The sequence below is a fragment of the Narcine bancroftii genome, chromosome 2, assembly GCF_036971445.1.
Source record: "Narcine bancroftii isolate sNarBan1 chromosome 2, sNarBan1.hap1, whole genome shotgun sequence".
In the NCBI taxonomy this organism is placed as follows: Eukaryota; Metazoa; Chordata; class Chondrichthyes; order Torpediniformes; family Narcinidae; genus Narcine; species Narcine bancroftii.
The window spans coordinates 178,585,052-178,657,140 of NC_091470.1; the positions used below are offsets into that span (position 1 = coordinate 178,585,052).

Below are 72,089 nucleotides of genomic sequence, written 5' to 3' on the forward strand. Positions count from 1 at the left end.
TGAGCCCGTGCCGCCCAATTACTTACAACCCCCAGCACATCTCGGATGGCGGGAGGAAACCGGAGCCCCACCCTGGGGAAAACCCAGGAAGACACGGGGAGGAACGTTGGAACAATGGTGGCAGATGGTTTTGGGAGCACGATAAGCCGAGAGGAGCAGAGGGTGAGAGAAAAGGTGTGTGTCAATGTTCCAGCCACTTGGAACACTGTGTTCAGTTCTGGTCACCTCACTAGTGGAAGGATGTGGAGGCCATAGAGAGGGTGTGGAGGAGATTCACCAGGATGGTAGAGCCCACCTCACGAGGATAGGTTGAGAGAAATTGGGTGACCCAATAGAGGTAGACAACGTGATGAAGTGTTTATCGTGTGGATGGCCAGAGGGCTGAAATAGCCAATGTGAAGGGGGTATAGTTTTAAGGTGCTTGGGACTAAGTTAGGGGTGGAGGTGAGTGTAAGAGGTGCGAGCTTCACAGAGAGGGTTGGGTGCATGGAATGGTGGTCAAGGCAGGATTGATAGGATCTTTGAAGAGACCATTAGGTAGGTAACACAGAAGTGAGAAAAATGTGGGGGGGGGGGGGGTGTCATGCAACGGGGAAATCCGTGCAGATTTTTGTGTTTCATGCTTGCAGACTGGAAAGAAAAACTTCGCTCTTCTCGTCACTGAAACAAGTCTGTGCTTGACTTACAAGGAGAGGTTTCAAATGCTGGGACCTTTCTCCCTGGAGTGTAGCAGGTTCAAGGAGGCGGCCTCACGTGGTTATAGAAAATCCTGACAGGTGTAGAGAAAAGGCGACTGTGTTTTCTCCCCCGGGGGGGGGGGGGTGGGTTTCTAACTTGAAAGGACATGGGTTGAGGGGGGAACGTTTCCATCCTGAGGGTGGTGGGTGTGAGGGGGGTGGAGCTGCCAGAGGAAGTGATGCCTGAACATTAATGAAGCAAAAGAGATGTTTGTCGACTTCAGGAGGGCCCAGGGTAGGGGGCACGCTCCATTGACCACTGACGGCTCCGCTGTTGAGAGTTCCTTGGAGTGCCCTTGGCGGAGAACCTCACCCGGTCACCAGCTCCATAGCCAAGAAAGTCCACCTCTACTCCCTGCAAAAGCTGAGGGAAGTCCATCTCCCTCCATCCTCACTACATTCTACAGAGGACGTATTGAGACCATCCTGTGCAACTGCGTCACCACCTGGTTTGGAAGCTGTACCTCCCCGGAACACCAGACTCTGCAGAGGAGAGTGAAGTCAGCGGAAAAGATAATTGGGGCCTCTCTTCCCTCCATGAAGGACACCTACAACACTCGATGCAGGTGAAGGGCTCCACACACCCCTCACGTAAACTGTTCTCCCTTCTGTCATTTGGTAGAAGGGACCGTAGCTCTCGAGCCCTGACGTCTAGAGTGGGCAACAGTTTTTACCCCTGAAGCCAACAAGCTTCTGAATTCCCAGAACAGATGTGGATGGTGAACCGTGGACACGTCTTAATATTTTAATATTCAACTTCTATTTAAACCAACATTTATGTAAATCTGCTCCAAGGTTCAGGAGAAACACTATCTTGTCTTTACCGTGTGAGTGAGGTATGAATGATAAGTAAAGGGGACTTGACCCAGAGGTGGGCAGATTTAAAGGACGTTCTGGGGGTGTGTGTGTGTGTGTGTGTGTGTGTGTGTGTGTGTGTGTGTGTGTGTGTGTGTGTGTGTGTGTGTGTGTGTGTGTGTGTGTGTGTGTGTGTGTGTGTGTGCACGTGTGCATTTGTGTGTGCATTTGTCTGAGTGTATGCGTATGCATTTCTGTGTGTGTGTGATCAAGATGGGCCAATTTTATTTTTTATCTATTTATTTTCCACTTTTTTTTGTCATTTTCTCAAGGCTGCCGGTTGCTTGTATTCCAGATAAAAGCAGTTTTACTGAATATATACTTCAACACAATTTTATCTTCATGTACGTCTGTGCTGATTATGTGCTGTGATTCAGATGGAGAGACATGGGCGCCCTCGCCAAACAGCAAGGCACCTGGACGAGGGTTGTGTATGTGTGAGCACCTCTTTCATCTGGTGTACATGTATGTTGGAGTTGAGGAGAAGGAGGGGGCAGCTCAGAGATGTATTTTGAATGTTGAAAAATGTGGACAGAATCAATGTCGAAAGGTTGTTCCCCACAGTGGGGGAGTCTGGGACAAGAGGGCACAACTTCAGGATTGAAGGGTGTCCGCTTAGAACAGAGATGTGGAGGAATGTCTTCAGCTAGAGGGTGGTGAATCTATGGAATTTGTTGCCACAGGTGGTCGTGGAGGCCAGGTCATTGGGTATATTTAAGGCAGGGATTTATGGGTTCTTGATTAGCCAGGGCATCAAAGGATATGGGGAGAAGGATGGGCAGTGGGAGAATGGATCAGCTCATGATTAAATGGCAAGGCAGACTCGACGGGCAGAGTGGCCTACTTCTGTCTTGTGGATAATGAATTTGAACATGAGTGAGGCTGTACTTGGACATTGCAGGAGTAAAGCACGAAGGTCAGTAACACCCTGGTTGAAGTAAACACTGGGGGCGGCCTGGTTAGCACGGCGCTGTGCCAGCGACCAGGAACGGGGTTTGAATCCCGTAATGTCTCTGAGGAGTTTGTACGTTCTCCCTGTGTGTGTTTTCCCCAGGGGGCTCCTTTTTCCTCCCACCCTTCAAAATGTACTGGGGGTTGTAGGTTAATTGGGTGTAAATTTGCCTCTTGGGCCGGAAGGTCCTGTTATTGGGTTGTATGTCTACATTTTTTTACAACACTGGAGAAACTCAGCAGGTCAAACAGTGAACTTTATCCACAAAGATAAAGGTACAGACCGATGTTTCGGGCTTGAGGCCTTCATCAAGGTACAAGGAACATGTCAGCAGGTGCCCGGACAAAATGGTGGGGGGGAGGAGGGGTGGGGGGGGGAGCAAGGTCCCTCAGAGAGGGGGAAATAGGTGAATAAGGGAGGGAGGGCAGCAAACGGGGAGGGGGGACGGCTCTGTGAATGGGGAGGGAAGGAGTTGGAGGGCTGGAGGGATGGAGAAGGAAGGGGGAACAGGGAGTGGGCAGGCAGAAACTGGAGAAGTCAACGTTAATGAGGGGCCCAGATGGAAAACAAGGTCTTGCTTCCCCCATTTTGCGGGTGTTTAAATCACAACGCTGGTTCACTCAGCCGGTCAAACAGCCAACTTTATTCTGCAAAGACGCATAACCAACGTTTTGGGCCTGAACCCTCCATCAAGGTGCGGAAACATTTACTGCAGTACATTGGCGGACTGCAGTTCACCTTGCATTAGAAAGAATGTACTTAGCCTGGAAAGGGTGAGAAAAGATCTACGAGAGTGTTGGCGGGGCCGGATCGAGACATTGGTGGGTTTTTCTCCCCCAGAGCAAAGGGGATGGGAGGGTGAGGTTTACGGGGAACAGACCAACAGCTTTTCCCCCAGGGTCCAAGAGAGCAAACTTTTCAGGGGAGCGGGGAAAGATTTAAAGGAAACGTGAGGGGATATATCTTCAGAGGGAGACTTTTATCACTGCAATTGCGAAGAAGAACTCGCCAGCGGCTGAACTTTGTGAGGAGTTTGAGTAGATTTGGTCCATCATTAAAGACTTGAAAACATCTCCAGGTGGACCGTGGGGAGCATCCTGGCCGGTGGCAGTCCGGCCTGGTACGGAGGCGCCAACTCTCAGGACAGGAATACACTCTAGAGGGTCATGAACTCGGCCTGCAACATCACAGGCACCAGACTTCACAACGTTGAGGACGTTGACATGAGACGGGGTCTTAAAAAAAGCAGCCTCTATCCTCAGGGAACACCCCCCCCCCCATGCCAGGCCCTCTTCACTCTGCTATGTCGGGTGAAGACGAGTGCAAGGACGGCTTCTTTCCGGGGGCCCCCGCCACCAGATTCCCGAACGAACCCCGGGGACACGGCCTCATCTTCGCCCACCCCCCCCGCACAGATTTCTATTTTACGTTACGGTAATTTATCACCATTTTTGCCACCTGTAGAGCGAATTGTTATGACACGTGTTCATGAAAATAAAACCAGATTCTGAACCTGAAGTTAAGGTCATGACTCTCCCAAAAGCCAAAGTGGCAGGATGACACTCACCCATCCCATTTTTAGAAACTCCCCTTTAAGTGAAGGGGACCCACCGGTGAAGCTGCCAGTCCTGTGAGTGACACCATCGCAATCTGTCAGTCTTCTGACTGGTTAATAACACTGGCGCAGGCCCTGCCTTTCCCACAAGTGCCCACAAGTGGCTGATTAAAACCATTTAGATTTATATTCCAAGGCCGAGTGCCGGGGAGGGTACCCTGTTCTCATTTGACTCCTATGAATATGTAATTAATCTAATTTCCATCTCTTATTATCATTTAAAATCCTATAATCACCACACTTTACGGGTGTAATTGCTTTTTAATTAAGCTTCTTTAATCGCTGTAATTGCTCTAATTGCCAAAGCTCTCCTTGCTGGTTGGCAGTAAGTGCTGGGTAATTCATTCCACCTCCTGGCTGCTTCTGAATTCGCTCTTCCCCCCTCCCTCGCTCATCTCCAAACCCCTCTTCTAACTCTCCCTCCTCTCCTCCTCATGCCTTCCCTCCTCTCCTCTCCCCACCTTCCCTCCTCCCTGCTCCTCTCCCCTCCCCTCCTTCTCTCCCCTCCCCTCCTTCTCTTTCCTCCCCTCCTCTTCCCTCCCCTCCTTCTCCCCTCCTTCTCTCCCATCCCCTCCCCTCCATCTCTGCCCTCCCCTCCTCTCCTCTCCCCTCCCCTCCTCTCCTTCTCTCCCCTCCCATCTTTTTCTCCCTCCCCTCCCTCTCTCCCATCCCCTTCTTCTCTCCTCTCCCCTCCGTCCCTCACCTCCCTCCGCTCCTCCCCTCCCCTCTGCTCCTTCTCTCCCTTCCCTCCCATCCCCTTCTTTTCTCTCCTCTCCCCTCCTTCCTTCCTTTCTCCTCCTCTCCCCTTCTCTCCTCCCCTCCCTCTCTACCATCCCTTCCACTTCCCTCCCCTCCTTCTCTTCCCTCCCCTCCTACTCTCCACTCCCCTCCTTCTCTCCCCTCCCATCTCCTTCTCTCCTCTCCTCTCTCCTTCTTTCCTTTCTCCTCCTCACTCCCCTCCCCTCCTCTCCCCTCCTCTTTTTCTCTCCCCTCCCATCTCCTCTCCCCTCCTTCTCTCCCTTCCCCTCCTCTCCCTTCCCCTCTTTCTCTCCCCTCCATTCCCCTCCCCTCCCCTCCTTCTCTTCCCTCTCCTCTTTCTCTCCTCCCTTGCTTCTCTCCTCCCCTCCATCACTCTCCTCCCAATTCCTCTCCTCTCCCCTCCCCTCCTCTTCTCCCCTCCTTCTCTTCTCCCCTCCATCCCTCCCTCTCTTCCATCTCCCCTCCCATCCTTCTCTTCTCCCCTCCTTCTCTCCTCCCCTCCTTCTCTCCTCCACTCCATCTCTTCCCTCCCATCTCTTCTCCCCTCCCCTCCTTCTCTCCCCTCCCCTCCCCTCCTTCCTTTCTTCTCTCCCTTCCCCACCTTCACTCCTCTCCCCTCCTTATCTCCCCTCCCATCCACCTCTCCCCTCCCTTTCTTCTCTCCCCTCCCCTCTTTCTCTCCCCTCCCCTTTCTTCTCACCCCTCCCCTCCTTCCCTCCTCTTCCCTCCTCCTCTCCCCTCTCCTCATTCTCTCCTCTCCCCTCCTTCTATACTCTCCCCTCCTTCCCTCCCCTCCCCTGCTTCACTCCCCTCCTTCTCCCCTCCCCTCCTCCCTTCCTTCTCTCGCCTCCTTCGGCACAGCTAGTGTATTGGATAGTACAACGCTGATATCGCGCGTGATCGGGACCGGGGCTCGAATCATGTGCTGTCTGTAAAAACTTTGTATACTCTGAACATATCGGCGTGGGTTTTCCGTGGCGACTCTGGATTACGCTAACTGTTCGAAATGTACCCGGTAGTTAATTGGGTGGAATTCTGCGGCACGAACTTGTGGACTGAATGGCCTGTTATCGTGCTATATATCGAAATTTAAAAAAATTTACATATAAATTTAAATTCTCCCCTCTGCCTCGCCACGTCTCCCCTCCAAAAACAGTTTTCCTTATGGTAGGATAAAGGAAAATTCATCCAGTTTCTTCTTCATGACTCGACAATGAAAGAACCTTGAACCGGATATTTACCAGTTCATAAAGCATTCTCCACCCCCCCCCCCCCCCACCCCCCACCCCGTCCCACCCTCCCTGAACTCCCTGCCGCCACCTGGTGTGAACACAGACACTAACAAGGGGAAAGGCAGCAATGCAGCCGATATGAGGAAATTTCAATCTTTGTGACCTACTTTCTCCTGCTTCGTTAGACAAAGGGTGTTTTCAGTGCCGGACGGCAGAATATTAACAACCATGTGGATTTCAAGGAGCTAAACAACCCAGCAGGTGGAATCCCCTCCATAAAGTCAACCGAAGTTTACATCAAGTATGAAACAATCAGGCTTGACCCTGTGTTGGACCCTGGGAGTGTGTGATGGGACGGTGCGGAGGGAACATCACACTGTGTCTGACCCCAGGAGTGTGTGATGGGACGGTGCAGAGGGAGCTTCTCTCTGTGTCTGACCCCAGAAGAGTGTGACGTGACGGTGCGGGGGGAGCTTCTCTCCGTGTCTGACCCTGGGAGTGTGTGATAGGACGATACAATGGAACTTCACTCTGTGTCTGACCCTGGGAATGTGTGAGGGGAAACTGCGGTGGGAACTTCACTCTGTGTCTGACCCCAGGCGTGTGTGACATGATGGTGTGGATGGACCTTCCCTCTGTGTCTGAACCCTGGAGTATGTGATGGGATGGTGCGGAGGGAGCTACACTCTGTGTCTGACCCCAAGTGTGTCATGTGACGGTGCGGAGGAGGCTTCACCCCGTGTCTGACCCCGGGAGTGTGTGATGGGACAGTGCGGAGGGAGTTTCAGTCTGTGTCTAACCCCAGGAGTGTGTGACATGACGTTGCAGAGGGAGCTTCCCTCTGTGTCTGACCCCAGGAGTGTGTGATGGGACAGTGCAGAGGGAGCTTCTCTCTGTGTCTGACCCCAGAAGAATGTGATGTGACGGTGCGGGGGGAGCTTCTCTCCGTATCTGACCCCGGGATTGTGTGATGGGTAGTTGCGGAGGGAAGTTCAGTATGACCCCGGGAGTGTGTGACGTGATGGTGCGAAGGGAGCTTCACCCTGTGTCTGACCTCTGGAGCGTGTGAGGGGACAATGTGGAGGAGTCTTCTCTCTGTGTCTGACCCCGGGATTGTGTGAATGGACGGTGTGGAGGGAGCATCACTCTGTGCCTGACCCCAGGTGCGTGTGATGGGACGATGCGGAGGGAACTACAAGCAGTGTCTGACTTCGGGACTGTGTGATGGGTGGGTGAGGAGGGTGTTTCACTCTGTGTCAGACCCCAGGAGTGTGTGATGGGACGGTGTGGAGGGAGCATCACTCTGTGCCTGACCCCAGGAGTGTGTGATGGGACGATGCAGAGGGAACTACAAGCTGTGTCTGACCTCGGGACTGTGTGATGGGTGGGTGAGGAGGGAGCTTCACTCTGTGTCGGATCCCAGGAGTGTGTGATGGGACGATGCAGAGGGAGCTTCACTCTGTGACTGACCCTGGGAGTGTGTGATGGGACGGTGCAGAGGGAGATTAATTCAGAACCTTTATCTTTTGATTCCCTTTCTCTGACTGTAAGAGGTGCTGGGCAGTTTCTCCTGATGGCAAAACTTTGTCTGCCTTACGGTAGAATAAAGGAAAATTCGTCCAGTTTCTGCTTCATGACTTCGACAATGAAAGAACCTTGAACCGGATTTTACCAGTTCATAAAGCATTCTCCTCCCCCCATCCCACCCTCCCTGAACTCCCTGCCGCCACCTGGTGTGAACACAGACACTAACAAAGGGAAAGGCAGCAATGCAGCCGATATGAGGAAATTTCAATCTTTGTGACCAACTTTCTCCTGCTTCGTTAGACAAAGGGTGTTTTCAGTGCCGGACGGCAGAATATTAACAACCATGCGGATTTCAAGGAGCTAAGCAACCCAGCAGGTGGAATCCCTTTCATAAAGTCAAACGATGTTTACATAAAGTATGAAACTATCAGGCTTCACCATGTGTCGGACCCCGGGAGTGTTTGATGGGACGGTGCGGAGTGAACTTCACTCTGTGTCAGACCCCAAAGTGTGTGATGTGACGGTGTGGAGGGAGCTTCACTCTGTGTCTTACGCTGGGAGTAGGAGATGGGATGGTGGGGAGGGAACTCATTCCATGTCTGGTCCCAGGAATATGTGATGGGACGGTGCGAAGCTTCACTCTGTGATTGATCCCCATGTGTGTGTGTGATGGGACGGAGCGAAGGGAAGTTCACTCTTTGTCTGACCCCGGGCGTGTGTGACGTGACGGTGCGGAGGGAGCTTCACCCTGTGTCTGACCCGGGGAGTGTGTGCGGGGAAGGAGCAGTGGGAGATTCACTCTGTGTCTGACCATGGGAGTGAGTGATGGGATGGTGCGGAGGATGCTCCACTCTGTGTGGGACCCCGGGATTGTGTGATGGGACAGTGCGGAGGGACTTCACTCTGTGTCGGACTCCGGGAGTGTGCAATAGACAGTGTGTTTTGAGCTTCACTCTGTGTCTGACCCCTGGACTGTGTGAGGGGATGGTGCGGAGGGAGATTAATTCAGAACCTTTATCTTTTGATTCCCTTTCTCTGACTGTAAGTGGTGCTGGGCAGTTTCTCCTGATGGCAAAACTTTGTCTGCCTTACGGTAGAATAAAGGAAAGTTCGTCCAGTTTCTGCTTCATGACTCGACAATGAAAGAACCTGTAACGGATATTTACCAGTTCATAAAGCATTCTCCACCCCACCCTCCCTGAGCTCCCTGCCACCACCTGGTGTGAACACAGACACTAACAAGGGGAAAGGCAGCAATGCAGCTGATATTTTATTTTATTTTAATTTTTTATTTTTCACACCATAAACCACATTGACATACATTTTCCTTTTCAAATATATACAGTGTCATTTTCTCCCCCCCTCCATCCTCCCATCCCAGCCTCCCTACCTCTCCCCCCATCCATTTAAAGTACAAAATCTAAGATACATTAAACCAGTCAAACAATGTTGTCATTCAATAAAAATAAACAAGAAATTCCACTGAGTCAATTCTTTTCATTTCCTTCTCCTTTCGTTAATTTAGGTGGTAAATGTCCCCAGTAGGTTTTCTCTATTGTGTTTCATGTATGGCTCCCATATTTGTTCAAATATTTCAATATTATTTCTTAAACTATATGTTATTTTTTCTAATGGAATACATTTATTCATTTCTATATACCATTGTTGTATTCTCAAGTTATCTTCTAATTTCCAGGTTGACATAATACATTTTTTTGCTGCAGCTAGGGCTATCATAACAAATCTTTTTTGTGCTCCATCCAAATCGAGTCCAAGTTCTTGACTTCTTATATTACTTAGATGAAAGATCTCTGGGTTTTTTGGTATGTTGTTTTTTGTGATTTTATTTAATACCTGGTTTAGATCTTCCCAAAATTTTTTCACTTTCTCACATGCCCAAATTGCATGAATTGTTGTTCCCATTTCCTTTTTACAGCGAAAACATCTGTCAGATACTGTTGGGTCCCATTTATTTAACTTTTGAGGTGTAATGTATAGCCTGTGTATCCAGTTATATTGTATCATACGTAACCTCGTATTTATTGTATTTCTCATCGTTCCAGAACATAACTTCTCCCATGTTTCCTTTTTTATCTTTATATTTAAATCTTGTTCCCATTTTTGATTAGTTTTACCATTTGTTTCCTCATTCTCCTTTTCTTGCAGTTTAATATGCATATTTGTTATAAATCTTTTGATTATCATTGTGTCTGTAATCACATATTCAAAATTACTTCCCTCTGGTAACCTCAGACTGCTTCCTAATTTGTCCTTCAAGTAGGATCTCAGTTGGTAATATGCCAACACTGTATCTTGAGTTATATTGTATTTATCTTTCATTTGTTCAAAGGATAATAATCTATTTCCTGAAAAACAATTTTCTATTCTTTGATCCCTTTTTTCTCCCATTCTCTAAAGGAAAGGTTATCTATTGTAAAAGGGAGTAACTGATTTTGCGTCAATATTAGTTTTGGTAATTGGTAATTTGTTTTATTCCTTTCTACATGAATCTTCTTCCAAATATTGAGCAGATGATGTAATACTGGAGAATTCCTACGTTGTACCAATTTTTCATCCCATTTATATAATATATGTTCAGGTATCTTCTCCCCTATTTTATCTAGTTCTAATCTAGTCCAATCTGGCTTTTCCATTGTTTGATAAAAATCTGATAGGTATCTTAATTGTGTGGCTCTATAATAATTTTTAAAGTTTGGCAGTTGTAAGCCTCCTTGTTTATACCATTCTGTTAATTTATTTACTGCTATCCTCGGTTTCCCCCCTTTCCCTAAAAATTTCCTTATTATTTTCGTTAACTCCTTGAAGAATTTCTCTGCCAAGTGTATTGGCAATGCCTGAAATAGGTATAATATCCTTGGGAAAATGTTCATTTTAATACAGTTTATCCTTCCTATCAGTGTTAGTGGTAAATCTTTCCAATGCTCTAAATCGTCCTGTAATTTTTTCATTAGTGGATAATAATTGAGTTTATATAGATGGCCGAGATTTTTATTTATTTGTATACCTAGGTATCTTATTGCTTGCATTTGCCATCTGAATGGTGATTCCTTCTTAAATTTTGAGAAATCCGCATTATTCATTGGCATTGCTTCACTTTTATTTACGTTAATCTTGTAACCCAACACTTCTCCATATTCCTTCAATTTCTTATATAATTCTTTTATTGATAGTTCTTGTTCTGTTAAGTATACTATAACATCATCCGCAAATAAACTGATTTTATATTCCTTGTCTTTTATTTTTATCCCTTTTATATTATTTTCTGTTCTTATCAATTCTGCTAGTGGTTCTATAGCTAACGCGAACAATAAGGGTGATAGTGGGCAACCCTGCCTTGTTGATCTGCTTAAGTTAAATTGCTTTGATATACATCCATTTACTGTCACTTTTGCCAATGGCCCCTTATATAATGCTTTAATCCAATTAATATACTTCTCTGGTAAACTGAATTTTTGCAATACTTTGAATAAATAATTCCATTCTACTCTGTCAAAGGCCTTCTCTGCGTCTAAAAGCAATGCAGCTAATATGAGGAAATTTCAATCTTTGTGACCAACTTTCTCCTGCTTCGTTAGACAAAGGGTGTTTTCAGTGCCGGACGGCAGAATATTAACAACCATGCAGATTTCAAGGAGCTAAACAACCCAGCAGGTGGAATCCCCTCCATAAAGTCAAACGAAGTTCACATAAAGTAGAAACAAGCAGGCTTGACCCTGTGTCGGACCCGGGGAGTGTGTGTGGGACGGTGTGGAAGGAGTTTCACTTTGTGTCTGCCCCGGGACTGTGTGGAGGAAGCTTCACTCTGTGTCTGACCCCGGGATTGTGTGATGGGTAGGTGCGGAGGGAAGTTCAGTCTGACCCCGGGAGTGTGTGACGTGACGGTGCGGAGGGAGCTTCACCCTGTGTCTGACCCTGGGAGTGTCTGATGGGACAGTGCGGAGGGAGCTTCACTCCGTGACTGACCCCGGGAGTGTGTGATGGGACGGTGCGGAGGGAGCTTCATTCTGTGACTGAATTTTGGAATGTGTGATGGGATATTGCAGAGGAAGCTTCACTCTGTGTCTAACGACGGGAGTGTGTGAAGGGACAGTGCAGAGGGAACTTCACTCTGTGACAGACCCCGGGAATCTGTGATGAGACATTACAGAGGGAACTTCACTCTGTATCTAACTCAGGGAGTGCGTGATGGGACAGGGCTTAGGGAGCTTAACACTGTTTCTGACCCCGGCAGTGTGTGATGGGATGATATGCAAGGAAATTTCCTCTGTGTCTTCACCCTGAAACTGTGTAATGTGAGGCTGTGGTGGGAGTTTCACTCTTTGTCACAACCCGGGAGCGTGTGATGGGACGGTGTGGAGGGAATTTCACACTGTGTCTGACCCCGCGACTGTGTTATGGGTCAGTGCAGAGGGAGCTTCACAATGTTTCTGATCTCGGGAGTGTGTGATGGGACGGTGTAGAGGGAGCTTCAATCTGTGTTTGACCCCGTGAGTGTGTGATGGGACAGTGTGGAGGGAACCACTCTGTGTCTGATTCGGGATTGTGTGATGGGAGGGTGTGGAGGGAGCTTCACTCTGTGTCTGACCTCAGGAGTGTGTGATGGGAGGGTGGGGAGGGAATATGACTCTGTGACTGACCCCGTGAGTGTGTGATGGGATGGTGTGGAGGGAACTTGAATCTGTGACTGACCCCGGGAGTGTGTGATGGGACGGTGCGGAGGGAGCTTCACTCTGTGTCTAACTCAGGGAGTGTGTGAAGGGATGGTGTGAAGGGAGCTTCACTCTGTGTCTGACCCTGGGAGTGTGTGTGGGACAGTGCGGAGGGAACTTCACCTTGTGTCCGACTCCGGGAGTGTGTGATGGGACGGTGCAGAGGGCGATTAATTCAGAACCTTTATCTTTTGATTCTCTTTCTCTGACTGTAAGAGGTGCTGGGCAGTTTCTCCTGATGGCAAAACTTTGTCTGCCTTACGGTAGAATAAAGGAAAATTCGTCCAGTTTCTTCTTCATGACTCGACAATGAAAGAACCTTGAACCGGATTTTACCAGTTCATAAAGCATTCTCCTCCCCCCATCCCACCCTCCCTGAACTCCCTGCCGCCACCTGGTGTGAACACAGACCCTAACAAGGGGAAAGGCAGCAATGCAGCCGATATGAGGAAATTTCAATCTTTGTGACCAACTTTTTCCTGCTTCGTTAGACAAAGGGTGTTTTCAGTGCCGGACGGCAGAATATTAACAACCATGCAGATTTCAAGGAGCTAAACAACCCAGCAGGTGGAATCCCCTCCATAAAATCAAACGATGTTTACATAAAGTATGAAACAATCAGGCTTCACCCTGTGTTGGAGACCAGCAGTGTGTGATGGGACGGTGCGGAGTGAGCTTCACTCTGTATCTGACCCCAGGGGTGTGGGATGGGATGGTGCAGTGGGAGCTTCACTCTGTGTCTGACCCCGGGAGTGTGTGATGGGATGGTGTGGAGGGAGTTTCACTCTGTATCTGACCCGGGAGTGTGTGATGGGACGTTGCAGAGGGAGATTCACTCTGTGTCTGACCCCGGGAATGTGTGATGGGACGGTGTAGAGGGAGCTTCACTCTGTTTCTGACCCCGGGAGTGTACGATGGGACGGTGTGGATGGAGCTTCACTCTGTGTCTGACCCCGGGAGTGTGCGATGGGATGGTATGGAATGATTATCTGATGGGATGGTGTGGAGGGATCCCTGAATATGGATCCCTGTACTGGGTGCTTTTCCCATTGTCTCACATGTTCCCTGCCCTAGCATGTCATTGGATGAGTGAGGTTTTCTCTTCCTTGCTGACATATGTGGAGTCATACTGAAACCAGGAAGTGTGGAGTCTAAAAATACTGCATTGTGTGCGTGGGGAGCTCAGTGCCTGGTGTCCGTTGTGGTGAGATGAAGAAATGGCCGACAGCCTGGAGCAGAACCTATGCTGCTCGCTCTGTGCACGGATTTACTGTGAGCCCGTTACCCTGGACTGCGCACACAACTTCTGCCGTGCCTGCATTGAAGGCCTGTGGTCTACGACGGAGGGCAATGTTTCATGCCCCATCTGCGGACAGGCGCTCCCCAAGAGGGAGCTGAACACCAACCAGCTCCTGGCCACCCTGGTGACCAGCCTCGGCCTGCTGGGCCGCCGACCCAGCCCTCCGCTCACCGGGCAGACCTGCCCGTCCCACTGGGGACAACCCTTGCTCTTCTGCACCAAGGACCTGAAGCTGGTGTGCCCCAGCTGCATGCCACAGGGTCTAGAGGGCAGGCACTCCCTGATGCCCACAGAAGAAGGCTACGCATTCTGCCAGGTAACCTGGGGAGAGTTGGGGAGGGGGCAGCTGACTCCAACATCAGGCAGACGGTTCATTTCTTCTCATTATTCCAGGAACAGTTGGCACAATGTCATTACAGCACCAGCGATCGGGACCAGGGTTCCAATCCTGTGCTGTCTGTATGTTCTCCTCATGTCTGCTTGGGGTTCCTCCCACTGTTTGAAACCTACTGGGGGGTGTACGTCAATTGGGCGCCATGGGCTCGTGGGCCAGTTACCGTTTACTTTTAAAATTAAAATTTTTGCGCTGTTATAGCATTACTTTAAGCATGCTGCCACGGGTGGTGGTGCCCTCAACTAGGGCTGTCGGCAATGGGGGTGATTTCCAAGTGAGGGCGTGTGCCCGGCCTGGAGGGGAATCTGCAGGCGGTGGCATTCCCCAACCCCCCCCTTCCATGGCTTCCGGCTTTGCTATTCCCCTGGGCTATGTGCGGTAGTGGGCTGGAATGTCTTCCGCTGGCGTTGAAGCCGGGCGCGTCATGCTTCGACTGCATTGGATGGAAAGTGTGGGAGATGGCGAGGCAGATCCCGATCGACATGGACAGGGATTACAGGTTGCTTGATGATGCAGAGATGGAAGGGGTTGTCAGTCGTATTGAAGGTTGACATAGGGAACCACTGGATATAGACAGGATGCAGAGTTGGGTTGGAAGGAGTTGTCAGTCATGTTGAAGGTTGTCATAGGGAACCACTGAATATAGACAGGATGCAGAGTTGGGTTGGAAGGAGTTGTCAGTCACGTTGAAGGTTGTCGTAGGGAACCACTGGATATAGACAGGATGCAGAGTTGGGTTGGAAGGGGTTGTCAGTCGCGTTGAAGGTTATCGTAGGGAACCACTGGATATAGACAGGATGCAGAGTTGGGTTGGAAGGGGTTGTCAGTCGCGTTGAAGGTTGTCGTAGGGAACCACTGGATACAGACAGGATGCAGAGTTGGGCAGAGAAGTGGTGGATGGAGTTCAATCTGGATAAGTATGAGGTGATGCATTTTGGAAGATTAAACCAGACGGCTGAGGACAGAGTTAATCATTGGTTACTATGGAGGAACAAAGGGACCTTTGGGCCCAAATCTATACATCTCTCAAGGTCGCTGAGCAGGTTGATAGGATCGTTAAGAAGGCCCATGGCAGCAGTTCTCAAGAAGGCCCATGGCAGCGGGTCTCAACCTTTTTATTCCCCACTCACTTACCACCTTAAGTAATCCCTTACTATGGCATCCTCTTCCATTGGTGCTCTGTGGTTATGAGGGATTACTTTAAGTTGATATATGAGTGGAAAATAAAGGCTGGGAATCACTGGCCTATAAACACTGGGCTTCATTAGTCGGGGGATGGAGTTCAACAGTTGGGAGGTCATGTTGAAACTCAACAAATCTCTGGTGAGACGCCACTTGGAGTATTGTGTTCAGTTCTGGTCACCTCATTACAGGAAGGATGTGGAAGCTGTGGAGGGGGCAGAGGAGATTCACCAGGATGTCACCTGGATTGGAAGATAAATCTTATGAAGCAAGGTTGGAAGAGCTGGGACTTTTCTCTCTGGAGCAAAGAAGGATGAGAGGAGAATTAATAGAGGTCTACGAGGCATAGATAGGGTGGACGGCCAGCGCCTGTTTCCCAGGGCAGGATCAACAAACACCAGAGGATGTCTGTACAAAGTGAAGGGAGGGAAGTTTAGGGGAGATGTTTTTCACAGAGAATTGTGGGGGCCTGGAATGCCTTGCCGGGGGTGGTGGTGGAGGCTGGAACATTAGGGGCATTTAAGAGACTCTTAGACAGGCACATGGATGGAAAAAAATAGAGGGTTACAACGTAGGGGGGTGGGGGTTAGTGTTTATTTTGGTCAGATTATATGGGTCAGATGTTTTAGATTTGGAACTCATACTGAAATGCTTTTACATATGACAAAGTTTCCCCATTTTGGATAAAAATTAAAAACTTTTTGGAAGATTTAGTTAAGATAAAATTACCACTAGATCCATTTTTTTTTTGGTTGGGTTATATTGTATCTTTGACTACTGGTTTAAAGTTGGGTAAGTTTCAGATGGCGTTTGTTTGTCTGGTATTGGGATTACGTGGAAAGATAATGTGAAAGTGAATATGGCTCGTTGGCACAATGAGTTAAGATCCTGTATTTATACAAAGATAATGTATAATCTGTATAATAACTATTCTTTTTTTGCCCAGATGTGGTCGCCTTATTTGAAATTTATGGGCTTGGAAATATTCTCGTTTGCTTTTTTGTGTTGTAAATTTGACACATCACACAGCGTATGTAATTAATTGATATATGGTTTTTCTTGCTCCTCTTGTGGGGCTAGTTGGGGTTAGGGGAGAGGGGGGGAGGGGGTTTGTGTGTTTTTTATATATGCATCTTAAATATATAAAGTTTTTAAAAAAAAAGTATACACGCACAGAGGTCAGCATCACTGGTCGTTGGGCTCACCTTCCTTTTGCGGTTGCTATTCCTTAGGCGGGTCTGGCTGTGGGATTTGGCGATGAGCCCTACGGATGCCGAGCACTCTCTTTTCTGCTTCCATAGGATGTCTGTCAGTGCTGTGACTTTCCGGGGGTCACTGAAGTCAGTGACCACCAGGAGCAGTTGGACATCCTCAGGTAGTTGCTCTAGGAACGCCTACTCGAACATTGTGCAGGGTTCATGCTTCCCAATGAAGTCCAGCATATCGTTCATCAGGGTCAATGGGGGCCTGTCCCCAGCCCATCCAGTGACCACCAGGAGCAGTTGGACATCCTCAGGTAGTTGCTGTAGGAACGCCTACTCGAACATTGTGCAGGGTTCATGCTTCCCAATGAGGTCCAGCATATCGTTCATCAGGGTCAATGGGGGCCTGTCCCCAGCCCATCCAAATGGAGCAGATGTGCCCCTCTCTCGCGCCGAAGGTCTCAATGAGTAAGTCTTTGAAGGTGGTGTAACCGCCTTCTGACAGGGGCCCCCAGATGAAATTGGCCACCCAGCTTAAAAAAACACACACACACACACACACACACACACACACACACACACACACACACACACACACACACACACACACACGCGCGCGCGAGTGTAATCAGGTATGGCTCTGGTTTATTGGGGCTGAAGCCCGACTTTAATACCATTTGTGTTCCCACCATTTGCCTCCATTTGCTGATATCACTGCCCACATAACAATAGTGGGTTTCCCGATCACAGGTACAATCTTATATGACAATACCTTCTTCCCTGCATGCTGCCCCTATCTGTTGGCTGTGCAGTGGGGTCAGAGCCACGTTGGGGATGCTGGCCCCTACGCTGCCTTAGCTGCCAGTCTGCTTGCTGGAGTGAGTGCCGCTTGCCATTCGGAGTGCCGGCCCAATTGCTGTGGTGGTGGGCTGCTACAATATATCAATAAATTTAATTCCTAAATACATCCTTGACCCTTTGGACTCTGTGTCCCTGTTTCCTGGGACTGGATTTATACCCAACCACCAGCTGGTTTGTACTGGTGTTCATACTCTAGTTTACCCATGGACCGAGTCCAAAGTATACATTATGAAAGGGCAGAGTTCAAAGGGCTAAAACTGGTTTGGGGAACACCTGCACTCCTTACAGAAAGGTGTTATTTCTGTTCTATTCTTTCAGTACATCAGAATATCCAAAAGTGCTTTACAGAGACCTTAAGTCCCAACATTAACATTGCACAAATTCTCCTTCCCAGGTCACCACTTTTGATTGTGAGTGACTTGTTTCCACTTGGCTGATGGGTTTTATGTGAAATCTACATGTAGCCAAGATAAAGAAAGTGAGTAGGTGGTTTCCACAGCTGCATGCTAGAAGACACCAACGTCAGTTCAGTGGATGTGGAGTTTGTAATAATGCTGAGTTTATTGTCATGCACATTGTACAATGTACATATGTACTGAAATTGTTACCTGCTGCAGCTGAACAGGTACTTAACAGTAAACTAATTGAATTGTATAAAAGAGTCAATATATAGGATAGATAGATAATAAGTATTCACTGTAATCCTAGTGCAAAAAAAAAGTGACTTTCAATAATGTAGACAATCCTTTTGTAATTTTGAAGCGGTCTATGATTTGTGTAACAAGGGGAGATTCAGACCCTGATAGCTGTTGGAAAGAAATTGTTCTTGAACCAAGAGGTGCTGGTTTCAGTCTTCTGTATCTTCTGCCTGAAGGTAGCAATGAGAAGAGGTCACTGAAAAGGGCAATGGGTATTCCTTTATGATGTTGGCTGCCTTCTTGAGGCAGCGCCTTACATTAATGTCGGCAATGGTCAGAACATGTGAGGACCTGGCATTGTGTGCTACCTTGTACAACTTTCTGCATATCTAAGCACTTAAATTAAATCAAACCAGGCTATGATCCAATCAGACAGTATACTTTCCCCAGTGCATCAGGAGAAGTTTGATGGAGCTTGGCGGGTAAGGAGCTCGTGGACCTCTTTATCTTCCCAATTTGTAGGTTTTGCAAACGAGACTCTTGGAGTTTGCCAAGGTGGAATTACGGAAGAATTCAGCCACTGAAGTTGGAATTCGAGGGGAAAACCCATCGGGACCATTGCCTGAAGAGGGCGTACAAAATCAGTGAACCGGTGCGGATTCGAAAGGCCAACATGGCCTGTTTCCGCTCCGTAAATGCTTATATGGTTATATGGGTCAGCGGAACCTTGAAGGTTGACCATCTGGAAAAGGAGCTTTTTTTTGCTGTCTCAAAATCAGAATTTCTTGTCACAAACACGTCTGCATGCATGACACGTGATCCTATGCTTACATCCCGAGTTAGGAGACAAGTGGTTGGAGAGACAGATTCTCTCTCCTCTCCAATTCCCATCCTCGTGGCAGTTCTCTCCGGGGATCTCTTCACCCCACCCATTGGAAAGCCACTTCACCCTGCGTGGCTCATCCCCCTTCCCCTCTTAGTCTGAAATCTTCCACGCCTCTGACTCTCTCCCTGGTTCACCAACCCCACACATCTACCTCTGCAACCTCTCTCGATCCTGCTGCAACCTCCGACAGGCTTCCCATTTCTCACAGAGGGCGAATCTCTAGCCTCCAGAAGTAGATCATTAGGGACGTGGCAACAGCCAAAGTTTGGGGAATTGGTACAGAAGGGAACTTCAAGATTGCCGTGTAATAAAACAGAAAATGGGATATTACACGAAATGTCCTTTAGTCTGTCGTAAGACAAAGATTCACCATTGGCAGAAATTGCCTGAAGTGCCCCTGACAGTCCGAGAGAGAAGCAAAAGAAATCCCCCTGCCCACCCCCCCAGAGTGTCCGTGGATTCAGCTCCAGCTCCCGTAGATGCACAGAGTCCAGTCCAAACCATCGACAACCTGAGCTCCAGGTCTGAGCCTCCGACAAGGTCGGGAAGCCTCCAGCGCCCTCTAGCATCCTGGTTCCAATAGGTACTGGCCCTCCAGCCAGTCCGCAGCCTGGCATGAGACCTTTGACTGCAAATTGCCAGCAGCCTGCTTATGTTCCTTGCTTTGAGTCACCAACTTGGTGGTGGGGGGTGGGGGGGGGGGGGTGGAAAGAAGCCGTCCTTGTGCCTGATGCTCGTCTTCAGGCTCCCGTGCCTCCTCCCCGATGGTAGCAGAGTGAAGCGGGCACGGCCTGGGTGATGGGGGTCCTTGGGGATAGAAGCAGCATCGCCTCTTGTAGATGTCCTGGATGGAGTGATGACAGGTGCACGTGATGTCGCAGGCCGGTTCTTGTCCAGTGTGTTGGTGCCTCCGTTCCAGACAGTGATGTAACCAGTCAGAATGCTCTCCACAGGTAAAAAAAATTTCAAGAGTCTTTGACAGAGGCCGGGCGGAGAGCCCAGGTTCAAGTATCAAATTACAGTGGGAAAGTTCGCTGTGGGAGCAGTCCAGGTCATTGACACATACATAGAACCACAGCTAAAACACAGTGCAGGGTGCAGTTACAGAGAGAGCAAAGCAAAAGTGTCACAGAAGTTTCATGAGTGTTTTTATTATTATTTAAACGGAAAGCGATTGCATCCTGTGGCCGAACGGGAGGACTTGTGCATGAATCGCAAGAGGTGGGATTGCAGGTAGAGTGGGTTACCAACAAGGCAAATGGAACATTGACCGTTGCTGCTGGAGGGACGGAATTTAGGAGCCGGGAAGTGATGGGATTGCACTGTTGGGACTGGATGGCATGAACAGCCTCCTGAGCCACGGTGAGTGAGTTAAGCAGGCTGGAATGGAAGGATATATCATTGGGGCAGGGCATATGAGAGCTGGGGGGATTACAGGAACCAGGGCAAACCAGCTGGGATGGACACAAGCAGTGGAACAGGAAGCATAAGGTGAGCTGATCCTCCCACAGGAAATTCCCTGCTAATAATTGTTCTCTCACCCACAGTACATTCTGGCTAAGGCCTGGAGGAGTGGAAACTCGCAAATGTCACCCCATGATTCAATGGTGGGGGGGGAGGCGGCAGAAAGGAAATTATAGGGCAGTTGGCCTGACATGAGTGGTTGGGAAGATACTGCAGTCGATGGTTAAGACCGGGGTTACGGAGAACTTGGAGGCACAGAACAAGCTCGGCCAAAGCCAGGGTGATTTCTGTCAGGGAAAGACTTGCTTGACATGCCTGTTGGAATTCGACGAGATGACAAGACGGCTGGATAAAGGAGGTGCAGTGGATTTTCAGAAGGACTTTGACAAGATGTTGCACATGAGGCAACTTAACAAGATAAGTACTGATGTGGGGAGAGCATTGGCTGATTGGCAGAGAGTCAGAAGGCCACATTCTAGATGGGCTGCCAGTTGCTGGTGGTGTACACACGAGTCGGCGTAGGGGCCACTGTTTTTTAATGTTGTGATTTAATGAGTTGGATTGTGGAACGAGCGGCCAGGTTTACAGACGATACGAAGGACGGTGGAGGAATGTGGGTGAAACGTGGAGGCTGAAGAAGGACTTGGACAGACGAGGAGAGTGGGCAGAGGAGCAGCAAATGAAATATAACGTCGGAAGCTGGACAGTCGTGCGTGTTGTAGAAAAACAGAACTTGGGGACTATTCTCAAAATGGAAAACTCCCAGATGCAAAGGGACCTGAAGGAAAATGTGCAGGTTGAGTTGGTGGTGAAGAAGGCAAATGCAAAGCTGGTGTTCATTTCAGAATCAGAATAAGGATTTATTGTCAGAAACAAGTTGTGAAATTTGGTGTTTATGGCAGTGTCACAGGGCCAACGTTCATATTATAACCATCTTAAAACATTACTATTAAAAAATTAAAATAATAGAGCACGAAAAGTCAGGCATTGTCTGTCGTTCACTGATCATTCAGGAATCTGATGGCGGGGGGTGGGGGGGAGGGGAGGAAAGAAGCCGTCCTTGTGCTGCTTGTCTTTAAGCTCCTGGACCTGTTCCCAGGCATGTCGACCTTGTTAAGCCAGAGCAGGAAGGTCCAGGTGGCCCTGGCGAGGGGTGGGTGGGTGAGCAGCCAGGTCCTAGGCTCGGCCTTGACAAGGTCACGTCGCTTGAAACCCGGCTGTCCGCACTGGGACTGTGCACATGCGGATTAGCCACGCGAAACATTCCCCCGAACAAAGGCCAACAGCCAATGGACCGTGGGACGGAGCGCTGCCAACGAATAAGGGAAGTCTGCAGCTATAATGGGAGGGTGCAACTGGGCAAAGCTGGGGGTGGGGTGATCGGGGACCTCCATCTCCCCGGCGTCGCCCCAATTTTCCCCGCTAACTTGACTGAACATGGGGCGGGAGTCCCCCCCCAACCTCCTTTGCTATTGGAACTAGTTGGTTGATTGGTGAGGTATTGTGCGCTTCGTGGTGTTTGACGCCAAGTACACATTACACAAATACGACACGGGCGGCTTTGCTCCATGGGCCACTTCCCAGGATTGGACGCGTAAGCCACTTGTGAGCCCGTAAACCAGATCAATGAAGACCGTCATCCTTGGCCTCGAGGGGAGTCATGACAGTAACAGGCCTTTCCGGCCCTCGAGCCCGTGCTGCCCAATTAACCTATAATCCCAGTATGTGTTGAATGGTGGGAGGAAACTGGAGTGCCCGGGGAAACCCCACGCACAAACTCCTTCCGGACAGCACAGGATGCAAACCCCAGTTGCTGGCACTGTAACAGCGTTCCGCGACTTGCTATGCCATCTGGGCCACAGAGACAACACCACCAATGAGAAGCGGGGGAGAGTCCCCTTCAGAGACACCGAGAACTGCTGATACATCTCCTGGGCTCCTGCAGCCTCCCCACCCACCCATCCCAGGGGCGAACCAACCCCCACCCAGCCCCCCACCAGCTGTGTCCGTGCGAGTTGGAGAGAGGTAGCAGTGTCTGCAGGAGGAGCGGGTGATGTGGCCCCTTAGTCGAGACGTGAAGAGTGTAACCACTTCCTGACCATGTGGTGAGCGATGAGAGCGGGGACACGTAACTCACCGCAGCATGTCTGGACTTCGCAGTGCTAGTGACCCCAACCCCCAATGCTGTCAGAAGCATTGGGGGAGGGGGGGCCATAAGAGCAGAGCACCATCCCAGTCCCTCCCACTGAGAACCAGAGAGGCCCAAGGAAACAAAATTATGTATGTACAATGCGGTAACAGGCCATTTCTGCTCACATGTCCATGCCAACCAATTACCCCACCCCCCCAGTATGTGGGAGGAAACCGGAGCCCCTGGGGAAAACCCACGCAGACACGGGGAGAACGTACAGACTCCTTTCAGACAGCGTGGGACTCGAACCCCGGTCCCAATCACGGGCGCTGTAAAGGAGTGGCGCTAACCATGTAATCTTGAACACACGAATGTTGAAACATTCCGGGGTGGGGGGTGTAGGTTAATGGGTTGTAAATTAGGCGGCAAGGACTTGTGGGCTGAAATGGCCTGTTACCTCACTGTATGTCTGAATTGAAAAAAAAACCCAAAATTTGAAACTTAAACATTATAAAGTTCGTTGTTTTGTGGCAGCGTTGCAGTGGAAATATCGCTATAAATTACATTCAAAAATTAATAAATAAATAGTGCGAGGAAATAGGAGAGAGTGAGGCTGTATCTGTGGGTCATTGTCTGTTCAGGAATCTGATGGCGGAGGGGAAGAAGCCGTCCTTGTGCTGATGGGTGTTCATTCTTAAGGTCCTGGACCTTTTCTCCAATGGTAGCAGAGTGAAGAGGGCATGGCCTGGGTGGTAGGGTCTTTGAGGATAGAGGCTGCTTTTTTAAGACACCGCCTCATGCTGACATCCTCGATGGAGTGGAGTCTGGTGCCTGTGATTGCAGGCCGAGTTAACAACCCCCTGGAGTTTATTCTTGTCCTGAGAGTTGGCCCCTCCGACCCAGACAGTGATGCAACCAGCCAGAATGCTCTCCACCTATAGAAATATTTGAGAGTCTTCAGTGACGTACCGAATCTTCTCACAAAGTCCAGCCACTGGCAAGCCTTCTTCATGATTGCATCAACGTGGAGGCTCCAGGACAGATCCTTGGAGATGTTGACACCCAGGAATTTGAAGTTCTTGACCCTCTCCACTACTGAGCCCTCGATAAGGACTGAGCCCTCTTGAAGCCTTCAATCATCTCCTTGGTTTTGCTAACACTGAGCACAGGCTGTTGTTGTGACACCACTCAACGAACTGATCCACCTCCCTCCTGTCCGCTTCCTCGTTGCCGTCTGTGACTCTGCTGTGGCGTTATCAGCAGATTTGTAAATGGCATTTGAAATGTGCCTGGCCACACGGTCATGGGTGCATAAATAGAGCAGTGGGCGGAGCATGTATCCTTGAGGGTCGCCTGTGTTGATCGTCAGTGAGGAGGAGATGTTGTTTCCCATCCTCACTGACTGTGGTCGTCCGATGAGGAAGTCAAGGATCCAGTTGGAGAGGGGGGTACAGAGGCCCAGGGTTGGGAGCTCGTTGACCAGCGCTGAAGGAATAATGGTGTGGAAGGCTGAGCTGTAGTTGATGAATAGGGGCCCTGTGTATGAGTCGAGGTGATCCAGAGCTGAGTGGAGAGCCAGTGACATTGTGTCTGCTGTGAAATTGCAGTGGGTCCAGACCTTTGCTTGGGTCTGTTGATTCTGGCCAACCTTTCTTTTTTTAAAATTTTTTTTATTTTTCACACCATAAACCACATTGACCATGATACATACATTTTCCTTTTCAAATATATACAGTGTCATTTTCTCCCCCCCTCCCATCCCACCCTCCCCACCTCCCCCCCATCCATTTAAAGTACAAAATCTAAGATACATTAAACCAGTCAAACAATGTTGTCATTCAATAAAAATAAACAAGAAATTCCACTAAGTCAATTCTTTTAATTTCCTTCTCCTTTCGTTAATTTAGGTGGTAAATGTCCCCGGTAGGTTTTCTCTATTGTGTTTCATGTATGGCTCTCATATTTGTTCAAATATTTCAATATTATTTCTTAAACTATATGTTATTTTTTTCTAATGGAATACATTTATTCATTTCTATATACCATTGTTGTATTCTCAAATTATCTTCCAATTTCCAGGTTGACATAATACATTTTTTTGCTACGGCTAGAGCTATCTTAACAAATCTTTTTTGTGCATCTTCCAAATCAATTCCAAATTCTTTGTTTTTTATGTTACTTAGGAGGAAGATCTCTGGATTCTTTGGTATATTGTTATCTGTAATTTTATTTAATATCTGGTTTAGATCTTCCCAAAATTTTTCTACTTTCTTACATGTCCAGATTGCATGAATTGTTGTTCCCATTTCTTTTTTACATCGAAAACATCTATCAGATACTGTTGGGTCCCATTTATTTAACTTTTGAGGTGTAATGTGTAGCCATCCAGTTATATTGTATCATACATAACCTCGTATTTATTGTATTTCTCATCGTTCCAGAACATAACTTCTCCCATGTTTCCTTTTTTATCTTTATATTTAAATCTTGTTCCCATTTTTGTTTAGTTTTACCATTTGTTTCCTCATTCTCCTTTTCTTGCAGTTTAATGTTATAAATCTTTTGATTATCATTGTATCTGTAATCACATATTCAAAGTTACTTCCCTCTGGTAAACTCAGACTGCTTCCTAATTTGTCCTTCAAGTAGGATCTCAATTGGTAATATGCCAGCGCTGCATCTTGAGTTATATTGTATTTATCTTTCATTTGTTCAAAGGATAATAATCTATTTCCTGAAAAACAATTTTCTATTCTTTTAATCCCTTTTTTCTCTCATTCTCTAAAGGAAAGGTTATATATTGTAAAAGGGAGTAACTTGTTTTGCGTCAATATTAGTTTTGGTAATTGATAATTTGTTTTATTTCTTTCTACATGAATCTTCTTCCAAATATTGAGTAGATGATGTAATACTGGAGAACTTCTATGTTGTATCAATTTTTCATCCCATTTATATAATATGTGTTCAGGTATCTTTTCCCCTATTTTATCTAATTCTAATCTGGTCCAATCTGGCTTTTCCCTTGTTTGATAAAATCTGATAGGTATCTTAATTGTGCGGCTCTATAATAATTTTTAAAGTTTGGCAGTTGTGAGCCTCCTTGTTTATACCATTCTGTTAATTTATCTAGTGCTATCCTCGGTTTCCCCCCTTTCCATAAAAATTTCCTTATTATTTTCTTTAACTCCTTAAAGAATTTCTCTGTCAGGTGTATTTGCAATGCCTGAAATAGGTATAATATCCTTGGAAAAATGTTCATTTTAATACAGTTTATCCTTCCTATTAGGGTTAGTGGTAAATCTTTCCAATGCTCTAAAATGTTCTGTAATATTTTCATTAGTGGATAATAATTGAGTTTATATAGTTGGCCGAGATTTTTATTTATTTGTACACTTAGGTATCTTATTGCTTGCATTTTCCATCTAAATGGTGATTCCTTCTTAAATTTTGAGAAATCCGCATTATTCATAGGCATTGCTTCACTTTTATTTATGTTGATCTTGTAACCCGACACTTATCCATATTCCTTCAATTTCTTATATAATTCTTTTATTGATAGTTCTGGTTCTGTTAAGTATACTATAACATCATCCGCAAATAAACTGATTTTATATTCCTTGTCTTTTATTTTTATTCCTTTTATATTATTTTCTGTTCTTATCAATTCTGCTAGTGGTTCTGTAGCTAACACAAACAATAAAGGTGATAGTGGGCATCCCTGCCGTGTTGACCTGCTTAAGTTAAATTGCTTTGATACATATCCATTTACTGTCACTTTCGCCAATGGACCCTTATATAATGCTTTAATCCAATGAATGGAATGGAGGACCATCGCCTTTCCAAGATCGTGTTATATGGCGAGCTCTCCACTGGCCACCGTGACAGAGGTGCACCAAAGAAAAGGTACAAGGACTGCCTAAAGAAATCTCTTGGTGCCTGCCACATTGACCACCGCCAGTGGGCTGATAACGCCTCAAACCGTGCTTCTTGGCGCCTCACAGTTTGGCGGGCAGCAACCTCCCTTGAAGAAGACCGCAGAGCCCACCTCACTGACAAAAGGCAAAGGAGGAAAAACCCAACACCCAACCCCAACCAACCAATTTTCCCCTGCAACCGCTGCAACCGTGTCTGCCTGTCCCGCATCGGACTTGTCAGCCACAAACGAGCCTGCAGCTGACGTGGACTTTTTACCCCCTCCATAAATCTTCGTCCGCGAAGCCAAGCCAAAGAATCCAATTAATATACTTCTCTGGTAAACTGAATTTTTGCAATACTTTGAACAAATAATTCCATTCTACTCTGTCAAAGGCCTTCTCTGTGTCTAAAGCAACTGCTACTGTTGGTGCTTTACTCCCTTCTACTGCATGAATTAAGTTAATAAATTTACAAATATTGTCTGTTGTGTGTCTTTTTTTAATAAATCCAGTTTGGTCTAGATTTACCATTTTCGGTACATACTCTGCTAATCTGTTTGCTAATAGTTTAGCTATTATCTTATAATCTGTGTTAAGTAAAGATATTGGTCTATATGACGCTGGTGCGAGTGGATCTTTCCCTTGCTTTAGTATTACTGTAAAATCTCTTTTCAGTACCAACCGCTCAGTCCAAGATTCCGCCCTGCTCCAGCTCCCTCAACAGCCCCTAAGGCTAGAGCTGGATGAGGTTCCCACCCTGGATGAGACATATAAGGCAATCGAACAACTGAAAAGTGGCAAAGCAGCAGGTATGGATGGAATCCCCCCAGAAGTCTGGAAGGCTGGCGGCAAAACTCTGCATGCCAAACTGCATGAGTTTTTCAAGCTTTGTTGGGACCAAGGTAAACTGCCTCAGGATCTTCGTGATGCCACCATCATCACCCTGTACAAAAACAAAGGCGAGAAATCAGACTGCTCAAACTACAGGGGAATCACGTTGCTCTCCATTGCAGGCAAAATCTTCGCTAGGATTCTACTAAATAGAATAATACCTAGTGTCGCTGAGAATATTCTCCCAGAATCACAGTGCGGCTTTCGCGCTAACAGAGGAACCACTGACATGGTCTTTGCCCTCAGACAGCTCCAAGAAAAGTGTAGAGAACAAAACAAAGGACTCTACATCACCTTTGTTGACCTCACCAAAGCCTTCGACACCGTGAGCAGGAAAGGGCTTTGGCAAATACTAGAGCGCATCGGATGTCCCCCAAAGTTCCTCAACATGATTATCCAACTGCACGAAAACCAACAAGGTCGGGTCAGATACAGCAATGAGCTCTCTGAACCCTTCTCCATTAACAATGGCGTGAAGCAAGGCTGTGTTCTCGCACCAACCCTCTTTTCAATCTTCTTCAGCATGATGCTGAACCAAGCCATGAAAGACCCCAACAATGAAGACGCTGTTTACATCCGGTACCGCACGGATGGCAGTCTCTTCAATCTGAGGCGCCTGCAAGCTCACACCAAGACACAAGAGAAACTTGTCCGTGAACTACTCTTTGCAGATGATGCCGCTTTAGTTGCCCATTCAGAGCCAGCTCTTCAGCGCTTGACGTCCTGCTTTGCGGAAACTGCCAAAATGTTTGGCCTGGAAGTCAGCCTGAAGAAAACTGAGGTCCTCCATCAGCCAGCTCCCCACCATGACTACCAGCCCCCCCACATCTCCATCGGGCACACAAAACTCAAAACGGTCAACCAGTTTACCTATCTCGGCTGCACCATTTCATCAGATGCAAGGATCGACAATGAGATAGACAACAGACTCGCCAAGGCAAATAGCGCCTTTGGAAGACTACACAAAAGAGTCTGGAAAAACAACCAACTGAAAAACCTCACAAAGATAAGCGTATACAGAGCCGTTGTAATACCCACACTCCTGTTCGGCTCCGAATCATGGGTCCTCTACCGGCACCACCTACGGCTCCTAGAACGCTTCCACCAGCGTTGTCTCCGCTCCATCCTCAACATCCATTGGAGCGCTCACACCCCTAACGTCGAGGTACTCGAGATGGCAGAGGTCGGCAGCATCGAGTCCACGCTGCTGAAGATCCAGCTGCGCTGGATGGGTCACGTCTCCAGAATGGAGGACCATCGCCTTCCCAAGATCGTATTATATGGCGAGCTCTCCACTGGCCACCGTGACAGAGGTGCACCAAAGAAAAGGTACAAGGACTGCCTAAAGAAATCTCTTGGTGCCTGCCACATTGACCACCGCCAGTGGGCTGATAACGCCTCAAACCGTGCATCTTGGCGCCTCACAGTTTGGCGGGCAGCAGCCTCCTTTGAAGAAGACCGCAGAGCCCACCTCACTGACAAAAGGCAAAGGAGGAAAAACCCAACACCCAACCCCAACCAACCAATTTTCCCTTGCAACCGCTGCAATCGTGTCTGCCTGTCCCGCATCGGACTGGTCAGCCACAAACGAGCCTGCAGCTGACGTGGACTTTTTACCCCCTCCATAAATCTTCGTCCGCAAAGCCAAGCCAAAGAAAGAATTATTGCTGTTTTACATGAATCTGGTAAGCTTTGTGTTTTATCAATCTGGTTGATTACTTCCAGGAGGGGCGGAATTAATAAATATTTAAATGTTTTATAGAATTCATTGGGAATCCATCCTCTCCTGGTGTCTTATTATTTGGTAATTTTTTTATTATCTCTTGTATTTCTACTACTCCAAATGGCTCTGTTAATTTATTTTGTTCCTCTATTTGTAGTTTTGGTAGTTCAATTTTAGTTAGAAATTCATCTATTTTCCCTTCTTTCCCTTCGTTTTCAGTTCGGTATAATTGTTCATGGAATTCTCTAAAGTTTTCCTTGATCTCCTTTGGATTATATGTGATTTGTTTGTCTTTTTTCCTTGATGCCAATACCATTTTCTTAGCTTGTTCTGTCTTAAGATGCCATGCTAGAATTTTGTGCGTTTTTTCACCGAGTTCATAATATTTCTGTTTTGTCTTCATTATATTCTTCTCCACCTTATATGTTTGTAGTGTTTCATATTTTATTTTTTTATCCGCCAATTCTCTTCTTTTAGTTGTATCTTCCTTCATTGCTAATTCTTTTTCTATATTTACTATTTCCCTTTCCAACTGCTCTGTTTCCTGATTGTAGTCCTTTTTCGTCTTGGTTACATAACTTATTATTTGCCCTCTAATGAATGCTTTCATTGCATCCCATAGTATAAACTTATCTTTCACTGATTTCGTATTTATTTCAAAATACATTTTAATTTGTCTTTCAATAAATTCTCTAAAATCCTGCCTTTTGAGTAACATGGGGTTTAATCTCCATCTATACATTCTTGGAGGATGTCCTCTAACTTTATTGTCAATATTAAGGGTGAATGGTCCGATAATATTCTAGCTTTATATTCTGTTTTTCTTACTCTATCTTGCATACGAGCTGATAACAAAAATAGGTCTATTCTTGAGTATGTTTTATGTCTAGCCGAGTAATATGAATATTCCTTTTCCTTTGGGTGTTGTTTCCTCCATATATCCAAAAGTTGCATTTCTTCCATCGATTTAATTATAAATTTGGTTACTTTGTTCTTTCTGTTAATTTTTTTCCCAGTTTTGTGCATATTTGAGTCAAAATTCAGGTTGAAATCCCCTCCTATTAATATGTTCCCTTGCGTATCTGCTATCTTCAAAAAAATATCTTGCATAAACTTTTGATCTTCTTCGTTAGGTGAATATACATTGAGTAGATTCCAAAACTCCGAATATATCTGACATTTTATCATTACATATCTCCCTGCTGGATCTATTACTTCTTCTTCTATTTTATTTTTTATTTATTTATTTATTTTTAAAATTTTTTTATTTTTCACACCATAAATCACATTAGCCATGATGTACACTTTTTCTTTTTCACACATATACAGTGACTTTTTCTCCCCCCCCTCCCTCCTCCCAAGCCACCCCCCACCCCCCCCTCTCATCCATTTTAGGTATTCAATCTAGGTTGCATTAAACCCGTCAGACAATGTTGTCATTCAACAAAAATACACCAGAAATTCTACTGAGTCCATTCTTTTCTTTCCTTCTCCTTCCATCAACTTAGGTAATGTTTGTCCCCGGTAGGTTTTCGCTATTGTATTTAATGTAAGGCTCCCATACTTGTTCGAATATTTCAATATTATTTCTTAAACTATATGTTATTTTTTCTAATGGAATACATTTATTCATTTCTATATACCATTGTTGTATTTTCAAATTATCTTCCAATTTCCAGGTTGACATAATACATTTTTTTGCTACGGCTAGAGCTATCTTAACAAATCTTTTTTGCGCATCCTCCAAATCAATTCCAAATTCTTTGTTTTTTTATGTTACTTAGGAGAAAAATCTCTGGATTCTTTGGTATATTGTTTTCTGTTATTTTATTTAATATCTGATTGAGATCATCCCAAAATTTTTCTACTCTCTCACATGTCCAGATTGCATGAATTGTTGTTCCCATTTCTTTTTTACATCGAAAACATCTATCAGATACTGTTGGGTCCCATTTATTTAACTTTTGCGGTGTAATGTATAGTCTGTGTAACCAATTATATTGTATCATACGTAGCCTCGTATTTATTGTATTTCTCATCGTTCCAGTACATAATTTCTCCCATGTTTCCTTTTTTATCTTTATATTTAAATCTTGTTCCCATTTTTGTTTAGTTTTACCATTTGTTTCCTCATTCTCCTTTTCTTGCAGTTTAATATACATATTTGTTATAAATCTTTTGATTAACTTTGTATCTGTAATCACATATTCAAGGTTACTTCCCTCTGGTAAACTCAAATTTCTTCCTAATTTATCTTTCAAGTAGGATCTCAGTTGGTAATATGCCAGCGCTGTATCTCCAGTTATATTGTACTTATCTCTCATTTGTTCAAAGGATAAGAATCTACTTCCTGAAAAACAATTTTCTATTCTTTTAATCCCTTTTTTTCCCATTCTCTAAAGGAAAGGTTATCTATTGTAAAAGGGAGTAGCTTATTTTGCGTCAATATTAGTTTTGGTAATTGATAATTTGTTTTATTTCTTTCTACATGAATCTTCTTCCAAATATTGAGGAGATGATGTAATACTGGAGAAGTTCTATGTTGTACCAATTTTTCGTCCCATTTATTTAATATGTGTTCAGGTATCTTTTCCCCTATTTTATCTAATTCTAATCTCGTCCAGTCTGGTTTTTCCCCTCTTCTATTTTAAATGGCACATTTTTACTAATTAATATAGCTACTCCTCTTGCTTTTGAATTATACGGTGCTGCTGTTACGTGTCCTACCCAATCTCTCTTTAATTTCTTGTGCTCCAATTCAGTTAAATGTGTTTCTTGCACAAATGCTATATCAATTTTTTCTTTTTTCAGTAAATTTAGCAGTTTCTTCCTTTTAATTTGGTTATGTATACCATTAATATTTAAAGTCATATAGTTCAGCGTAGCCATTTTATACTTTGTTTATCTTCCCTTTCCGTTTCTCCATCATTACCTTTCCTTCTTATCCATTTCTGCTTTCTTGTTTTGAACACTTCATAAGACAACATTTCTAAAACATCAAACATTTTCCCTATTCTCCTATTTAAAACTTCTTTAACCCCAATCTCCCCTTCCCCTCCTGAGTTGTCCTTTATCCCTTGTCGGACAACCACATCTCCCCTCTCCATTTGGATTTGCGAATTCACTCGCTAACATCAGCTGACCGTAACTCCTCCCCACCCAACCCCCCCCCCCAGAAAAGATTTCAATTTTCATATGTAACAAAGGTCACTCTTTTAATTCCCTCCTTATTCCCTCTATTCCATTTCCCTCCCTTATTAATTCTTGTCTATACTCTATATATTTTCCTCTAAATACGGATACCTTCATGTATGCACACGATATATATACACACATATACCCCTTTACACACATACATATAGATCGTTGTCATTTTTACTCTTATTACATGTCTTCATCTCTCTGCTTGTTCTGTAGTTGTTCTGCAAATTTCCTTGCTTCCTCTGGATCCGAGAATAGTCTTTTTCCATAAGATCGTTTTCGCTGTATTGAACTCCTTCCTCTTCTTCTGGAGTTCAAAACTTATGTGTCTTTTTAGTTCGCAGTCTTTTGTACTCTCGTTACACGTCTTCATCTCTCAGTCTATTTTGTAATTGTTCTGCAAATTTTCGTGCTTCCTCTGGATCCGAGAATAGTCTGTTTTGCTGTCCTGGAATAAATATTTTCAATACCGCTGGATGCTTTAGTATAAATTTATACCCTTTCTTCCATAAAATCGCCTTTGCTGTATTGAACTCCTTTCTCTTCTTCAGGAGTTCAAAACTTATATCTGAATAAATAAAGATTTTTCGCCCTTTGTACTCCAGTGGTTTGTTGTCCTCTCTTACTTTCTCCATTGTTTTCTCCAGTATCTTTTCTCTTGTAGTATATCTTAGGAATTTTACTAAAATAGATCATGGCTTTTGTTGTGGTTGTGGTTTAAAGGTTAATGCCCTCTGTGCCCTTTCTATTTCCATTTCTTGCTGTAGTTCTGGACATCCTAAGATCCTGGGGATCCAATCTTTTATAAACTCTCTCATATTCTTGCCTTCTTCATCTTTCTTAAGGCCCACTATCTTTATGTTATTTCTTCTGTTATAATTTTCCATTATATCTATTTTCTGAGCTAACAGTCCTCTACCTCCATTTCTACTGCTGCTTCTCGTTCTTCCACCTTGTCCATTCTTTTTCCCATTTCTGATAAGGTCATATCTATTTTATTCACTTTCTCTTCTGTACTGTTTATTCTTCTTCTTAAATCACTAAATTCTTGTGCTTGCCATTCTTTCAATGAATCCATGTATTCTTTAATAAGAGAAAGTATATCCATTGTCTTGCCTTTCCCTTCTTCTTCCATTTCACTGTATTCTTCCTCTTCCTCTTCTTCTTCCTCTGGGTTGGCCATCTGTTGTTTCTTTGTTGTCTTTTTCTTCTCTTCTTTCTTGTTTTCGTTGTCTTCTATGTTCTCCTCTTGCTGTTGCTGTTCTGCAGCTGTCATTGCCGGCTGTGGAGATCGACTCCCCAGCTGGTCGCCCCTCCCGTCGGTGTGTTTCTTTGCATGCGCGGTTGCGCACTTTTACTCAGCTCAGCGAGCCATTTTTGTAGTCCACTTTCTACCGACCTGAGGGAGCGGGTTTCTCTCTCCACTGCGGGCCTCTTCGAACAGGTAAGGCCTTCTCCTTCTTCTTCCGTTGTCTTCTCTTCCTCTCTTCTTACCGTTGGTTTCGATTTTTCTTTTTTCGTCGCCATCTTCTTTCCACCTTTATATTCACTTTACTTTAATTTTTATTTTTGTGTCTTTGTGCTTTCCTTTATTTTTTTTGACTTTTCTGGAGAGGGCTGGAGTTCACCGTCCGGCCACTACTCCATCACGTGTCTCCTCCGCTAGAGCTATCTTAACAAATCTTTTTTGTGCACCATCCAAATCAAGTCCAAATTCTTTGTTTTTTATGTTACTTAGGAGGAAGATCTCTGGGTTTTTTGGTATATTGTTTTCTGTAATTTTATTTAATATCTGGTTTAGATCTTCCCAAAATTTTTCTACTTTCTCACATGTCCAGATTGCATGAATTGTTGTTCCTATTTCTTTTTTACAACGAAAACATCTGTCAGATACTGTTGGGTCCCATTTATTTAACTTTTGAGGTGTAATGTTTAGCCTGTGTATCCAGTTATATTGTATCATATGTAACCTCGTATTTATTGTATTTCTCATCGTTCCAGAACATAACTTCTCCCATGTTTCCTTTTTTTTCTTTATATTTAAATCTTGTTCCCATTTTTGTTTAGTTTTACCATTTGTTTCCTCATACTCCTTTTCTTGCAGTTTAATATACATATTTGTTATAAATCTTTTGATTATCATTGTATCTGTAATCACATATTCAAAGTTACTTCCCTCTGGTAAACTCAGACTGCTTCCTAATTTGTCCTTCAAGTAGGATCTCAACTGGTAATATGCCAGCACTGTATCTTGAGTTATATTGTATTTATCTTTCATTTGTTCAAAGGATAATAATCTATTTCCTGAAAAACAATTTTCTATTCTTTTGATCCCTTTTTTCTCCCATTCTCTAAAGGAAAGGTTATCTATTGTAAAAGGGAGTAACTGATTTTGCGTCATTATTAGTTTTGGTAATTGGTAATTTGTTTTATTCCTTTCTACATGAATCTTCTTCCAAATATTGAGTAGATGATGTAATACTGGAGAACTCCTACGTTGTACCAATTTTTCATCCCATTTATATAATATGTGTTCAGGTATCTTTTCCCCTATTTTATCTAGTTCTAATCTAGTCCAATCTGGCTTTTCCCTTGTTTGGTAAAAATCTGATAGGTATCTTAATTGTGCGGCTCTATAATAATTTTTAAAATTTGGCAGTTGTAAGCCTCCTTGTTTATACCATTCTGTTAATTTATCTAGTGCTATCCTGGCCAACCTTTCAAAGCATTTCATCACAGTAGATTAGGGTGCTACTGGGCGCTAGTCATCGAGGCAGCCCACTCTGCTCTTCCTGGGAGACGGGATGATCTAACCAAAGGATCAGGAACCAATTGTCCGATCCTTTACGGAACTCCCTTGAACTTCTCTTGTCAGCCGAAATTGGGGCATCAGCACCCATCTCCATGCTGCAGTTCTTCGTGGCAAAGCACAGATACAGGCCCTTCAGCCTGCAGCCCCTGTCGATGATCATACCCTTGACATCGATCCCATTGCCCCTACCACCCCTGACAGTCAATTAGAGGTCAATCCACAAGACAGCAGAGAGGATCTCTCCCTTTCCCCACCCCCACCCCCCACCATATCACCGTAATCTACCGGGGTCGTTGTCTGAAAGAGGGCATGCAAAATCACTGAGGACCCCTTCCACCCTGCACACGGCTACTCCCATCAGGAGAAGAGATGCAGGAGGATCAGAGCCAGCACCACCAGGGTGAGGATCAGCTTCTTCCCACAGGAACCACTCACACTGACCCTCCGAGATTTTTGTTTGTACAAAACAATACTGATCGATTTATTTGTATAGATAAAATACTTATCCTGCCTCTGTGTGTGTGTGTGTGTGTGTGTGTGTGTGTGTGTGTGTGTGTTGCATCTGGGTGTGTGTCCATGTGTTTTGCACTGAGGACCGGAGAACGCTGCTGTTTCGTTGGGTTGTACTTGTACAATCAGATGACAAAAAACTTGAATTAACAGTCAGTCCAGATGGGAATCTCTACCTCCCCCACCCCTCACTGTGTTCCAGATCCTCACCCACCTTTGGGTGAAAAGTGCCTTTTTCAGATCCCGTCTGAACCTCCCTCTCCCTCCCCCCACACCTCTTGTTATGCCCATCTGCGAAGAGGAAATGGCCTACTGTAGCCCTAATCCTGATCATGTATCCCCCACTCCCCTCTCCTGCCTCCCTTGCTGTAAAGGAAGCAGTAAAAAATGCTGGAGAACACCTGTCCAAGGCCAGACTGAGACCACCCACAAACTGGAGGAACAATAGCTCATCTTCTGACTGGGGCCCCTCCAACCGGATGCCATTGCCATTAACTTCCATTAGGCCCCCAACTCCCATCTTCGTCTCCCTATCTCCATTCCTCTCATTTTCTCTCTCTCTCCCTTTTCCTTCTGCCCCCTTTCACAGAGCCAATTGTTACTGAAATATTTTGCTTGAGAAATATTGTTGTTGGCCCATTTCCTTTGGGGGTCTGAAACTGTGAAAGGTTAGTAAGGAAGGTTTAGTCACTAGGGATTAATAGAGAAATAGTAAGATGGGTTCAAAGGTGGCTGGAGGAGAGACTGCAGAGGGTCATGGTGGACAACTGTCTGTCAGGATGGAAGCCTGTGATGAATGGTGTGCCTCAAGGATCGGTGCTAGGTCCCCTGTTGTTCATAATTTATATTAATGATTTGAATGATGGGGTGGTTAACTGGGTAAGTAAACAAACAGATGATACAAAAATTGGGGGTGTGGTAGAGAGCGAGGAAGGTTTTCAGGGATTACAGAGGGATTTGGTTTGTCTGGAAAATTGAGCTGAAAGATGGCAGATGGAATTTAATGTAGAGAAGTGTGAGGGGCTTTATTTCGGAAAAAGTAATCGAAATAGGACATATAATTATATAACAAGTCAATGAGAGATGATTAAAACATGGTTTCCAAACTTTTTCTTTCCATCCACATCCCACCTGAAGCAACCCCTTACTGATCACAGAGCCCGATGGCTGTGGGATTACTTAAAGTTGGATGCACTGCTTAGAGGCTGCCTCATTTAATGTATTTAAGCTCCCGAGAAATAATTTTGAATACCATCCGCACATATGACCCAAATAAATATATTTTTAAAAAAATGACGTGATTTATGTTGTATTTTATCAACTATAACGGAGAATGCAGTGCATGTAAGAGACAAAATGTGCATCCTGAGACCCTGGGGCTGGGTGCAGCCATCTTGATTCCTGTGCGTGTGTACGCATCTTTGGTAGGCACATGTGCGCTGGGTTTGTCCCACAGCATTCAGTTGGCATATGCATGAGAGTCAAGGATGCAATTCTGCGATCGTTGGGGTGCGCTTCCCTCCTGCATGCGGGTGCGCCAACCGGACTCCACAACACAAACCCACCGAAGGCCTGCGTGTGCGCCGACCAAAGACACGTGCATGCGCACAGGAATCAAGATGGCTGCGACCAGCCCTGGGATGCCGACAAAGCAGGTAAGCGCGGAGCAGAATGGTTGAATGCCAAATTTTAAAAAAATTTAAAAATTTTCACACTATAAACCATATCAATCAAAATACACACAAACATTTCCCTCTTAAATATACACAGTGGCATTTTCTCCCCTTTTATCCCCCCTCCCTTCCCTCCCTCCTTCCCACCCCCCTCCAAACCCATTAAACATTCAACATATACAATACAATAAAACCATTAAACAATCTCATCACACAATGAAAATAAACAAGAAAATTGTGTCATCGACTTTTACACACTGGGTCAGGTCATTTCGTCTTCTTCTCATTCTATCATTTTAGGGGGTGGAGGTCCGCGGTAGGCTCCCTCTGTTGTGTTCCATGTACGGTTCCCAAATTTGTTCAAATAATGTGACTTTATTTTTTAAATTATATGTTATTTTTTCCAATGGAATACATTTATTCATTTCCATGTACCATTGCTGTATTCTCAGGCTCTCTTCTGATTTCCAAGTTGACATTATACATTTTTTGCTACTGCTAAGGCTATCGTAATAAATATTTTTTGCACTTCATCCAGTTTGAGGCCTAATTCTTTACTTTTTATATTACTTAAAAGAAAGATCTCTGGATTTTTTGGTATGTTGCTTTTTGATATTTTATTTAATATCTGATTTAGATCTTCCCAAAACTTTTTCACTTTCTCACATGCCCAAATTGCATGTACTGTTGTTCCAGTTTCCTTCTTACAGCGAAAACATGTATCTGATAATGTTGGAGGTTGATTGCCAAACTGAGGAAGCTTTAAGTTGCTATCGTCAAATGTATGGTGGGGAAAAAAAAAGATTTGATTGAAAAGTTTGCTTAAGACTTCAGCACTCCACGGCCAAACTTCTGCCCATTCCGTGATACGACCAACCCTTTGGTGGCGGTGGGGTCGTAAGTCAGGGCATTGGGAGCTTTGTAGGATGAGTCTGCGGTGGGCGCACCAGGAGCTCCGGAGGACAGGTCTGTGGTGGGGGCCGTCAGGAGCTCCGGAGGGTGGCTCTGCGGTGGGGGGCATCGGGCGCTCTGGGGGATGAGTCCAGTGGGGCATCAGGAGCTGCGTAGGGCAGCTCTTTGGTGGGGGCATTGGGAGCTTCGTAGGATGAGTCTGCGGTGGGGGCATCGGGTGCTCCGGAGGGCGAGTCTACGGTGGGGGCGTCAGGAGCTCCAGAGGGCGGGTTTGTGGTGGGGTCATCAGGATCTCTGTAGGGTTGGACTGCGGTGGGGGAACCTGGAGTCAGGATCTCCGTAGGGTGGACAGCCGGTTCTTTACGAGATGTACAGAAAATTCCAGTATTTTTTAGCAAAAAATAGGGGGCGGACTTTGTTGTTATCAAAACTTACTCGAGAATACGTGGTGGGCTTTGTGGCCCTGCCCTGCATGTTAGATGGTCGTCTGCTCCCCATGAACTCATGGGCCCGAGGACTTGGGCTGACCCTTGCCGCAGGGTGAAATTCCACAGTGCCCACTGACATATCCCCTGGTGTGTTCCCCACAGGAGAAACTGGAGAACTCGGCTGCATTCCTGGTGAAGAGAATGGAGGAATACAGACATGCAGAGATCAGCCAGAGCTCCAGAATGTCTGAGACCCTGGTGAGACCTTATCAAGTGGTGGACGGTGGTCGAGGGAACTCTCATCGGCCTGAGTCCAAGTCCCAGCACCCTGTCACTGTGTTTTGGATCCCATACACCCAATCACCATGTCACACTGGATCTCGTAGAACCGTAGAGCATTAAAGCACAGAAACAGGCCCTTCATCCCCTCTAATCTGAGCCTGGTCCTACTGAGCTGCACCCCAATCACAGCCCTCCATCCCCCTCCCATCCACGAACCTGTCCAAATTTTTCTTCAATGTTAAAATTGAGCCCATATTCACTACTTGAGCTTATTCCACACCCCCACCGCTTTCTGTGTGAAGTTCCCCCTAAACCTTTCCCCTTTCACCTTTAACCCATGTCCTCAGTGGGAAAAGCCGACCTACATTGATCTGACCCACACAGATATCTTTCCCATACTGGACTCCACCCATCCTCGCTGCCTGTGATCTGGTCCCTGTCTATGACCGCTGTGTTCAGTTTCTACCCTTCGTAGCCCTCTTCCACCAGCAGTGATGAAGCACCCTGCCCAGACCTCCAGGCTCATCATTGCGAATGGGATGGGGGGGGGGAGGGCTTGAATTCTATCCCATGGGAAGGGGATGTCATTTGAGAAGTGTCCTGGTCCCACTGCAGTTGATATCCCATTAGTGATGCAGCTGGGTGACCTGGGGACAAGGGGCATGACAGGCATTGGCGAGAAGGGTCCGATTCACCAGCACATCCGACTGGCGGTGGATGTGATCTGATCCACGTTGGCACATCTATGGTGTTAGACACGAAGTTTCACCATCTGCACTCACTTCCACGATGGATGTGTGTGTGTGCATGTATCCGTGTGTGTGTGTGTGTGTGTGTGTGTGTGTGTGTGTGTGTGTGTGTGTGTGTGTGTGTGTGTGTGTGTGTGTGTGTGTGTGTGTGTGTGTGAGTGTGTGTGTGTGAGGTGAAAGTGTGTGTGTCCACCCTGCGTTACCTGCTATCTGTGAACTCCCCCTGTGTCCTTCCCAGGAGCTGGGCGAGACCTTGAAGGAAAACATCCAGGCCCAATTTCTCCAAATGCACCAGTTCCTGTGGGAGCAGGAGGTGACACTCAGCGAGCGGCTGACCAAGGAATCGCAGGGCTTGGTACAGGCTCTGGGAACAAACCTCAAGCTGGTGGCCAAGAGGAACATCTCCGCCGACAAGCTCATCACAGAGATACGCTCTCTGATTGAGACCGAGGACCAGTCCAGGCTCCTGATGGTGAGGCCAGATTGAACTTGTCTGGGGAGATCCCTGGGGCATGTGTAAGGATGGGAGAGGATCAAATGAGAGTTATGAGGTCATACAGCATGTCAACAGGCTGCTCAGTCCATCATGTCATGCTGAACATTGAGCATCCAATCACTCATTCCCCACGTGACAATCTACACCTCAGTCACAAGATCAGGGCCAATTATCCCACCGCTTGTAGGTCATAGCAAACCTGAAGGATGGCAGAAATAATCAGGCCTCATAGATGATCCAGTGGGCATTCTCCAGTGTACAAGCCCCCCCCACCTTCCAAAGGAAGGGGTTGACTCGTCTTGGAGATGCATGTCCCCGTGAAACCACGGAATTGGGAGGGTGCAATTAACAGAGTGTGGAAAACATCCACAAGGAGGCTTCCTCTTGACTCTGCCCTGGTGGATGGGATTTTGAGTGTTGAAAAAATATTTGTTGGGAGAACTTTGCCTCCCTGAATCTATCTGTCTGGCCCTGGAAGAACTTTGTACATTTCCATGAAATCATCTTTCAATCTTCAAGAGACACTGTCCTGGTCAAAGCCCTCTCCCAGCAACTAATCAAGTGCTGTATCCCCGCCGGTCACATGAGACCACACTCGGAGGATTGTGTTCAGTTCTGGTTGCCCCATTACAGGAAGGATGGGGAAGCTGTGGAGAGGGGGAAGAGGAGACTCCCCAGGATGTTGCCTGGATTGGAGAACATGTGAGGCGATGCATCAAATTTGACGGCTGAGGACAGGGATAATGGTCAATATTTAACAGTATGGATGAACAGGGGGTCCAAATCCATGCATCGCTCAAGATTGCTGAACAGGTTGACAAGATGGGTGAGAAGGTCTATGGGACACTGGGCTTCATTAGTTGAGGGATTGAGTTCAGGGGTCGAGAGGTCATGTTGCATCTTGACAAATCCCTGATGAGACGACACTTGGAGGATTGTGTTCAGTTCTGATCGCCTCATTACAGGAAGGATGTGGAAGCTACGGAGAGGGGGCTGAGGTGATTCACCAGGATGTTGCCTGGATTGGAGAGTGTGTTTTATGAGACCAGGTTAGCAGAGCTGGGACTTTTCCCTTTGAAGCGAAGAAGGACGAGAGGAGACTTGACAGAGGTCGACAAGGTTATGAAAGGTATAGTCAGGGTGTCCAGCCAGCGCCTGTTTCCGAGGTGACTGTAATAAATACCAGAAGGAGGGAGGTTTAGGGGAGATGTCAGGGGTAACTCTTTTTACACAGAGAGTGGTGGGGGCCTGGGATACCTTGCCGGGGGGGGGGGGTGGTGGAGGATGGAACATTAGGGGGCATTTAAAAGGCTTTTAGATAGACACATGGATGGAAGTAAAGCAGAAGATTACGGGGGAAGATGATGCTGGAGAGAATAGGTGGAGACTGGGGGATCGCTTCGTGAAGCACCTTCGCTTTGCCGTATCTCCCAGGGGCTGACCACTTCAATTCCGGGCCCCACTCCCGCGCCGTCATGGCCTCGTGTACCGCCCAACCAGGGCCACCCATAAACTGGAGGAGCAACACCTCTTTTTCCGTCTGGGTCCCTCCCCAACCGGGACGGCATTAACGTCGACGTCAGTTTCTGTTGGCCCACTACCCGCTCCCCCTTCCTCTGCCTCCTTCCCTCCAGTGGCAGGTGAAATATAACATTAGAATGTGTACGGTGGAGGAGTCACGTGATGGAGTAGTGGCCGGTCAGGGAATTCCAGCCCTCTCCCGAAAAGTTAAAAAAAACCACACAAAGCACAAAGGTACAAGATTAAAATTTATAATAAAGTAAAAATAAAGGTGAGAAGAAAATGGCAGCGAAGAGAGAAAAGTCGAAAACAACGGGAAGAAAAGAGGAAGAAAGAATGTCGGAAGAAGAAGGTGAAGGCCTTACCTGTCCGAAGAGGCCCGCCGCGGAGAGAGAAGCCCGTTCCCTCAGGTCAGTGGAAGTCCCGGGCTCGGGACTACAAAAATGGCTCGCAGAGCCGAGTAAAAGTGCGCAACCACGCATGCGCGAGGAGTCACGCATGCGCGATACGCATTAAAAAAAAACACTGACAGGAGGGGGGAACAGCTGTGGAGTCGATCTCCACAGCTGAGAGAGACACCTGCAGCACAGCAGCAGGTGCAGAACACAGACAATAACGACAACAAGAAAGAAGAGGGTAAAAAGAAAACAAGGAAACAACAGATGGTCAACCCAGAGGAAGAAGAAGAAGAAGAAGAGAAAGAAGTGGAAGAAGAAGAGAAAAGCAAGACAATGGATGTATCTTTTTTTAAAGAATATATGGAATCAGTGAAAGAATGGCAATTACAAGAATTTAATGAGATAAAAAGAATTAAGAATGCAGAAGAAAAAATGAATAAAATAGAAATGGCCATGTCAGAGATAGGAAAAAGAGTGGAAAATATGGAAGAACGAGAAATAATTGTAGAAATGGAAGTAGAGGAATTAAAAGAGAAATTAGAAGATTCTAATAAAAAAGTTAAAGAGGCACATGAGCTTTTAGCTCAGAAGATAGATATAATAGAAAACTATAATAGAAGAAATAATATAAAGATAGTGGGCCTTAAGGAAGATGAAGAAGGCAAGAATATGAGAGAATTTATAAAAGATTGGATCCCCAGGGTCCTAGGAAGACCAGAATTACAGGAAGAAATGGAAATAGAGAGGGCACATAGAACTTTAGCCCCGAAACCACAACCGCAGCAAAAACCAAGATCCATTTTAGTAAAATTCTTAAGATATACAACAAGAGAAAATATATTGGAGAAAGCAATGAAGAAAGTAAGAGAAGACAAAAAGCCACTGGAATATAAAGGTCAAAAAATTTTTTTCTATCCAGACATAAGTTTTGAACTCCTGAAGAAGAGGAAGGAGTTCAATACAGCAAAAACGATCTTATGGAAAAAAGGATATAAGTTTATGTTAAAGTACCCAGCGGTACTTAAAATAGTTATTCCAGGGCAACAAAACAGACTATTCACGGATCCAGAGGAAGCAAGGAAAACTGCAGAACAACTACAAAACAAGCAGAGAGATGAAGACATGTAATGAGAGTAAAAATGACCACGAACTATATGTATGTGTGTAAAGGAGTATATGTGTGTATATATATATAGTGTGTATACAAAAGAGTCTGGAAAAACAACCAACTGAAAAACCTCACAAAGATAAGCGTATACAGAGCCGTTGTCATACCCACACTCCTGTTCGGCTCCGAATCATGGGTCCTCTACCGGCATCACCTACGGCTCCTAGAACGTTTCCACCAGCGTTGTCTCCGCTCCATCCTCAACATTCATTGGAGCGCTTTCATCCCTAATGTCGAAGTACTCGAGATGGTAGAGGTCGACAGCATCGAGTCCACGCTGCTGAAGATCCAGCTGCGCTGGGTGGGTCACGTCTCCAGAATGGAGGACCATCGCCTTCCCAAGATCGTGTTATATGGCGAGCTCTCCACTGGCCACCGTGACAGACGTGCACCAAAGAAAAGGTACAAGGACTGCCTAAAGAAATCTCTTGGTGCCTGCCACATTGACCACCGCCAGTGGGCTGATATCGCCTCAAACCGTGCTTCTTGGCGCCTCACAGTTTGGCGGGCAGCAACCTCCTTTGAAGAAGACCGCAGAGCCCACCTCACTGACAAAAGGCAAAGGAGGAAAAACCCAACAACCAACCCCAACCAACCAATTTTCCCCTGCAGCCGCTGCAACCGTGTCTGCCTGTCCCGCATCGGACTTGTCAGCCACAAACGAGCCTGCAGCTGACGTGGACTTTTACCCCCTCCATACATCTTCGTCCGCGAAGCCAAGCCAAAGAAAAAAGAAATACATGAATGTATCCGTATTTAGAGGAAAATATATAGGGTATAGACAAGAATTAATAAGGGAGGGAAAGGGAATAGAGGGAATAAGGAGGGAATTAAAAGAGTGACCTTTGTTACATATGAAAAGTGAAATCTTTTCTGGGGGGGCTGGGTGGGGAGGAGTTATGGTCACTACAAAATCAGTTGACGTTTGCGAGTGAATTTGCAAATCCAAATGGAGAGGGGAGATGTGGTTGCCCGACAAGGGATAAAGGGCAACTCAGGAGGGGGAGGGGAGAATGAGGTTAAAGAAGTTTTAAATAGGAGAATAAGGAAAATGTTTGATGTTTTAGAAATGTTGTCTTATAAAGTGTTCAAAACAAGAAAGCAGAAATGGATAAGAAGGAAAGGTGAAGATGGAGAAACGGAAAGGGAAGATAAACAAAGTATGAAATGGCTACGCTGAACTATATGACTTTAAATATTAACGGAATACATAACCAAATTAAAAGGAAGAAACTGCTAAATTTACTGAAAAAAGAAAAAATTGATATAGCATTTGTGCAAGAAACACATTTAACTGAATTGGAGCACAAGAAATTAAATAGAGATTGGGTAGGACATGTAACACCAGCGTCGTATAATTCAAAAGCAAGAGGAGTAAATATATTAATTAGTAAAAATGAGCCAATTAAAATAGAAGAGGAAATAATAGATCCAGCAGGGAGATATGTAATGATAAAATGTCAGATATATTCGGAGTTTCTGGAATCTACTCAATGTATATTCACCTAACGAAGAAGATCAAAAGTTTATGCAAGATATTTTTTTGAAGATAGCAGATGCACAAGGGAACATATTAATAGGAGGGGATTTCAACCTGAATTTGGATTCAAATATGGACAAAACTGGGAAAAAAATTAACAGAAAGAACAAAGTAACCAAATTTATAATTAAATCGATGGAAGAAATGTAACTTTTGGATATATGGAGGAAACAACACCCAAAGGAAAAGGAATATTCATATTACTCGGCTAGACATAAAACACTCAAGAATAGACCTATTTCTGTTATCAGCTCGTATGCAAGATAGAGTAAGAAAAACAGAATATAAAGCTAGAATATTATCGGACCATTCACCGTTAATATTGACAGTAAAGTTAGAGGACATCCCTCCAAGAATGTATAGATGGAGATTAAACTCCATGTTACTTAAAAGGCAGGATTTTAGAGAATTTATTGAAAGACAAATTAAAATGTATTTTGAAATAAATACGGAATCAGTGAAAGATAAGTTTATACTATGGGATGCAATGAAAGCATTCATTAGAGGGCAAATAATAAGTTATGTAACCAAGATGAAGAAGGACTATAATCAGGAAACAGAGCAGTTGGAAAGGGAAATAGTAAATATAGAAAAAGAATTAGCAATGAAGGAAGATACAACTAAAAGAAGAGAATTGGCAGATAAAAAAATAAAATATGAAACACTACAAACATAAAAGGTGGAGAACAACATAATGAAGACAAAACAGAAATATTATGAACTAGGGGAAAAAACACACAAAATTCTAGCATGGCAGCTTAAGACAGAACAAGCTAAGAAAATGATATTGGCGTCAAGGAAAAAAGACAAACAAATCACATATAATCCAACGGAGATCGAGGAAAACTTTAGAGAATTCTATGAACAATTATACCAAACTGAAAATGAAGGGAAAGAAGGGAAAATAGATGAATTTCTAACTAAAATTGAACTACCAAAACTACAAATAGAGGAACAAAATAAATTAACAGAACCATTTGAAATAGTAGAAATACAAGAGATAATAAAAAAATTACCAAATAATAAAACGCCAGGAGAGGATGGATTCCCAATAGAATTCTATAAAACATTTAAAGATTTATTAATTCCTCCCCTCCTGGAAGTAATCAACCAGATTGACAAAACACAAAGCTTACCAGATTCATGTAAAACAGCAATAATTACAGTAATACTAAAGCAAGGGAAAGATCCACTCACACCAGCGTCATATCGACCAATATCATTACTTAACACAGATTATAAGATAATAGCTAAACTATTAGCAAACAGATTAGCAGAGTATGTACCTAAAATGGTAAATCTAGACCAAACTGGATTTATTAAAAAAAGACGCAAAACAGACAATATTTGTAAATTTATTAACTTAATTCATGCAGTAGAAGGGAGTAAAGCGCCAACAGTAGCAGTTGCTTTAGACGCAGAGAAGGCCTTTGACAGAGTAGAATGGAATTATTTATTCAAAGTATTGCAAAAATTCAGTTTACCAGAGAAGTATATTAATTGGATTAAAGCATTATATAAGGGGCCATTGGCAAAAGTGACAGTAAATGGATATATATCAAAGCAATTTAACTTAAGCAGGTCAACACGGCAGAGATGCCCACTATCACCCTTATTGTTCACGTTAGCTATAGAACCACTAGCAGAATTGATAAGAACAGAAAATAATATAAAAGGGATAAAAATAAAAAAATAAAATCAGTTTATTTGCGGATGATGTTATAGTATACTTAACAGAACCAGAACTATCAATAAAAGAATTATATAAGAAATTGAAGGAATATGGAGAAGTGTCGGGTTACAAGATTAACGTAAATAAAAGTGAAGCAATGCCAATGAATAATGCGGATTTCTCAAAATTTAAGAAGGAATCACCATTCAGATGGCAAATGCAAGCAATAAGATACCTAGGTATACAGATAAATAAAAATCTCGGCCATCTATATAAACTCAATTATTATCCACTAATGAAAAAATTACAGGATGATTTAAAGCATTGGAAAGATTTACCATTAACACTAATAGGAAGGATAAACTGTATTAAAATGAACATTTTCCCAAGGATATTATACCTATTTCAGGCATTGCCAATACACTTGACAGAGAAATTCTTCAAGGAGTTAAAGAAAATAATAAGGAAATTTTTATGGAAAGGGGGGAAACTGAGGATAGCACTAGATAAATTAACAGAATGGTATAAACAAGGAGGCTTACAACTGCCAAACTTTAAAAATTATTATAGAGCCACACAATTAAGATACCTATCAGATTTCTATGGACTAGATTAGAATTAGATAAAATAGGGGAAACGATACCTGAACACATATTATATAATGGGATGAAAAATTGGTACAACGTAGGAGTTCTCCAGTATTACATCATCTACTCAATATTTGGAAAATATTCATGTAGAAAGGAATAAAACAAATTACCAATTACCAAAACTAATATTGATGCAAAATTAGTTACTCCCTTTTACAATAGATAACCTTTCCTTTAGAGAATGGGAGAAAAAAGGGATCAAAAGAATAGAAAATTGTTTTTCAGGAAATAGATTATTATCCTTTGAACAAATGAAAGATAAATACAATATAACTCAAGATACAGTGCTGGCATATTACCAATTGAGATCCTACTTGAAGGATAAATTAGGAAGCAGTTTGAGTTTACCAGAGGGAAGTAACTTTGAATATGTGATTACAGATACAATGATAATCAAAAGATTTATAACAAATATGTATATTAAACTGCAAGAAAAGGAGAATGAGGAAACAAATGGTAAAACTAAACAAAAGTGGGAACAAGATTTAAATATAAAGAAAAAAAAGGAAACATGGGAGAAGTTATGTTCTGGAACGATGAGAAATACAATAAATACGAGGTTACGTATGATACAATATAACTGGATACACAGGCTATACAATACACCTCAAAAGTTAAATAAATGGAACCCAACAGTATCTGACAGATGTTTTCGATGTAAAAAAGAAATGGGAACAACAATTCATGCAATCTGGACATGTGAGAAAGTAGAAAAATTTTGGGAAGATCTAAACCAGATATTAAATAAAATTACAGAAAACAATATACCAAAAAATCCAGAGATCTTCCTCCTAAGTAACATAAAAAACAAAGAATTTGGACTTGATTTGGATGGTGCACAAAAAAGATTTGTTAGGATAGCGCTAGCCGTAGCAAAAAAATGTATCATGTCAACCTGGAAATTGGAAGATAATTTGAAAATACAACAATGGTATATAGAAATGAATAAATTTATTCCATTAGAAAAAATAACATATAGTTTAAGAAATAATATTGAAATATTTGAACAAATATGGGAGCCTTACATGAAACACAATAGAGAAACCTACCGGGGACATTCACTACCTAAATTAACGAAAGGAGAAGGAAATGAAAAGAATTGATTCAGTGGAATTTCTTGTATATTTTTATTGAATGACAACATTGTTTGACTGGTTTAATGTATCTTAGATTTTGTACTTTAAATGGATGGTGGGGGGAGGTAGGGAGGGTGGGATGGGAGGAGGGAGGGGGTAGAGAAAATGGCACTGTATATATTTGAAAAGGAAAATGTATGTATCATGGTTAATGTGGTTTATGGTGTGAAAAATAAAAAATTTAAAAAAAAAAGAATGTGTACGGTCATGCACTTTGGCACAAGGAATAGACAGGCAGACTATTACTTAGGTGGGGAGAAAATTCAAAATTCGGAGGTCCAAGGTTGCCCTCCAGGTTGAGTTGGTGGTGAAGAAGGCAAATTGGTGTTGGCGTTCATTTTTAGAGGGGCAGTGTACAGGAGCAGGGATGTAATGTTGAGGCTTCATATGGCACTGGTGAGACCTCACATGGAGAATTGGGTACAGTTTTGGGCCCTGTATTTGAGAAAAGATGAGCTGGCATTGGAGAGGGTTCAGAGATTTACTAGAACGATACCAGGAATGAAAGGGTTAGTGTATGAGGAACGATTGTCGGCCCTTAGACTGCCCTTGTTGGACAGAAGGATGAGGGGGAACCTCATAGAGATATTTCAAATACTAAAAGGCTTGGACAGAGTAGATGTGGGATGTTTCTCACGGTCGGGGAGTCGAGGACGAGAGGGGACAACATCAGGATAAAAGGGCATCCAATTAAAACAGGAATGCGGAGAAATTTCTCCATCAAGAGGTTCGTGAGTCTGTGGAACTTGTTCAAAGTGAGGTCGTTGCTTGTGTTTAAGGCAGAGATCGACTGGAATTTGATTAGTCAAGGAATCAAGGGTCACGGGGAGAAGATCAGGGAGTGGGGATGGGTGGGAGGGTGGATCAGCTCATGGTAGAATGGCAGGGCGGACCCAATGGGCCAATCTCTGCTCCCACATTCTGTGGTTGTGTGTGGACGAGCCAGATCCTGGAGGAAAGTCTGGACAATCGGATTCTGGGTTTTCGGGTCAACTATCAGGAATCGTGGGCACCATCATTCTGGGTGGTGGGGTTAACGTCGCCTTATCCAAGTGTCGCTGGAGGTGTGTGGAGAACTGATTGGGTGTGGGTCTGGAGGTTACTGGGAGAAACAGGGGCCCAGGGCAAGATCCAGGGTCCATGCTGGGGAACGCGGGTGAGACCAGTTCTCCGAGGTTGAAGTTTGAGAGGGGTCTCTGAATGTGGTAAATCATGGGGATCGGGGGTGGGGGGGTGGGGTGGTCTGCTGGTTGAAGGCAAGCGCTTGGTGCACTAATTGTGCTGGTTTTCGATTTTTTGTCAGGAAACGAAGAACCTTCTCCAAAGGTGAGCAACGTCAACCCTGATTGTGGTTCCATGTGCAACGGGTGCACCATGGAGCTGTGAGAAATGGATGTGTGTGAGTGGGAGAGAGAGGGAGAGTGGGAGAGAGGGGGAGAGTGGGAGAGAGGGGGAGAGTGGGAGAGAGAGGGAGAGTGGGAGAGAGGGAGAGCAGGAGAGAGGGGGAGAGTGGGAGAGAGGGGGAGAGTGGGAGAGAGAGGGAGAGTGGGAGAGAGGGAGGGCGGGAGAGAGGGGGAGAGTGGGAGAGAGAGGGAGAGTGGGAGAGAGAGGGAGAGTGGGAGAGAGAGGGAGAGTGGGAGAGAGGGAGAGCGGGAGAGAGGGGGAGAGTGGGAGAGAGAGGGAGAGTGGGAGAGAGAGGGAGAGTGGGAGAGAGAGGGAGAGTGGGAGAGAGGGAGAGCAGGAGAGAGGGGGAGAGTGGGAGAGAGAGGGAGAGTGGGAGAGAGAGGGAGAGTGGGAGAGAGAGGGAGAGTGGGGGAGAGTGGGAGAGAGGGAGAGCGGGAGAGAGGGGGAGAGTGGGAGAGAGAGGGAGAGTGGGAGAGAGAGGGAGAGTGGGAGAGAGAGGGAGAGTGGGAGAGAGGGAGAACGGGAGAGAGGGGGAGAGTGGGAGAGAGAGGGAGAGTGGGAGAGAGAGGGAGAATGGGAGAGAGAGCGAGAGTGGGAGAGAGAGCGAGAGTGGGAGAGAGAGCGAGAGTGGGAGAGAGGGGGAGAGCGGGAGAGAGGGGGAGAGTGGGAGAGAGAGGGAGAGTGGGAGAGAGAGGGAGAGTGGGAGAGAGAGGGAGAGCGGGAGAGAGAGGGAGAGCGGGAGAGAGGGAGAGCGGGAGAGAGGGGGAGAGTGGGAGAGAGGGGGAGAGTGGGAGAGAGAGGGAGAGTGGGAGAGAGAGGGAGAGCAGGAGAGAGGGGGAGAGTGGGAGAGAGGGGGAGAGTGGGAGAGAGAGGGAGAGTGGGAGAGAGGGAGGGCGGGAGAGAGGGGGAGAGTGGGAGAGAGAGGGAGAGTGGGAGAGAGAGGGAGAGTGGGAGAGAGAGGGAGAGTGGGAGAGAGAGGGAGAGTGGGAGAGAGAGGGAGAGTGGGAGAGAGAGGGAGAGTAGGAGAGAGAGGGAGAGTGGGAGAGAGGGAGAGCGGGAGAGAGGGGGAGAGTGGGAGAGAGAGGGAGAGGGAGAGAGAGAGGGAGAGTGGGAGAGAGAGGGAGAGAGGGAGAGAGAGGGAGAGTGGGAGAGAGGGAGAGCGGGAGAGAGGGGGAGAGTGTGAGAGAGGGGGAGAGTGGGAGAGAGAGGGAGAGTGGGAGAGAGAGGGAGAGTGGGAGAGAGAGGGAGAGTGGGAGATAGAGGGAGAGTGGGAGAGAGGGAGAGCGGGAGAGAGGGGGAGCGGGAGAGAGGGGGAGCGGGAGAGAGGGGGAGAGTGGGAGAGTGGGAGAGAGAGGGAGAGTGGGAGAGAGAGGGAGAGTGGGAGAGAGAGGGAGAGTGGGAGAGAGGGAGAGTGGGAGAGAGGGGGAGAGTGGGAGAGAGAGGGAGAGTGGGAGAGAGAGGGAGAGTGGGAGAGAGAGGGAGAGTGGGAGAGAGAGGGAGAGTGGGAGAGCAGGAGAGAGGGGGAGAGTGGGAGAGCGAGGGAGAGTGGGAGAGAGAGGGCGAGTGGGAGAGAGGGAGAGCGGGAGAGAGGGGGAGAGTGGGAGAGAGAGGGAGAGTGGGAGAGAGAGGGAGAGTGGGAGAGAGAGGGAGAGTGGGAGAGAGAGGGAGAGTGGGAGAGAGGGAGAGCGGGAGAGAGGGGGAGAGTGGGAGAGGGAGGGCGAGTGGGAGAGAGAGGGCGAGTGGGAGAGAGTGGGAGAGAGTGGGAGAGTGAGACAGAGGGAGTGTGTGTATTTGGACGTGTGCTCGTGTTTGAGTGGGTGTGAGTGGGCACCAATGTACAAAAAGTGCGTCCGTTTCTCCCTGTGGAACAGATGTAACTGGAAGTGCCCACATGTACACTCACTTGCTCACATTTTGTTTTGCACCATTCCCAGAGGTACTGCAATACTGGGTCGATGCGTGGAGTGGATGGAGCAAACCCCTATTCCATATTGACACCTAAAACATGCAGAGAGAAAATGACTGGAGCATTGGCAGACGTGTGTTGCACACTTCCTCACACCACTGACACACACTCATCCCTACACACTCCCATTACACCCTTTCACTCTCCTCCCCACATCCCAGTTCCTCTCGCGCACAGACGTGCAATTGCCCACCACACACATGCACGCAACCTATCCCGTGTGCTGAGCCAAGTCCACATGCCTGCACTCCAAGGGGCACGCTTGCTGGGGGGGTTGGTGTGGTGTGATAACAGTGGGCGGTAATGGAGGAGGGGTAACGGAGCAGGGAGTAATGGCAGTGGGGTAATGGAAGTGGGAGTAACAGCATTGGGTGGTAACAGCGGGGAATAACACCAGGGGGTAATGGAGGGGGGTAATGGTCGGGGTAATGGAGGGGGTAACAGTGTGGGGTTAGCAAAGGGGGTAACAGTGAGGGGGTAGAAAAGGTGGTAACAGTGTGTGGGTAGCAGAGGGTGTAACGGTGGGGGGAAATGGAGGGGGGTAACAGCATGGGGGGTAACAGCATGGGGGGGGTTAACGGTGAGCCCTGCCATTTCAGGTGCGACCTGCACCGGGAGCCAGTGCTCCAGCCGCCTGAGGTGAGTGTGGGCGAGTTCAACGGGCCGCTGCAGTACATGGCGTGGAAACGCATGATCAGCGTCGTCAGCCCAGGTGAGGTTGGGGGTGGAACCTGGGACCCCCACCCTGACACCCCCTCCCCCATCCTGACACCCCCTTCCCCACCCTGACACCCCCTCCCCTACCCTGACACCCCCTCCCCCACCCTGACACCCCCTCCCCCACCCTGACACCCCCTTCCCCATTCTGACACACCCTCCCACACCCTGACACCCCCTTCCCACACCCTGACAACCCTTCCCCATCCTGACACACCCTCCCCATCTTGACACCCTCTTCCCCACCCCCTCCCCTCTGGCCACCCTTTGCCCTGGTCACCTACTTCCCCTCCCCTCAGCCCCTCTCCCACCACCATCCTCCTTTCTCCATCACCTTCCCCCAATTAACCCTCCTCCCATCTGTCATCCCTGTTACCCCCCCCTCCCGCCAGTCACCGCCCAAGCCCACACATCGCCCACCCTCCTCCTGGCCACCCCTCCCTCTCGGAGCCCCCCGTTCCCTCCCTCCCTCCCTCCCCTGGTCACTCCCCATCCCTCCTCTCAAAATTCAAGTGAGTCGTTGGCCACTCGGAGGTCCTGGGGACCTGGCTGTTGCAGTGGATGGAGAGAAGGTGCTCAGCATATGTGCTGGGACCATTGCTGTTTGTCACCTATATTGTGATCTGGATGATAATGTGGTGAATTGGATCAGCAAGTTTACAGATGACACTAAGACTGGAGACGTTGTGGGCAGCGAGGAAGGTTTTCAAAGCTTGCAGAGGAATCTGGACCAGCTGGAAAAATGGAAGATGCAATTTAATAGACAAGTGAGAGGTGTTGGGTTTTGGAAGGTAGGACGTACACGGTGAATGGTCGGGCACTGGGAAGTGCAGTGGAACAGAGGGATTTGGGAATTCCCTGAAAGTGGCATCTCAACTGGACAAGGGTTATAAAGAGAGCTTTTGGTATCTTGGCCAAAAGTATTGAGTCCAGGAGTTGGGATGTTATGAAGTTGTATTAGACATTGGTGAGGTCAAATTTGGAGGATTGTGTGCAGTTTTGTTCACCGATTGTTGTGATGGAAGAAACGGGTTTGGTAGATCTCAAAGGCAAGGCCTCTGAACACAGTCTCGATGTAGGGAAGGATTTTATTTACAGAAGGCAACTGATGCAGAGCATGCGTGGGCAGGCAGGCACACACACACACACACACACACACACACACACAAACACACACACACACACACACACACACACACACACACACACACACACACACACACACACACACACACACACACAATGATCAGGGAAAAATCATTATGTTGCCCCACCATTCCTCAACTCAGTGCAGGCATAGCTCTATCCTACAAGAGACACTAATTAAATGCACCCAACCCTTATAACAGGGCACATCTTACCAACAGTTTCTCCAGCACCCTTCCACATTTCTAGGCCTGGAGTGAAGCAGGGTGGTCCCAAGCTGTCAAAAGAGGAAGAACAAAGAGTATGTGGCACCTTTATAGTGCTGTAAGGACAAGCCCACATCATTTATTGGGGGCCAATAGCTCAGTGGCAGGAGGGTTAATCTAATTACAACAGCCAGTAGCCCAAGGCCAAGTCCAGGCAGGCTGGAGAGTGCAGTCCAGGTCATTTACATGTGTCCAACAGCAAGGTGTGCACTAATGGGTGGGGCGGAACCAAACCTTGATTGGCAGCTGGTGTGTCCTCTGACTAGGTCGAGGGCAGTGCTATCACACGACAGCCACAGCCCTTTCCAATACAATCCACCCCTCAGAGGTCACGCCATTTGAGACAATCAATAACTATGTATGTTACAAGTCAAAACATGTACAAAAAACAATTCTGATCAAGTGGGTCAATATATTCACTAGTGCCATCCGAATGCCAGACAAGGCACATAGTCAAATTCAATGACAACACCTCACCAGCCCCCGCACCCCTGACCAGACAGGGTCGTTGTGTTACCAGTAGGGCAGGATGCTGTGGGAGCTGCTCCCCAGTGTCAGAGGGGAGGATAGAAAAAGGAATTTGTTTGGTCATTGACTCCGTGGCCTGGGTTCTCCAGCTTAGCTGGCAAATGTGAGCACCCTTACCACCAATGTCTGTGAGCAGGCAGTGCAAGGTCATCCATCAGGTGCTAGAGCCCTCTCTTGGCTTGTGCATCCCACGCCTTGGCCTCATGCTTGGGCACTCCTCAGGATCAGAGGCCAGATACCTGTCACCGTGCTACCCCATGGTGAGGTGGGGGCAGGCCAGCAGGTCTACATTTTGGGCTGACGTTTGACACCAGGATACCGTTCCTGCTGACTTTCTCTTTCAACGGGTGCCCCGAGTGCCGGCTTTGGTTCCCTGTAACAATGGCCCGGAGGAGTCAGGACAGAAAGTTAGCCAGTTTAGTATTTTTAAATAAAGGCTCCCACAGCCCCCACCCCATGGGGTTTTTCTGTTAATGGGAGTTTCTGGGGTGATGCCGTCATTGCAAAACAAAATAAATACGATGTTTCCTACCGTGGTCTGATCATTGACTGGTCAGTGCACAAACTGCGATTATGTATCTCTAAATTTCAGTTTCTCTGAGTGTGCTTAGAGATATTATGCATTGTAAAAACCACAGCAAAACATGCAATTTTGAAAACTGTTAAAGGCTTGGTAAGATAAAATGTCCAGTGATAGTTTCCAGAGCAACAGCTGTTCTCTTGCTGAGTTTTTTTGCAGAATACATGACAAATTGTCTTATTGGTCAGTTCGGTGCCACTGTTCAGGTAGTCACAAAATCATAAGCGAAGGGCTGGCCGATGTCCCAGTATCAAATGGGTTGTAGCGAGCGGCAGCACCAGGCAGAGATCTGCATCCTTGGATCTTCTGTCCGAGATTCCATTCAGCACCTGCCTTATCTGTAATTTAAAAGGAACGCCTGCCTGGCAAGGGGCATGGTGCAGTGCTGAATGGAATCTGTCACATGGCAGCCACACCAATGCATCAAACTACAGGAAAGATATCAATAAGACAGAAAGAGGGCAGAGAAGATTTACTGGGATGTTGCCCGGACTTCAGGGACTGACCCCTTTGCTCCTGTAATCGTACCAGGGTCCAAGGAGAGCTACCCAGGGGCTGCAGTTTCAAAGGGGCTTGAGTGACAGGGGAAGGTTTAACAGGTTCGGGCTTTATTCCCTGGCGCGTAGAAGAATGAGATTTGATGGAGGTGTGTAAAATTATGAGGGCGATTGACAGAGTAAATGTGGGTCGGCTTTTTCCACTGAGGGTGGGTGGACATGGGTTAACGGTGAAAGGGGAAAAGCTGAGGGGAAACTTCTTCACACAGAGAGGGGTGGGGGTGTGGTACGAGCTGAGATGGTGAATGTGGGGCTCAGTTTTAATTTTATGGAGAATTTGGTACGTGGATGGGATGGGGATGGACTGGGTGCAGGTCGGTAGGATGAGGCAGATAATAGTTTAGCACAGACTAGAAGGGCCAAAGGGGTCATTTCTGTGCTGTATTGTACTATGTTCACTGATTTCACCACCTCCCCATCACACCTCCACTTAATACCCCTCCCTGTTGTCCCACCCAACTCCCCACCTCAACATCCCATCCCTCCCCGAGTCCCATTCACCTCGGGGCCCCAATCCCCTGCCAGGAAACCTCTCCCTGAAACCCCAGACCGAGAACAGGTTGTGACATCCACTTCCTCAACTCCCCCTGCCCTGAGATTCTCCATATCACCCCCCAGCCGCCCCTTGGCCCTTAACCTCATCCCTGAAACTACCCCTGACTCCCTCCCAGCACCCATCTCCAAGGCCTCATAGCCCCTCCCCATCACCCCTGATCCCTCCCCTGACCCCATGCCAAGACCCCAAACCCCATTTGATCTTCCTACCCCTAACTCCCTGGCTCCCCTCAATGCCTCATTCCCTCCCTCCAAGGTACCATCGCCTCACCCCCTCTGTTCATCGCCCGTGACCTCACCCCTCTCCTTCCCCTAACCCCATGCTCCCTGAAGACTCTCCACCCACCTTGGCCACCCCACACCCCTGACACCTCCTCCTGCCTTGTTTCACCCTTCACCCCACTCAGCCACGGGAACAGGGGCAGCTCGTTAGCGCCACGCTGTTACAGCACGAGCAGTCAGGACTGGGATTCGAATCCTGCACTCTCTGGAACGAGTTTGTACACTCTCCCCGTGTCTGCATGGGTTTTCCTGGGCACTCCAGTTCCTCACTCCCCCACCTTCTCACCGGGACCCCAGCCCTCACTGGGACCCCAGCCCCCACTGGGACCCCAGACCCCACTGGGACCCAAGCCCCCACCTTCTCACACCCCCATTGTCTCCGCCCTTCTCACTGGGACTCCAGCCCTCACTGGGACCCCAGCCCCCACCTTCTCATGCCCCCATTGTCTCCGCCCTTCTCACTGGGACCCCAGCCCCCACCTTCTCACACCCCCACTGTCTCCACCCTTCTCAATGGGACTCTAGCCCTCACGGGAACTCCAGCCCCCACCTGGACCCCAGCCCCTATCTTCACACACCCCCACTATCTCTGCCCTCCTCACCAGGACTCCAGCCCTCACTGGGACCCCAGCCCTCACTGGGACCCCAGCCCCCACTGGGACCCCAGCCCCCACTGGGACCCCAGCCCCCACCTTCTCACACCCCCATTGTCTCCGCCCTTCTCACTGGGACTCCAGCCCTCACTGGGACCCCAGCCCCCACCTTCTCATGCCCCCATTGTCTCCGCCCTTCTCACTGGGACCCCAGCCCCCACCTTCTCACACCCCCACTGTCTCCACCCTTCTCACTGGGACTCCAGCCCTCACAGGAACTCCAGCCCCCACCTGGACCCCAGCCCCTATCTTCACACACCCCCACTATCTCTGCCCTCCTCACCAGCCCTCACTGGGACCCCAGCCCTCACTGGGACCCCAGCCCCCTTCTCAAACCCCAACTTTCTCCATCCTCCTCACCAAGATCCCAGCCCCCTCAGGAACCCCAGCCCCCACCTCCCACCTTCACACACTCCCACCATCTCCACCTTTCTGACTGGGACTCCTGCCCCCACTGGAATCCCAGCCCCCACGTTCTCACATCCCAACCGATTCTGCCCTGCTCACCTGGACCCCAGCATCCCACCTTTTCACACCCCCAACATTTCCACCCTGCTCACCAGGACCCCAGTCCCCACCAGGACCTTAGCCCCCACCTTCTCACCCTCCCACTGTCTCTGCCCTGCTCACCAGAACCCCAGCCCCCACCTTCTCACACCCCCACTGTCTGTGCCCCTCTCATTTCTCTCTCCCACGGTCCCTGCCTTGAAGCTCCGGCCCCCCTGACGCTGGACCCAGACACAGCAAGCCCCTGCCTCATGCTCTCCAAGGACCACACCATGGTGAAGAGACGCACCAAGCTCCGGCAAGTGCCAGAGAGTGGCAAGAGGTTCACCTTCTGCGCGGCAGTGCTGGCCACGGAGGGCTTTGGCTCTGGCCGCCACTACTGGGAGGTGGATGTGGAGACCTCGGCCAGCTGGATCATCGGCGCCGTCAACGACTCGGTGGAGCGCAGTGAGGATGTGCCCCTGACGCCCTCCAACGGCTTCTGGACGGTGAGACTGTGGAACGACAAGGTGCACTGGTGCCAGGACAGCCTGGGAGCTTCGCAGTTATGCACCGACACCAGGCCCGACCGGGTGGGCATCTTCCTGGACTACGAACGGGGGCAGCTGTCCTTCTATGATGCCCGCGACATGTCGCACCTCTGCACCTTCTTTGAGCACTTTGCAGAGAAGCTCTACCCCTTCGCCTTCCCCCTCTCTGGCCTGGAAACGGCCGAGAATGAGCTCATTAGACTTTTCCACCTCCGGCTGTGATGGAAAAGGGCAAGGAAAGGAAATCTCCCTCCATACAGGGGCCAATAAGCTTTGCCGGGGCGGGGGGGGGGGGGGGGTAGGGGTCTGAGCTTTTCAGCAGGAGGGGTCAAGAAGCTTCAGACAAGAGTGTGGGGGCAATACGGTTGGCATAGAGTGTTACAATGCTAGTGACCCGTGTTTGAATCCAGGAGTTTGTACATTCTCCCAGTGTCTGCGTGGGTTTTCCCCATGGGGTGGGGGGCCAAGTTACCTCCCACCCTTCAAAACGTTCAGGGACTTGAAAGTTAATTGGGTGTCACGGGCTCATGGGCCGCAAGGGGCTATTACCACGCTGTATGTCTACATTTAAATTTAAATAACTTGTGGTCGAGATTCAAGGTTTGATTTATTGTCATGTAATAAAGACAGCGAAATATTGAACAGAATTTGCTTTCATCTGCTGTAAGACAGACACATTCACCATCCAACAGACATTGTCTGGTGCCCCTTGCAGTCAGAGAAAGAGAAGCAAAAGAGAGACCCCCCTCAGTGTCACCGAGTGTCCGTGGATTCATCCCCAGCCCCGGCTGCCACAGAGTCCAGTCCAGACCACCAGCTCCAGATGCAAACCTCCAACACGGTCAGGGACCCTCCGGCGCCCCCTCGCATCCCGGCTCCGATACCTGGCCACACCCTTCAGCCAAATTCCAGCCTGGTGGGAATACCACGTTCACAATCTTCAGCTGCCCACCTGGATTCCTCACCTTGAGCCGCCCATGGTCACCGTCCCGTGAGTCATCTCCCCTGCTTCGCCGCCAATCACAGGCGCCGCCATCTTGGGCCCAGCCCCCACGGTGACGGGATTTTAGAATAAGCTAATGTTGGCTCTATTTTGGGGCCGTTTAAGGCCCATATGGAGCTGACGGTGGTCGGACCCCGTGGGGGGAGCGCAGTGACTCCACTCTCTGCAGGTCCACACCAGTGGCGATGCTGTCGTTACATCACCTCCGTAATTTTTAAAAATTCGAATGATCTCAAGAGGCTTGGGCGGATCTCGACAAAGGGTTCCAACTTGAAATGTTGACCTTCTCCACCCCCGCTGCAGTTCGGCCGGCTGAGTTGCTCCAATACCAGCGTCTGTGGGTGTCCAAGGAGATAAGACTGGACAACAAATTTTTTATAAAGGTTCACTTCCTCAGAACAAATTTGGGATGATGATAAACAACTTCAATGTGGATAATTTCAGATTTGCTACGTCACGTGGGAAACTTTAAATGAACTCTTATTGAATTTAGCATGTTTAATCAAATGATGTTGCTCTCAGGTTGACTGCGTGTGTGAGGAGCCCAGGGTTTGTCTTGGCCACCAATTCTACCATCGATGTAGAGCTCACCAGCTTCCTTAATAAGTGCTGCGTCTTTCAGCCTAAACAAACACGCCCCACAAATGTAACAGGATGTGTCGCAGCTGTTGGACGTTGACGAGACATTTCTGCTGTACTGAACCTTCCCAAAGAAAATAAAAGCTTTTGTTAAGGACACTCTGTTGCGTGAATAAAAGTTCTGGAGGGAGAATGTCTTGGGTAAATTTATACCTCTCATTATGTTCATTTTAGATTGGTCACAGTGTTTGAGCTACCGAAAGAAAATAGACACACACACCGAGAGCAGTTCAGTTTATACAAGTCTTTATTACTAAATCTAAAGCTTGTGAGAAACAGAAGTACCTTTACAGAATTTGCTCGAGACAAAAATTGAGATCAAAGAACATTTATTGTACAACAATGCAAAACTGGGTGCTTCCCCTTACCCTGGGAATACATACACGTACTGGGGCTCACCCAACTTTTATACAATTCATTTCAGTGTAGAGGTACCCTCCCCCGCCCCCCCCCTAACATTCTTCTGCCTCCTGGGTAAGTTTGGCATTAGGCAATCTGTCTGCCTTATTCACAAACTGCCTTTGTCCTTATTCACACCTTCCCAACCCTCAGGGCTTAACTAACTCTTATATGCAGAACTTGCTAATTCTGTCTAATTACATATGCAGAACTTGCTGACTCTCTCTAAATAAGACTAGATCTTATTCAGACTAACTTTACTTCCTACATTCTATTATCTTTTCTTTTTCTTTGGCTTGGCTTCGCGGACGAAGATTTATGGAGGGGGTAAAAAATCCACGTCAGCTGCAGGCTCGTTTGTGGCTGACAAGTCCGATGCGGGACAGGCAGACACGGTTGCAGCGGTTGCAGGGGAAAATTGGTTGGTTGGGGTTGGGTGTTGGGTTTTTCCTCCTTTGCCTTTTGTCAGTGAGGTGGGCTCTGCGGTCTTCTTCAAAGGAGGTTGCTGCCCGCCAAACTGTGAGGCGCCAAGATGCACGGTTTGAGGCGTTATCAGCCCACTGGCGGTGGTCAATGTGGCAGGCACCAAGAGATTTCTTTAGGCAGTCCTTGTACCTTTTCTTTGGTGCACCTCTGTCACGGTGGCCAGTGGAGAGCTCGCCATATAACACGATCTTGGGAAGGCGATGGTCCTCCATTCTGGAGACGTGACCCATCCAGCGCAGCTGGATCTTCAGCAGCGTGGACTCGATGCTGTCGACCTCTGCCATCTCGAGTACTTCGACGTTAGGGATGAAAGCGCTCCAATGGATGTTGAGGATGGAGCGGAGACAACGCTGGTGGAAGCGTTCTAGGAGCCGTAGGTGGTGCCGGTAGAGGACCCATGATTCGGAGCCGAACAGGAGTGTGGGTATTCTATTATCTACCCTTATCCTATTCATACTGGCTTTATTCATTACACATATTTTCATATTAGGTTTACTCTCATCTCTCACAATCCTCACTTTTCTTTTAGCTACGCTTCGTGAATTCTCAACTGGAATGTATTACTTGTAAACTTGGTCTTTTTCCCAGCGAGTCAGTAAACGAATTGCAGTCTCAGCATCATCAGACAGAATTTGGGAAACATACATCCTTTGGGTTATAGTGATCTGACGAGGGGTCCGTTGAATTAAATACTGCACACAAGTCTTTAGGCAGGGGAGCACCATAATGGCCAGAATAGCGAGTCCAGCTGCTATAAGGGCTGTGGGTATCAGACTCCAGTTACCAATAAAAAGTCTAGTCCATCCCACACTGGACCAAGGTTGCCAAGTCTGAACCTGGGCATGGGAAGATTTTCAAACTCTTGAAGAAGTGTCTTTAACCGCCTGACTGTTGTGAGCATTGTCATTAACCAGTCTTTCACAAACGCTGCCTTCAGCAGCCAACGAGTAATCGAGATCCAGGCGGTTTTGTTGAACTGTGGCTCGTATCTGTCGTCTTTCTTCAGCCCATAAATTCAGGGCCATTGCTGTCTGTTCGGTGATGATCGCCAAGGCTGCCTGGAGTCTGATTTTAAATGCCAAGCAGCTGTGGTGTTCTGGAGCAGCTTACATCGTTTACAACTGGAACTCCCCTTACAGTGGTGGTTCTTAACATTCCGAATGTCTGTGTGACCCAAAGGATGATTTACAGGAGACCAAGTTGGGGAGGGGTGTTTCTTGTCACTTAACCTGTGAGTTGCAGCTTGTCTGCGAACTTTAGCATAAGTATCACTGAACCTGTGAGTTGTAGCCTGTCTGTGAACATTAGCATATGTATTCACTCTATCTCTGCTACATGTACAATGCTGACTAACATTCTGTCTGTCTTTGTCCCACCATCTTCTTTGTGCTATCTCTTTAAAACTCCTCTTTTTAATACAAACCAAGTCTACTCCCCTAGGGCCATTCTGTTCCCCTGGTCCATGTTGGGATCCTATATTAACCCATACCCCACTATGACTATACTCTATACCTGCGCCCTGTCTGCATTCTAAAGGTAAATAATTGTCACCTCTGCTGCCCCTATTCCAGGAGGACTTTGTTAGGAATTAAAGTACCTTTAAAGAAATTGCTCGAGACAAAAATTGAGAACAAAGAACATTTATTACTACAACAATGCAAAGTTGGGTGCTTCCCCTTACCCTGGGAATACACACACACACTGGGGCTCACCCAACTTTTATACAGTTGATTTCAGTGTAGGAATACCCTCCCCCTTACATTCTTCTGCCTCCTGCTGGAGAGGTTTGGCATTAGGCAATCCTGCCTGCCTACGTGCAATTTCAGTATACTTGGAGAACCAGGGGGGGTTATCCTGTCGGTGTCCCTTCATGTCATTGTCCTTATTCACACCTTCCTGATTCTCGGGGCTACAGTCTCTTGATATGCAGAGTTGACTCATTCTATCTAGGGTTGGCTAATTTCATATGTATAAATCTGTGTATGGTTAGCTAATTAGAAATGTATGACTTGGTACTTCTGTCCAGGGCTAGGAGACCCTTATCTGATCCAGACTACCTCAACTTCCTACATTCTATTGTACCTTACCATTCCTTATCTTAGTCCTATGGTCTTGTCACAAAGACTAGAAGATTCTTATGTTAATCGTGCTGACTCTGCTTTCCTGCATCCTAAGCCCCAAACTTATCCTGTTTGAACTGGTTTCAGCCATTTTACTGATGAACTTTAGTTTCTTCCATGTTCATAATTTTAGGTCAATTTTCCCATCTCTCACAATCCTCACTTTTCTTTTAGATCAGTAATACTGATCTTTCACCATGATCAGTGTTACTGATCTTTGGTTACTAGTGTCAGTGTGACTGATCCCCCCCCCCCCTCTCCTCACTTTTCTTTTAGATCAGTAACACTGATCTTTCAAGTGTAAGGTGTAGTTTTACCCAGCTGGTCAATAACCGAATTGTAATGTCTGTGTAAAGTCTTTAGGTAGGGGAGCACCATGAAGGTCAGGGGAGTGAGTCCAGCTGCTTATTAGGGTTTGGAGTATCAGGCTCCAGTTCTCAGTAAAGAGTCTAGTCCATCCCATACGTTGAAATATTGAAGCAGTGTCTTTGAAGCACACGACCTTTGTTAAGTGTTGTCCCGACGAAGTCTGTGAGAGGCGCTGCCTTCAGCAGCGAACAAGTAGCAGTCTATGAGAAGCGCTGCCTTCAGCAGCGAACGAGTAGCAGTCTATGAGAAGCGCTGCCTTCAGCAGCGAACGAGTAGCAGTCTATGAGAAGCGCTGCCTTCAGCAGCGAACGAGTAGCAGTAGTCAGGCGGTTCCGTTTGATTGTGGCTCGTATCTGATGTCCTCTTCAGCCCCGAACCCTAGGGCCACCGATCTCCGAAGGCTGTTTGGAGCCTGATATTAAAGTGTCAAGCAGCTCACGTTGTTGGAAACTGGTGCTCCCTTTCATGGGGTGATGAAAAGTGACCAAGCAGGGGGGGGATTGTTTCTTGTGATTTAACTGTGTGTTGCAGCTTGTCTGCTAACATTAGCATATATATCATTGAACTTGTGAGTTGCAGCCTGTCTGTGTACATTAGCATATGTATTAACTCTCTCTCTCTCTGTTACATGTACAATCCTGACTACCATTCTGTCTGTCTTTGTCCCACCATGTCCTTTGTGCTATCGCTTCAAAACTCCTGTCTTTAATACCTGTGTAGGCTAAGATACAAATTAGATGTACTCCACTAAAGCTGTTCAGTTCCCCTGGTCCGTATTGGAATCCCTTGTTAACCCATATCCCACTATGACTATACATTAAATCTATGCCCTGTCTACATTCTAAAGGAGCACAATTGTAACCTCTGCTGCCCCTATTCCAGGGGGACTTAAAACATTAACGAACAATATTCCAAAAAATGAGTAAAACAACAATGAAAGTAAAACCATTGAAAGCAGCAATAAAATATAACAATAACTGAATAAACAACAATAAATGTAAAGCTCATTGAAAACAGCAATAAAATACACAAAACTGAATAAACCACGATAAATGTAAAGCTCATTGAAAACAGCAATAAAATACACAAAACTGAATAAACCACGATAAATGTAAAGCTCATTGAAAACAGCAATAAAATACACAAAACTGAATAAACCATTAAAAAAAACGAATAAAATTGTAACATTATGGCACTTTGTCATTAATTCTTTGAATGTGGGTCCAGCCTTTCTCTCTTGTTCTTACTGCGGTGTCTGTAATTAAAAGTACACAGAAGGGACCATCCCAGGCAGGTTTTAGTTGATCCTCTTGCCATGCTTTTACATATAACCAATCACTAGATTTTAATAAAATGAATAACAATCTGACTTTCCTTTGTGTTAGTGTAAAAATTGTAAAATGAAACACAAACCATATTTGCATGGGTTTTGAATATGTTAGACCTTATTAAAATGCAGTTGGAGCTGCTTGTCTGTATGGGGCACAACCCTCCAATTTGTTAGAGTGAGTACATAACAGACATTGCAGCACAAGAGCCCCTGCAAGAGAACTTGAAACATATTCAACCTTTAGTTCTGCCTTAAGTAAAATGCCTTGTGCCACAGCTCACAGGAGCTGGCCTTATTTAAAACAGTCTGTAAAACAGGCACCAAAAAAAAGTTAAAAGATGTTCTTATGAAGATTGCACACACAATAATTTAAGTACAGGCTAGTTTCTATTATATTCCACTTAAAAGTTCTGCTGCATGAATCCTGGAGCTTGTGGAGTCATTATTGAATCAAGAAATATTGGTACCATGCCAATCTCATTCTAACATGCCAATTTCTCCAGTCCTTAAGTCAAGATGTACTGAATAGCATCCGGTACAAGATCTGTGAGTTCTTAATGATATTATTATTCTTATGCACCCAATTGTTCTGAACTATGCCACCAATTTAAATCATATTCCACCTATTGCAGTACTCACACAGCACCATAGACCAGTTCGCAGGTTTATTTCTCCATTAAGCTGAATCCAGTTGCGCAGGATTTACCTCCGTGATTATTTACAATGTAACTTCCGCACTACCGGATTTAAATATAAACCTGATGAATGGGGGAAAGTTATCATGAATTAAATAACAGCGGCAATACAGAGAAATTGTGCTGAGGCATTAATTTCACTCCAGAGGAAAATGCACCAGAGAAATGAATGATTAAACTTATAGGAATCCCCATAGGAATCCCCAGAGGTATCTTTATTCTCCAGAGGTGGGTGATCTTTAAACTCACGGACCTTGACTGCTGAATGTGTAGAAGAAATGTATTAAATGTGTTGATAGGGCTCCATACCTCTAACTGCAAGACAAGAGCCTGAAGCCTCAATTTCAAGTGCCACAGTGCACTTAAAGGGACATGCACACTCCCCCTTCAACTGGCTGATCCAGCCACTTTACACATCAGATCCTTTCTTTATCTCACATACACTTAAAGTTAAGATGTATAGAACTCACCCTATTTGCGCAAACATTTCTCCCTGCAAATGTTATAACATCACTTAACTCTCAGGTACTCCCTGTGCAAAATCACTTTTAAATACAATTTATTTCATAAATTGGAATTAACTGGTAGTTAAATTCGCTAATTCTACAGTATTGAAAAACGATCATTTATGACATTTAATTTTTAGCATGAATTTTAATCAATATTGGTCAGTGACTGAAGTGGGAAGTCGTGATTTATGAAATTATCTCTGGTCTCTACTCTCCCACTCCCTGCACTTCTCCCAACATTCAGGAGCTGGCACACAGTCCCTGCCTTTTTTTTCTCATGTTACTCATCTACTATTCCTTTAACTGCTTGCATCAAAATGTTAGCCTTTGCTTTCTGCTTATCCTCAGATGTCTGGACAAATGCTTTTTGTGTGATCTGTAATCTAACTGTTCAGCACATCCCTGGGGATCTTCTATCAGGGAGGTCAGTTCTTTCTTAAAGTTACACACTTCAGTACTGGTCAGGGGCACATTTACGAAACCGAGACCCTCTCCCATGGGAACTTCCCACAGTGGTCTCATCCAATTGGTTTCTAGCTTATTAGGTCTGGGTTCCTGCTCCCTGGGAAATGAATCAAAGGGTTCTGCCCTTTCTTCCTGAAGAGTCTCACGCTGTTCTGAATTAAAGTTACCTCTCTCTCCTGCCAACAGAGGTGGTAATCGAGTGCTTTGTGAGCAAGTTATCATACCACTCCTGCTCTCTTCTCTCTTCTCTAGTGGTGGGGGAGGTGGGGAAGGTGCAGAAGGGTAGGTCATAGGAGGGGAAGGAAAGATAGGAGCCGGCATAGGAGGAACATAGGGTGGAGGGAGGGAATGTAACACATCCCAACCCTGTGATTCAGGGACAAGAGGTTCCTCCTCTCTCTTATCCCTGGATTCTTTCTCATTCAAAACCAGCTGTTCAATGGATCCCTTGAGCCAGCAGGCTGCATATTCCCTGCTCTCAACATTGTCTGGCTGGTTTTGATAGAGCCATAAGTTCAAAGCTTCACACATCCATTCATCCTCGGATCCGAATTTTGGCCAGTACACGGAGCTCCCTTTAACCGGGTATCCCACCCATTCATTACAACAATACCTGACCGTCGTCAGTTTGTCTTTACCGCGGGTCTTTCCTGTGCCCCACTCAGATAACATCATCCCAAGCGGGCTGTACGTAGCTATCTGGTGGTCACGTCCTGTGTCAGGACTCTCATCTCTACTGCCCGCTATTCCCATACTTAGGAACAAGTAAAATACTCTTACCGAGTTCTGGCAGTACTGCTCTAGCGCGCGTCCTTCCGCCGTTTGTTCTCAATGCCTCTTCTCGGATATCACTCGCTTCTTCCACTGACCAGCCACCCGTCGCCCGTGAGTCCAGCTGAATCAGCCGGGGTGCACCTACTCTCGTCGTCGGGGTACTCTGTCAGTGGAGGGAGTGTGATCCCGGACGAGCCCCCATTTGTTAGGAATTAAAGTACCTTTAAAGAAATTGCTCGAGACAAAAATTGAGAACAAAGAACATTTATTACTACAACAATGCAAAGTTGGGTGCTTCCCCTTACCCTGGGAATACACACACACACTGGGGCTCACCCAACTTTTATACAGTTGATTTCAGTGTAGGAATACCCTCCCCCTTACATTCTTCTGCCTCCTGCTGGAGAGGTTTGGCATTAGGCAATCCTGCCTGCCTACGTGCAATTTCAGTATACTTGGAGAACCAGGGGGGGTTATCCTGTCGGTGTCCCTTCATGTCATTGTCCTTATTCACACCTTCCTGATTCTCGGGGCTACAGTCTCTTGATATGCAGAGTTGACTCATTCTATCTAGGGTTGGCTAATTTCATATGTATAAATCTGTGTATGGTTAGCTAATTAGAAATGTATGACTTGGTACTTCTGTCCAGGGCTAGGAGACCCTTATCTGATCCAGACTACCTCAACTTCCTACATTCTATTGTACCTTACCATTCCTTATCTTAGTCCTATGGTCTTGTCACAAAGACTAGAAGATTCTTATGTTAATCGTGCTGACTCTGCTTTCCTGCATCCTAAGCCCCAAACTTATCCTGTTTGAACTGGTTTCAGCCATTTTACTGATGAACTTTAGTTTCTTCCATGTTCATAATTTTAGGTCAATTTTCCCATCTCTCACAACTTAATACATAGTGAGCAATTTGGTGATTTCCCAAAAATTGGGAACCAACAAGTAAACAAAAGAGCAAATGGTAAAAACAACATTACAGCACTTTTTCCCGGCGTAGTGTAACTTTCAGATCAGATGAAGGACTGCACGCCCGGTGGAGGGTAGATTATCAATGTCTTTAGTCCGTGGATCAGCAGCTTGTTTAATTCGTTGTATGTGAGTCCACCCCTTTTCTTTTGTTCGCACTGCAGTGTCTGTAATCAAAAGTACACAATAGGGGCCATCCCAAACAGGTTTTAGTTGGTGATCTTGCCATGCTTTTACATATACCCAATCACCAGATTTAATAAAATGAATAGGATGCTCCAGGGGTGGGTTTTGAGCTAATAAACCCTTCCGTTTTAATTCATATAGAGAGGCAGAAAGTCCCTTTAAATATTTGGATATGTACTGGTCGTTAGCCTCAGAGGTAGGGGTATTAAAAGGTGACATACAAGGTTCGAGTATACCATCTTTCACCAACTGGTCAATTACTGGCTGCAGCCCCTTTTGGCCAGCCATCGGAATTGGATACTGCTTTCGTCTAATTACTTGCTCAGGATCTTTTAAAGTAACTTGCAGGGGAGGAATATCTAACACTCCTCTAATGCTTCTTTTTGCCCTAACTCCAGAATTTATTAGTTCCCGATCCTCCTCAGTTAATACATGCAATTGAGGAGTCACGTGATGGAGTAGTGGCCGGACGGTGAACTCCAGCCCTCTCCAGAAAAGTCGGGAAAAACAAGAAAAAATACAAAGGCACAGAAATACAAGTTAAAGAAAAGTGAGTATAAAGGTGGAAAGAAGATGGAGACAAAAGGAGAAAAATCAAAATCAACGGAAAGAAGAGAGGAAGAGAAGACAACGGAGGAAAAAGGTGAAGGCCTTACCTGTCCGAAGAAGCCCGCTGTGGAGAGAAGACCCCACTACCTCAGGTCGGTAGAAAGAGAACTACAACAATGGCTCACAGAGCCGAGTAAAAATGCGCAACCGCGCATGCGCGACTCCTCGCGCATGCGCGATGCGCATACAAAAAAACACACCGACGGGAGGGGGGACCAGCTGGGGAGTCGATCTCCACAGCCGGCAACGACAGCTGCAGAACACCTGCAGCAAGAAGAGACCACAGAAGACAATAGAAACAAGAAAGAAGAGGAGGAAAGGGCAGCAAAGAAACAACAGATGGTCAACCTAGAGGAAGAAGAAGAGGAAGAGGAAGAGTACAGAGAAATAGAAGAAGAAAAGATAGGCAAGGTAAAGGAGGTACTTGCTCTTGTTAGAGGATACATGGAGTCATTTAAAGAATGGCAAACACAGGAATTCAATGATTTAAGAAGAAGAATAAACAACACAGAAAAGAAAATAAATAAAATGGATATGACCTTAACAGAAATGGGGAAAAAAATGGACAAGATGGAAGAACGGGCAATAGCAGCAGAAATGGAGGTAGAAGACTTAAAAAAGAAATTGGAGGAATCTAATAAAAAAACTAAAGAGACACAAGAATTACTAGCCCAAAAAATAGATATAATGGAAAATTATAACAGAAGAAATAACATAAAGATAGTGGGCCTCAAGGAAGATGTAGAAGGCAAGAATATGAGGGAGTTTATAAAAGAATGGATCCCTAAGGCCCTAGGATGTCCAGAACTACAGCAAGAAATGGAAATAGAAAGGGCACATAGAGCATTGGCCCCTAAACCACAACCACAACAAAAACCAAGATCTATTGTAGTAAAATTCCTAAGATATACTACAAGAGAAAAGGTACTGGAGAAGACAATGGAAAAAGTAAGAGAGGGCAACAAACCACTGGAGTATAAAGGGCAAAAAATCTTCATTTATCCAGATATAAGCTTTGAACTCCTAAAGAAGAGAAAAGAGTTCAATGCAGCAAAAGCGATTTTATGGAAGAAAGGATATAAATTTACACTGAAGCATCCTGCGGTATTGAAAATATTTATCCCAGGACAACAAAACAGACTATTCTCGGATCCAGAAGAAGCACGAAAATTTGCAGAACAATTACAAAAATAGACTGAGGGATGAAGACGGGTAATGAGAGTTAAAATTATCACGATTGATATGTATGTGGGTAAAGACAAAAATAGACTGAGGGATGAAGACGGGTAAGGAGGGTAAAAATGACCACGATTGATATGTATGCGGGTAAAGAGGTATAAGAGTGAATAGAGACAATGGGCATATGTGAAAATATCTGTAATTAGAGGAAAACATAGAAAGTATAGACAAGAATTAACAAGGGAAGGTAATGGAATAGAGAGAATAAGGAGGGAACTAAAAGAGTGACCTTTGTGACATATAAAAAACGAAATCTTTTCTGGGGGGGGCTGGGTGGGGGGAAAAGAGCGGTCACTGCAAAATCAGTTGACGCTTGCGAGTGGATTCGCAAATCCAAATGGAGAGGGGAGATGTGGTTGTCCGACAAGGGATAAAGGGCAACTCAGGAGGGGAAGGGGAGATTGGGGATAAAGAAGATAGAAATAGGAGAATAAGGAAAATGTTGGATGTTGTAGGAATGTTGTCTGGTAAAGAGTTGAAAATAAGAAAACAGAAATGGAAAAGGAGGAAAGGTAATGATGGAAAAACGGAAAGAGAAGATAAACAAAATATAAAATGGCTACGCTGAACTATATGACTCTAAATATTAATGGAATACATAACCAAATTAAAAGGAAGAAACTACTAAATTTACTGAAAAAGGAAAAAATAGATATAGCATTTGTCCAAGAAACACATTTAACTGAATTGGAGCACAAGAAATTAAAGAGAGATTGGGTAGGACATGTAACAGCAGCATCGTATAATTCAAAAGCAAGAGGAGTGGCTATATTAATTAGCAAAAATGTGCCATTTAAAATAGAAGAGGAAATAATAGATCCAGCAGGGAGATATGTTATGATAAAATGTCAGATATATTCAGAGCTTTGGAATCTACTTAATATATATTCACCTAACGAAGAAGATCAAAAGTTTATGCAAGATATCTTTTTGAAGGTAGCTAATACGCAAGGGAACATACTAATAGGAGGGGATTTCAATCTGAATTTGGATCCAAATATGGATAAAACGGGGAAAAAAATTAACAGGAAGAACAAAGTAACCAAATTTATAAATAAATCAATGCAAGAAATGAAACTTGTGGACATATGGAGGAAACAAAACCCAAAAGAAAAGGAATACTCATACTACTCGACTAGACATAAAACATACTCAAGGATAGACCTATTCCTGTTATCAGCCCACATACAAGGGAGAGTTAGGAAAACGGAATATAAAGCTAGACTATTATCGGACCACTCACCCCTGTTATTGGCAATAGAGCTAGAAGACATCCCTCCAAGAATGTATAGATGGAGATTAAACCCCATGCTACTTAAAAGACAGGATTTTAGAGAATTTATTGAAAAACAATTAAAAATGTACTTTGAAGTAAATACGGAATCAGTGGAAGATAAGTTTATACTATGGGACGCAATGAAAGCATTCATTAGAGGGCAAATAATAAGTTATGCAACCAAGATGAAGAAGGACTATAATCAGGAAACAGAGCAGTTGGAAAGGGAAATAATAAACATAGAAAAAAAATTAGCAATAAAGGAAGATACAACCAAAAGAAGAGAATTGGCGGATAAAAAAATAAAATATGAAACATTACAAACATATAAGGTGGAGAAGAATATAATGAAGACAAAACAGAAATATTATGAACTAGGGGAAAAAACACACAAAATCCTAGCATGGCAGCTTAAGACAGAGCAAACTAAGAAAATGGTCTTGGCAACAAGGAAAAAAGACAAACAAATTACATATAATCCAAAAGAAATTAAGGAAAACTTTAGAGAATTCTATGAACAATTATACCGAACCGAAAACGAAGGGAAAGAAGGGAAAATAGATGAATTTTTGACTAAAATTGAACTACCAAAACTACAAATAGAGGAACAAAATAAATTAACAGAACCATTTGGAACAGTAGAAATACAAGAGATAATAAAGAATTTACCAAATAATAAGACACCAGGAGAGGATGGACTCCCAATAGAATTCTACAAAACATTTAAAGACCTAATAATACCGCCCCTCCTGGATGTAATCAACCAGATTGATGAGACACAAAACTTACCAGATTCATGTAAAACAGCAATAATTACAGTGATACTAAAACAAGGGAAAGATCCACTCTCACCAGCGTCATATAGACCAATATCTTTGCTAAACACAGATTATAAGATAATAGCTAAACTATTAGCGAACAGATTAGCAGAACAGGTACCGAAAATGGTAAATTTAGACCAAACTGGATTTATCAAAAAAAGACGCACAACAGACAATATTTGTAAATTTATTAACTTAATTCATGCAGTAGAAGGAAATAAAGCACCGGCAGTAGCAGTTGCTTTAGACGCAGAGAAGGCCTTCGACAGAGTAGAATGGAATTACTTGTTCAAAGTATTGCAAAAATTCAGTTTACCAGAGAAGTATATTAATTGGATTAAAGCATTATATAAGGGACCGT

At 45.8% G+C, this 72,089-nt stretch overlaps 1 protein-coding gene across 1 annotated transcript; it reads left to right on the plus strand.

The window, feature by feature from the left end:
* The first annotated feature begins 13,440 nt into the window (after positions 1–13,440).
* On the plus strand, positions 13,441–59,573 carry LOC138754665 (zinc-binding protein A33-like). Its single transcript, XM_069919275.1, has 6 exons — positions 13,441–14,023; positions 38,692–38,787; positions 39,799–40,032; positions 49,445–49,467; positions 52,111–52,223; positions 57,507–59,573. Exons 1-6 carry the CDS (start codon positions 13,625–13,627, stop codon positions 58,052–58,054), a joined length of 1,413 nt encoding a protein of 470 aa, XP_069775376.1. The 5' UTR covers positions 13,441–13,624; the 3' UTR covers positions 58,055–59,573.
* Positions 59,574–72,089: the final 12,516 nt, after the last annotated feature.

Excerpts from the sequence above, each read along its gene's own strand:
- LOC138754665 (XM_069919275.1), top strand. The coding sequence starts at position 13,625 with ATGGCCGACAGCCTGGAGCAGAACCTATGCTGCTCGCTCTGTGCACGG. Across the intron at positions 38,788-39,798 it reads CCAGAATGTCTGAGACCCTG|GAGCTGGGCGAGACCTTGAA; the intron begins GTGAGACCTTAT and ends TGTCCTTCCCAG. Across the intron at positions 49,468-52,110 it reads ACGAAGAACCTTCTCCAAAG|GTGCGACCTGCACCGGGAGC; the intron begins GTGAGCAACGTC and ends CTGCCATTTCAG.